This window comes from Citrus clementina, unplaced genomic scaffold (genome assembly GCF_000493195.1).
Source record: "Citrus clementina cultivar Clemenules unplaced genomic scaffold, Citrus_clementina_v1.0 scaffold_3, whole genome shotgun sequence".
NCBI classification, from domain to species: Eukaryota; Viridiplantae; Streptophyta; class Magnoliopsida; order Sapindales; family Rutaceae; genus Citrus; species Citrus x clementina.
The window spans coordinates 9,556,843-9,628,931 of record NW_006262339.1 but is presented as its reverse complement, the minus strand read 5'-3'; the positions used below and the strand labels follow the sequence as shown (position 1 = coordinate 9,628,931).

The following is a 72,089-nucleotide window of genomic DNA, read 5'->3' as shown; positions in this document are numbered from 1 at the left end:
ATATCCACCAAACCCGCAATATTTTTTTCAAATATTTTTAGTTTAATTTTAATCTAAAAATATATAAAGAAAATAATGTCATTAATTAAATTACCAAATAGCCAAAGGCTCAAAGTTGTGTATGTAGCCTATATCCTATTCTAAAGTCATAATCTAAAGAAAACTAAAGGCATTTTCCTTCGAATTAGTATTTGAAAATATTAATCTTAATTGTTATTATAGGCATTGTGTTGGATGGGTGCTTATGGTGGTGAATGAAATGAATATCTTCTCTTGGAGCTTGTTTTAAATGATAATATGAAATGTAATTATTATTTTTAAATACTAGTTTGTGTTTTTTAAATGGATTTGTGTAATTTATACTTAAATTTGAGAATTTGTGTTGAATTGATGTGGAAATTTTAATTTTTTATTTACATTATTTAAATATAAAATTGAGTATGTTATATGGAATTTGAGGTTATTATTATAAATTTATATATTAAACATTGGTGATTTTAAATACGGAAACCCGCAAAAAATCCGCCGGATACCATTGCGGGTTTGGTAATTGTTAAAACCCGCTGCGGGTGGGTTTTTGTAAAAAAATTAAAACCCGCTGTGGGTTGCGAGTGGGTTTGGTAATTTAAATTTTGTGCGGGTTTGGATTTGGTAATGGCAAACCCGCTGCGGGCGGTGCCCATTGCCATCCCTAGTCATGAGCTTAATTTGGTAAATTTATTTTCTCTTCCCCTCTAGTTTTTGCGGATGTTTTGACTTCTCGTTGATAAATAATAATAATCTTATCTAGATACCGCCTTGGTTACACCGGCTCTCTAGTATAAGGTTATTATTATTTGGCACGATAAGCCCTTAGCACCATATTGATTAGAGTGTGGTTCATGAGGTGTGGATTCCCCCCTCATGATTTAATTGGTATTAATAAGGAATATTTAGCCCATGATGCATGTTAATACGGATCCAGATACCCAAGTACGTCATTTTAATAGATTTCTCTTCAATTTATTCTTGTCATTTCAATTCCAATTTTAGAATTTATTCTCGCCATTTTAATTTAAGTTTTAGCATATTCCAAATCATTTCCACCACGAATCCAATCACCCATTTACAAAATTAATTCTACACACAATTAAAATCCACCTCCTCGTGGGATCGACACTCGTCACCATTGATCTATATTACAATAGATTCGTGCGCTTGCGAGTTCAATAAAATTTGCACAACAAGTATCGTTATCCGCCACTTCACCGGGGTAACAAACTAAAGCACACAAACAAAAAAACAAATTAAAACACACAAAGAAAATTAAAATTGTCCTCTTATTGAATTTACCTCAAGCTCCAACTGGATGTCGTAAACACTTCTCTCAATGTCTCTGAGTTGGCTTTCTAAACCCTCAACATAGGCTACTAACTCTGGTGGTTGTAGATCCCAAATACGATGTGTTTTACAAAAAATTGAATCTGCCTTATGAGATGAGTTTTGACACGTTGAAGTGGTTTAAGAATGTTCAGGAGGAATGGTCTAAGTATGGTACTCATGATTAAAAATGATAAGAGAAAACTTAATAGTTAAACAAACACACTTATGCAAAAATAATTTCAATTAGCAAAAGAATAATATAAAGAAAGAAAAAGAAAAGAAAAAAAATATCAAATCACCGAAAAGAAAAGAAGAAAAAAAATCAATTAAAATCTGGTGGGTCACTCAAATTTATTTCGGTGTCTTCTTCATGTGGTTGGTACTCCAGATATGGCTTTAATCTTTGACCATTAACTTTAAACATGACACCGTTCTTTGGGTCCTTAATTTCAATTGCCCCATGTGGAAAAACAGTATGTACAATAAATGGGCCAGACCAACAAGAGCGTAACTTACCTGGGAATAAGTGCAAGCGAGAATTGAATGAAAGCACTTTCTGACCTGGAGTGAAAGATTTTCTCATAATTTGCTTGTCATGGAAGACTTTTATTCGTTGCTTGTAAATCTTGACATTTTCGTATGCGTCATTGCGAATTTCTTCAAGTTCTGCCAATTGTAATCTTCTTTCTGAGCTGGCTTGCTGCATGTCAAAGTTGAATTTCTTGATGGACCAATACGCACGATGCTCGAGCTCCACAGGTAGGTGGCAAGCTTTTCCATACACTAACCTGTAGGGTGACATCCCAATTGGGGTCTTGAAAGTCGTTCTATATGTCCATAATGCATCATCAAGTCTTAATGACCAATCTTTTCTGTCTGGCCTCACCGTCTTTTCTAATATATGCTTTATTTCTCGATTAGATATGGGGTCGCCACTTTATGAGTGATTGAATACTTTGTCAAAAGAGCTTTGAATGCTTTGTTACAAAAGTGGGCACCACCATCACTGATTATTGCTCGAGGGAATCCAAAGCGTGAGACAATATTGCTTTTCAAAAATCCTATCACCACCTTGTGATCATTGGTTCTGCATGGAATTGCTTCTACCCATTTCGATACATAGTCAATAGCAACCAATATGTATTGATGGCAAAAAGAAGGGGGAAAGGGTCCCATGAAGTAGATACCCCAAACATAAAAAATATCAACCACTAAAATTGGATTTAGTGGCATCATGTTCCTTCGTGTAATGCTCCCCATTCGTTGACACCTATCACATGAAGAACAAAAAGTGTAAGCATCTCGAAATATAGTTGGCCAATAAAAACCACATTGTAAAACTTTAGTTGCTGTTTTTTTAGCATTGAAATGACCTCCACAAGCTTGTTCATGGCAGAATGAAAGAATATTCTTAATTTCATTTTCTGGAACACATCGTCTAATAATTTGATCAGTACAATACTTGAACAAATACAGGTCATCCCAAAAGAAATTCTTTATCTCTGCAAAGAATTTAGCCTTATCTTGCTTGGTCCAATGCTCTGGAAATTTACCTGTAACAAGATAATTAACTATATCAGCATACCAAGGTAATACTTCCACACTCATTAATTGTTCATCTGAAAATGACTCATTCAATATTAATGGCTCTGTAATTGTGTCAAAATGGAGACGAGAGAGGTGGTCTGCCACAATATTTTCTGTCCCTTTCTTATCTTTGAATGTCAAGTCAAATTCCTGCAAAAGTAACACCCAACGAATTAGTCTAGCTTTTGCATCTTTCTTTGTGAGAAGATATTTAAGAGCAGCATGATATGTGAATATAATTATTTTACAACTAATGAGATAAGATCGAAATTTCTCTAATGCAAACACTACTGCTAGCATTTCTTTTTCAGTAGTTGAATAGTTCAACTGTGCATCATTCAATGTCATACTAGCATAGTAAATAACGTGGGGAATTCGATCAACTCTTTATCCTAATACTGCTCCTACTACATAATCAGATGCATTACACATGAGCTCAAATGGTAAGCTCCAGTTTGGGGGCTGAATGATGGGTGATGATATCAACAACTGCTTTAGTTTTTCAAATGCCACAAGACATGAATCATCAAAGATAAAAGGTACATCCTTAGCAAGTAAATTGCATAAGGGTCTAGAAACTTTGCTAAAATCTTTAATGAAACGTCTATAGAAACCAGCATGCCCAAGGAAAGATCTTACTTCTCTGATTGTTTTGGGTGGAAGAAGATTATAAATGAGATCCACCTTGGCTTTGTCAACCTCAATACCTTTGCTCGAAATGATGTGACCGAGAACAATACCTTGTTTTACCATAAAATGGCATTTCTCCCAATTTAAGACCAAGTTCTTCTCGATACATCTCTGCAGAACTAGTGTTAGATGATGTAAACATTGATCAAACGAATCACCAAAGACAGAAAAGTCATCCATAAAGACTTCAAGGAATCGTTCAACCATATCAGAAAAAATGCTTATCGTTGAAATGTAGCAGGTGCATTACATAATCCAAATAGCATTCTCTTATATGCAAATGTGCCAAAAGGGCAAGTGAAAATGGTCTTCTCTTGATCTTTTGGTGTTATAAGGATCTGATTGTATCCTGAGTAGTCATCTAGAAAGCAATAAAATTCATGGCCTGCTAATCTATCAAGCATTTAATCGATAAATGGTAAAGGAAAATGGTCATTACGTGTGACAGAATTCAACTTTCTATAATCAATGCATACACGCCATCTTGTAGTCACTCTAGTGGGTATCAAATCATTATCAGCATTCGTAACTACTGTTACTCCTGAATTTTTGGGGACAACTTGTACAGGACTGACCCATAAACTATCAGAAATTGGGTAAATGATACCTGCATCTAATAGCTTAAGGACTTCAGTTCTAACAACTTCATTCATGTTAGGATTTAACCGATGTTGCATTTCCTTAGTAGATTTAGCATTTTCATCAAGGTGAATGTAATGCATGCAGTTTACTGGGTTTATACCTTTTATGTCTGCTATGGTCCATCCTAATGCCCCTTTGTGCTCTTTCAAAACATCCAACAACTTACCTTTTTGTTCGTCATTTAGGGATGATGATATGATTACCGGCAAAGTACTTTCTTCTCCCAAAAATGCATATTCCAGAGTGTTGGGTAATAGTTTGAGATCGAGTTTCGGTGGTGATTCTGATGATAGGATGAGTTTCTTCTCTGATTGTGCTAGTTGTTCAACTCTTGACTTCCATTTATTAGTGTCCATAGATGGTGCTGAGTCAAGCAGGGCGTTGACCTCATCAACCGATCTTTCAATATCAAAATAAAAACCAAAGTGAGTTAAACATGTTTGTAAAGGATCATCACTAAGGTTTGAAAAAAAGTGTTATCAACTATTGTTTCTATTAAATTCACATCAACAATTCCATCATCTGCATTGTGAGGTTGTTTGGCAATGTTGAAGATGTTCAGCTCTATAGTCATGTTGCCAAAGGATAACTGCATATTTCCAGTCCTGCATTGAATGTGAGCATCCGCAGTTGCCAAGAAAGATCGGCCTAGAATAATGGGGATGTGCTTCCTTGAATCATGTATTGGTTGAGTGTCAATTACAATGAAATCAACAGGAAAATAAAACTTATGTACCTAGATAAGCATGTCCTCCACAATGCCACGAGGTATTTTCATGGACCGATCTGCAAGCTGTAACACCACTGGAGTTGGGTGTAATTCTCCTAGTCCAAGTTTCACAAATACTGAATAAGGCAACAAATTTACACTAGCTCCTAAATCCAATAAAGCATTCTCAATTGTGTGGTTCCCTATACTACATGAAATAGTGGGGGAGCCTAGGTCCTTGCATTTTAAAGAAATTTTATGTTGGAGTATAGAACTAACGTTTTCTGTTAAAAATGCCTTCTTTTGAACATGCATATTTCTCTTTTTAGTACAAAGGTCTTTAAGAAACTTGGCATAAGATGGAACTTGTTTAATAGCATCAAGTAAAAGGATGTTAACACTTACCTGTTTGATGATTTCAAGAATCTCACCTCTGGATTTTCCCTTTTTTTCTTTAGCTAACCTCTGTGGAAATGGAGCTTTTGGAACATATTCTCGTGGGTTGGTTTCTTCTCTCTCCTCCGGTGATGAGTCCTCAACATTCACAGGTACAATTTGATTTTCTTTTGTCACCGGCATCTCCACTTTATTGTCGACTTCTTTTCCTTTTCGCAAGGTCATGACTGCTTTGACCTCTCCATGCTGCTGTGGTGAACTAGTACTTGCTTCATGTACTCCTTTACAATTAGGCACTGGTTGACTTGGAAATTTACCTTTCTCAACAGTCATTGCCAAGGTAGGAACTGAAGAAGCAAGTTGTCTCACCATCTTCTCGAGGCTTGAAACTGATTGACCTTGTGAGTTGAAGCCTGCTCTCAACTCATTTCGTAGTCCATCAATGGTGTGGTTCTGTTGCTCAATCGTGGAGTGAGTAACATTCTGGAAATTCTGGAATGTATCCTCCCATGGTTTGGGTTGAGAGTAGCTCTGGTTTTGATTGTATGGTCTAAATAGGAGCTGAGAGGCTTGAGGATTTTGAGAAATTGGTGGAGCTGAAACTACTGGTCCATTCTGTTGGAATCCTTGAGACAATGAAAAATTAGGGTGGTCTCTCCATCCAGGGTTATATGTGTTGGAGTATAGGTTGTAATTCGATGGTTTTCTCATTACACCTATGACATTGGCTTGATCTGAGTATGAGTCATGGTCACGTGGCTCTGTTGATTTAGCAGTCGATAACGATGCTATTTGTCGAGAGAGACCTTCAATTATCGCTTTGACTTCTTTAATTTCTAAACTTGACTCGCCAATGTGAACCTCATTTACTCCCTTAATTCTTCTAGTATTCCTGAATGATCGACTCCGTTGTTGGGAATTATCCGCTTGTCGCTGGAAGAATTCCCAAATCTCTGATGCACTTTTTGACATTAGCTCTCCTCCACTTGTTGCCATTAGTCATTCTTGCACATTCGGCAATAATCCCTCCAAAAAGTATTGGCATTGGTGCCATTTCTCGTACTCATGATGTGGACACTTCAAGAGTAGCCCATTGAATCGCTCCCACGTTTCAAAAAACTGCTCGTCATCTCTCTGGGTAAACTCTGAGATTTCCCTGCGAATAGCATTGGTTTTATGCACTGAAAAATATTTATTCAAAAATTTTGTTACCATTTGTTCCCATGATGAAATGCTATTAGCAGGTAAAGTATTTAACCATGAACGAGCTCTATCTTTTAAAGAAAATGGAATAATATGAGTTTAACATCATCGTCTGAAAAATTTTCATATTTAAAAGTTTGATAAATTGCATAAAAATCATTCAGATGATTATATGGGTCCTCATTTTCTAGGCCATAGAATGTTGGGAGACAATTTAGCATACTAGGTTTTAGTTCAAAACTCCTAGCAGCTACATTTGGGTATCTTATGCATGATGTGCTCAAATTAGCTAAAGGACTGAAATAATCCTTAAATGGCCTCTCCTGTGGTGCTTGTAAATCCATTCCAAATTTATTTTTAATGTGCCTGTGTGTGCGAAATGTTTTTTCTAATTTAAGGTCTATAGGTTCAAGATTAGGTAATAATGACCTACGACCATGCATGCAAAACAAATAAAATAAAAATAAAAATGGGAACAAAACAAATAAAAATAAAGAAGAGGGAGAAATTACGATATTAACCTTATTGCGCTATTACAACCTTTCTATAAAAATACGCAAAAATAAATACGTGAAATAAATTAACTAAAAATTAAATTAATAAAATAAACAAAAATTACAAAGAAAAAATAAATTGAAAATTAAATTACAGAATTTTAAAGAGGAGAAAAAGAAAAGAAATACTAATCTTTAAATGTAGATTCACTTTTTTTTCTTTTTTTTTTAAAAATACAAGAAAACAATTAAATGGAAATATTCACAAAAATTAATTCTATGAATTAAAATTACTTACCTCCCCGGCAACGGCGCCAAAAACGTGTTGTGCAAATTTTATTGAACTCGCAAGCGCATGAATCTATTGTAGAATAGACTAATGGTGACGAGTGTCAATCCCACGAGGAGGTGGATTTTAATTGTGTGTAGAATTAATTTTTTAAATGTGTGGTTGGATTTGTGGTGAAAATGATTTGGATTATCCTAAAATTGGAATTGAAATGACGAGAATAAATTGAAGAGAAATCTATTGAGATAACGTACTTGGGTATCTGGATCCGTATCAACATGCATCATGGGCTAAATAATCCTTATTAATGTCAATTAAATCATGAGGGGGGAATCCACACCCCATGAACCACGCTCTAATCAATATGGTGCTAAGGGCTTATCGTGCCAAATAATAATAACCTTGTACTAGAGGGCCGGTGAAACCAAGGCGGTACTAGACAAGATTAGTATTATTTGTCGACGAGAAGCCAAAACATCTACAAAAATTAGAGGGAAAGAGAAAGTAAATTTACCAAATAAAGCCCATGACACATGTTGAGACTTCACCTTCAACCCAAGCTTGAAAGAAAATTAGCCACTCATAATTGAACTAGGGGTAAAATGAAAATTTATTAAAATACGTAGAAAATACAAGATGGAGAAGGAATTACAGAAAATGGATCCAAAAAATGGATTTAGAGATATCAAATTAGGGGGAGAGGCCCCCTTTTTATAGATACATGGACTAAATCATGGCCATCGGATTAAAAATAGTTTGGACACTCAGGATTGCGCCACGTCATCAGTCAACAGTACGCGGTTTGACCACGTGGATGAACAGTAACACGGTTTGACCCGGGTTGAATAGTGACGCGGTTTGGTTGAAAATAATCCTGTGTGATGCATGTACCGTACGCGAGATTTTTCGTCCACTGATGTGCTGCCACGTCACCATCAACAGTACATAAGAATTTTAGCCCAACAGGATCGTGACACCTCATCAGTCAATGCCACATCATCGGTCAATGCCATGTCATCGATCCGTCTATGTGAACAGTGTCATAAACAGTAACGTAGACAGTACCGTACACGTGAATAGTACCGTACATGTGAATAGTGCCATTTTTCCTTTTATGCTCCTCCTAAGGTTTTCGACCGTCATGAGTTCAAAAGTGATGTTTGTTTTGCCGTCTGTTTATTGTGAAATGACCATGATGCCCTTAAAATACATAAAATACTTAATTAAAATCAAACACACATAATTAAATTGCAAAAAGCTTAAATACATAAAAGTAAGGGTTGTTAGTAAAACTTGAAATGTAAAATGATGATTTTCTCCTTTATAAATATACATTTTCTAACACTCAACACCAAAATCCTAATTTCATATTGAATTTGAAATATACTTTTATAAATGCTATTTTTCTTAAAAGATGAGTTTGCCTAGGTACAAGATACATAATATCTTGAAGGCACTCATTCGGCTTTCTTTAATCAATGACTAATCTTTTTTTTTTCGAACTTGTTTTAAATGCTTGTTCACATAGAATATTGGGCTGGCCCAATGGGATTTGAATAACCTAATGAGCTTAATGTCCAAGAATGATTGGATTTCCTATTTGCATAATTCCTTATCAAGAGGCATTCCTGGATGAGAATTTGTTTGATTTGCATTGGGTGGTTTGCTTATTGTTATAGGTGTTAATGTGCAAGTATACACAATAAGTAATATGCTGATGAATATTTAGATTGTCTCTACAGGAATTGATGTTATAGGATTTGCTACAATAATCTTAACAGTGCAATTTTAATCTAAATTAAAATAAGATAATTAATGAAACTAATGAACCAACTAAAAAAAATGCAAATAACAAAATGCAATAAGAAAAATCTTAAGCCAAACTCAAGGACAAACTCAATGGGATAAAAGTAATTGATTGATTAAACTCACTTAATGGTTTTGACTATTTTTCTAATTAAAATTCTATTGCTACAGTATCTACTACAACACTGAGCAGAATCTCTCATGCATACTCAATCGTTGCCTGTTAAATGCAACCTAACAAGGACCGTTTGTTACGCTAACATTAGATATAATATTATGTGTTCTAGGTTCCAATTGCTCTACAAGGTGAATTCTTATGTTTAGTTCTTCACTAATTTTAGATCAAGTATGACCCTATTTAAGTCAAGATTAACTCAACTTGAAAAATCCAATTTAAAACCATTATTGTCTTAATTTGTTCCACTAAATCAAACTTTTTAGGCTTCTTTTTAGTTAGTATCTATTAATTGGGTGGTCAGCCAAAATAAGGAACTGAAATAAGTAAAATCAAGACAAAACATTGTAGCAAATTCAAAGCAATACACAAATATCAGTCAAATAACCATTAAGCTTGTTTATCTCTCAACCACAATAAAATTTAGTTCATAATTTGAAATAAAATAGTAACAAAAATCGTTTTAGTCATCAAATACGTTCCCATGAATAAATAAAAACAAGAAAATAAGATGAGGAATTGAGTTCTGCTTAATCTTTGTAATCTCTCCTTTTTTTGCTAGGTGAATCCTCTGTTGCAGCCCTCAAATCTTTCTTATTCTCTATTTTCTTTTTGTATTTCTCTGTTATTTTTTCTTTTATGACATCTCTCCCTTTTTCTTTTCATGTGTGCTCTTTTTATATCTTGGAATTAGGGCAGCCAAATGCATATGGCCACGTGTCTTTCACTTTTATAAACCTTGGATCGCAATCTTTCCGTTAACATGCGTGAAATCTCTTTGCAGTTGCTATAGGATTGCTGCAACAACTGCTACGGTATCTTCATTGTTCTAGACTTGTTTTAATTCCTTTACAGCCAAATTCTTTTGTCATCTCTGCAAGTATGTTGTTGTAGCTTTCCATTCATAAAACTTGAGCTTTTTGGTCACCAACAATCATGCACATATTCTGAGTACAAAATGATCTAAAACAAAATCAATTTATTAAAAATAAACTTAAATAGATGCTCATGCAAAATGTAAATAAAAATGCAATAAAAACACATTAATTACTCTCTAAGTAATATTAGTTTGAGTCTAAAAATGCAATGATAACTCTCATTTCATAGAATTATCAATATGGTTTAACCCATTTTTCTTTGTATTTAAGTGAAACAAAATGTAAGTTTTAAAAGTAAATTTTAGTTATTAGATAGTCAACAATACATCTTAGAGAATTTGTGTTGTAGACAATGCATTTATGCGTTATTTTAGATATAGATTAATGGAGCACGTAAATAGTAATCATTTTGTATTTTTGTATTAGTCAGAGGTAGACAACCAAGTATTTATAATCAGTAGAGAGAGGTAATTGATCTAATAATCAATTATCTTGATCCATACTATAGAGGCTTTTATACATTTCATGAAGTAATAAAATTCACTAGACAACAAATAGAAACAAATTACCATGTTAGCTATTTAATTAACCCTTTAAGCAGTGCATCAACATCATCAAATACACAGTTAAATAATTCTTAAGACAATGCATCATCATCGTCGTCGTCTTCATCCATACAGTTTTGCAACCATTGTGAAGTCTTGGCACGTACAATTATAAAGCTTAATGAAACCAGATATCATTTAGATAGTATAATTGAAACATGTAGACAGAAAATAATTCAATTAGAAAGTGCTAATAAATATTTAATTAGACAAAATATTATATTACAAAATAAATATCATATTCTACTACTAGATCATTAAAAAACCCAAAACACTCAAAAACAGAAACAACCACTAGAAGAGTTATTTAATTTTACCCCAGCTAGACAATTAATAAAAATAAACCTAATTTTATCCTTCCATGGTGACAGTATAGACATTGTAAAAGAAAAAATAATAGGAAATCTATACAAAGAACTTTTTTCTTTGTCCAACTAATTATTCTACAGCCAGTTAGTTCCCTAATTAAATTTGGACCTAGATGGTCATAATTAAGGAATATTACCCCACTTAGACATATTTTCCTACCATTTCTTTTGATTATTCCTTAGTCAAAACACTAAACAACGAAGATATGTTATTCAAAGCCCTTAGTTTTGGAATGATACACACAATTTATATTTTTAGCCTAGACAAATTAAATTATTTCCACCAACATTAAACAAAGCCTTATCCATTGTAAAACCTGCACCTTTGATAATAAATTTTTGCTATATACTATAAAGACCTCAAATAATAAATAAAATAAAAGTTGGTTTCATACTACCAACCTATCTTGTCATTTTTGTAAACGAAAAAGCCAAGAAATTCAAAAGAAGAATTTATTGTGATAAATCCATTTTTTTCACAAAATATATAAATAGAAGAACACATAAAATGACAGCCTTCTATGAACGGGTTGATACTCGTTACAAGATCATAGCTCGAGTAGAGCATTATATTATTATAGCCCAAAAGCATCTTGTTCGTGAGGAACTACTTATTTCTTCACTGCAGATAAAAGTCGACAATCTAAGAAAACGTGAACAATATTTAGAGGTGCTAACTGAGATTAATAATATGCCACCATCAAGGGAAGGATCAAAAGCTATGAGTCATCAATCTTTGGATGAAGATATAGCTGAAGCTATTGATGAAATGACGGATAGATGAGCAACACCAAAAATAGATTAGCTAGCATTAACCAACTAACAATAGTCAAAATTTAAAGTAGTAAGTCTTAATCAGAGTCAAGTTTTTCAAATATCCTTTTTTTGCTCACTACCTGACAAGGGAAAAACTGTACAGGTATCTTTTTCGTTTTGCTTTTTTATTACTAACGATGAGTCAACTTAGACAACAGTAGACAATCACTATTTGTCGACACTAGGCCACTACAAAGTAACATTAGCCAGCTTATCTTTTTACTTTTCACATTTTTAATTAATCGTTGGCTTCTTGCCTCATGTAAAGTGTAATTTTAAAGTTTTTTCCTTGGTATACAGAGTCATAAATTGTATTAATAATTGTATCGATTCCTCAGTTATATATATAGACCTCTCAAGGTTAGAGATCAGATAAGCAAATAAGAGAAACAAACCAATACTCTATACTAAAAAAATCAAAAGCAATAGAAAAAAGTTTCTTATTCATAGACATTGAACAATCTTTTAAGCATCAACTAGAAAGCTCTATCAAATAAGTAGATTTAATACCAATGGGCCTTTGGTCCAATGGGAGAAATCTGCACTTACAATGGTGAGCGTAAGGGTTTGAGCCTCCATAACAGTTTTATAAAAGTTAATTTCAGTACTCCCTCAAGTATCAACTAATTAAGTGGATACAGTATCTCTCTTACCAAATGTGAGTGGAGTATGCATCTCTCGAATATTAGAGAGGGTTTAAAGTATCTAGGCAAGTATTTCAGTGTGTCAATGTATGACGGCGGTCCTAGTTGTATAGTATGATTGTAAATATTAATTGCAATGTCTGATATAATATCAGTAACAATCTGTGTATAACAGAATTAAAAAAAAAGTAAGTAGATTTAATTTATGTAGTTTTACTTATTTACTTTTCGGGTTTAAAAGTCTTGCATAGTTAACGAAAGTATAAATTATATTCAAAGCATTAATAAAAGGTGATCCTTGTTATTATTTAAGGGAAAAGAGTTTGGAAAAAAGTTTTAGAAAAATGGGTTTTTTTTTAACAAAAATAATAAGAACTTAGTAGAGGTTTTTGTTGATTTTCTAAAAGCTTTTTTTTCAAACATGGTCTTCGTTGGCCCGTTTAGCCATTAATGTATTGAGAATGCATTTTTGGGCATGAATCGAGAGTTTAAAAGTATTTTTAACTAGCATTTTTTTCAAAATCAACTTAATAAACTTTGAAAAGCTAATTTTTGCTAAGGTAGCCTCCGCAATTTTCATAAAACTTTTGGGAATTCATAGTACATATGGGGTGCATTTTTTAATCCAGAGGGCATTACTAAGCATTCAAAACTCAAAAGCAATAAAAAAAATTTCCTATTCATAGACACTTAACAATCTTGTAGACATCAATAAAAGTAGATTTAATTTCTTTATTTTTACTTACTTAACTTTTGAGGTCAGAAGTCTTGTCTAGTTAACGAACGTATAAATTATATTTAAAGCATTAACAAAAGGTGATCCTTGTTATTATTCAAGGGAAAAGAGTTTAGAGGAAATTTTTTTGAAAAATGGCTTTTGTTTTTTACAAAAGTAATAAGAACTTAGTCAATGTTTCTGCTAACACCAAAAAAGAGAAAAGGAGAGAAAATGGCCAGAGCAAAGGCCAGGGGAAGACTTGTACGTGGCTTGTCAGACCGGCTATGCCAACTAATATAATTCCAATTCAAGTTAACCATAAGAATATATGTCACTAGTATCCCACCTATATACAGTGAATTTCTGAAAGTTTTATGAAAACTGCGGAAGCTGCCTTGGTAAAGACTGGCTTTTCAAAGTTCATTAAACTGATTCTGAAAATATGCTAGTTAAAAACAGTTTTAAACTCCTGACTCATGCTCAAAAAGGCCATCTCAATACATTAATGGCTAAACGGGGTAACGGAGACCATGTTTGAAAAATAACTTTTAGAAAAACAACAAAAACCTTTACTAAGTTCTTATTATTTTTGTCAAAAACAAAAGCCCATTTTTCAAAAACTTTTCATCCAAATTCTTTTCCCTTGAATAATACCAAGGACTGTCTTTTGCTAATGTTTCAAATATAATTTATACTTTCGTTAACTAGGTAAGACTTACTTGATAAGAGCTTTCTAGTTGATTTCTAAAAGGTTGCTAAGTGTCTATGAATAAAAAACTCTTTTATGTTACTTTTGATTTTTGAGTACAAAGTATTAGCTTGTGACTCTTGTTCACATTTTTGATCTCTAACCTTAAGAGGTCTATATATACAACTGAGGACTCGATACAATTATTGATACAATTTATGACTATGTGTACAAAGAAAAGGACTTTAAAATTACAATTTATAAGAGGCAAAATACCAACGATTAATTAAAAAGGTGAAAGGCAAAAAGATTAAGTGGCTATTGTTATTTTATAGTGACCCAATGTCGACTAATAGTGATGTCTACTGTTGTTTATGCTGACTCATTGCCGGTAATAAAAAGACAAAACGAAAAAGATACATTCACAGTTTTTCTCTTGTCAGTAGTAACTTTTGATCCTTTCGCTCATTTATCCGTTATTTCATCAACAGCTTTAGTTATGTCTTCATTCAAAGATTGATGACTCATAACTTTTGATCCTTTCGCTGATGATGACATGTCATTAATCTCAATTAGCGCCTCCAATTATTCTTCATGTTTTTCTAAATTGTCAACTTTTATCTGCAGCAAAGGAATAAGTAGTCTGTCACGAACAAGACGTCTTTGGGTTATAATGCTTTGCTTGGGCTATGAACTTGTCATTAGTATCAACCCATTCATAGAAGTCTGCCATTTCATGTGTTCTTCTATATATATCTTTTGCGAAGAAGCTAGGTTCATCACGATAAATTCTTCTTCTTAATTTCTTGGCTCTTTCACTTATAAAAATGGCATGATAGGCTAGTAGTATGATATCAGTTTTTGTTTTATTGATTATTTAAGGTCTTGGTGGTATAGAACATAAATTTATTATCAAAGGTGTCGTTTATATAATGGATAAGGCTCTGTTTAATGTTGGTAGAAAGATCACTATCTACATGCTTATTAATCTATCTAAAGTAATGCATAAGTATGTTGACTACTTTTAATTTATTTTGTGGGTTAATACAACTCCACAAATTGTGTAAGATGCATTATTGACTGTCTAATATATGAAATTTACTTCTAAAACTTAAATTTGTTCACGAAGGAAACTGTTTAAGTTTTATTAGACCGAATTCATATATTGCTCTATTCCTATAAAATAGTTATTGAACAATTAGTTTTGAAAGAATATCTACTAAAGTATTATCTTTACCTATTATATACTCAAATTTTGCTTTATATTCTCTACTTGTTATTTCCTCGAAAAATTATATTCATCTTTTACTAATAAAAGAATTTTTCTTTTGTACTTTTTTATAAATTTTATAATATTATTACAATATGTTCTTATTGTAAATATGTCATTTTGTATATATAAATGAAATGAGTTAAGGAATTTATTATTCCTAGAAATTCTAATTCTATACTTGATTTTCTACTTTCTGTTTCTGTAAATTTTCCACTTGTATACATTGTTATTTCTTCTTTCTCTTTTGAGATATCTTTGTTGGGTTTTTGTATTAATATTTATGCCCATCCTAAACTACTTGCATCAGTTTGTATAATTTTATAATAATTGTCTATAGGTAATGCTAATGGCTTAAGATTCTGAACTATTCCTTTAAATTTTTGTATTAATTTTGTGTCTTCACAATAAAATATTTTTGTCCATTTTTACTTGACTTATTATATAAAGGTCTTATTAATGTAGTAAGGTTCGATATAATTTTTTTTACTGCAATTTAATAATCTTAAAAATGTTGTAGTTCTTTAGTATCTTCTATTTTATTTGTAAATTCAAATATTTTACTAACTATAAGTGGTTGTAATTCTATAGTTCCTCTATCAATTTTTAGTCCTAAAAAATCTATTTTTTGTTTTAATAGTCCAATTTTCTTTTTAGAAATTACTATATTATTATTCTTAAAACAATCTAAAATTTTATGTAAGTGAGTTATATGTATGAACTTATTATGACTAAAAACAAGAATATCATCTATATAAACTATACAAAATTTTGGAAAGAGTTTTAAGATTTTATCCATTTTGACTTGAAAAACTTGTGGTGCATTTTTTAATTCAAAGGGAATTACTAACCATTTAAGATGTCCCTCTGAATAACTAAAAGCTGCCAATTGAACAAATTCTTCATGGAGTCATATTTGCCAAAAGCCACTTCTACAATCAAACTTAGAAAAATATCTAGCATTTTATATAGGGTTTACTAGTTCATCTTTATTTGGTATTTTATAACTATTGTCTAAAGTATTATCGTTTAATCTTTTATAATCAATTACCATCCTAGTCTTTCCTCTATTTTGTTCACTATGATTATTTACAATAAATGCTAGACTTCTATGTCTACTTGTACTTTTTCTAATGACCTTTAATTCTAACAATTCATTTATATGCATTTTAAATTCATTTCTATCTTCTAAGCTATAAGCTAGATCTTGTATTTTTATTATTATATCTGGATTAATAATTTCTAATTTATATACTTCTTAATTGTCTTTTCTAATTGGGTTGTTGCCTATTAATTCTAATTTTTCTAATTCTTTTACTTTTTTCTAAATTTCTTCAGACCATTTTTCACATTCTAAACATTCTACTTCTTTTTCTACACTCATTACATCTTCTAAATACTTGTCTATTTCTTCATCATCTAAGATTTCTACTTCATGCATGTTATTTTGTAATTCTAACTTACTATCGTCTTCTAGCTCTTTTGTAGTTTATACTTTTTCTTCTTCTAATAAAGAATCAAATAATTCTATATCGACATCTTTTTCTAGCATTAAAGTCTTCTTTTCGTATGGCAAAATGCGTGTTTCATATTTAGGTTGAATAAATGTTTATTTTTTAAAGAAATTTACTCCATTTGGAGTTATTAATATACTACTATTATTTTCTAATATAAAGTTTAATCCTAAAATTAATTTATATCATACTTTTTTATTTGAAATAAATATTTGTGGTAAAATATGTGTTCCTACATTTATTCTTATAAGTATATTGTTTATACATTTTGTTACTTGCATTAATTCACCAATAAACTGTCTAATATTTATTGGATTTCTTAACTTATTCTTATTCTCTTTAAGTACTAAACTATCATGTATGATGCATTTATTTGCACATGTGTCTATCATTGCTTTATTATAATTTTTTTAAAATAATAATTCTACATCTATAATTATTAGTTCTCTTCCTGCTCTATTTATTTCTATTGTTTTATCTTCCTTTTTTTTTATCTTTACAATTATTATAAAAGAATTTTCCTATATTTGTATCTCTATATCCTAGTTCAAATTTTTTTTATTACAATTTCTACAGTTTTTACCAAAAAATGGTGTGTGTATTTCTAAAATATTAATTTCTAAATCTGATTCTATTTCTGAATTTGATTCTAAACTAACTATTACTAGTTTTTTATTCACTATTACTAATAATACGTATGCTATCATTATTAGATAATTCATCTATATTAAAAATTTCTTCTATGTCTAAAATATGTTCTTCTATATTATAACTATCTATTTCTAATTGATTGACTTTTTTATTTTTAGGGCAATGTGGTTTAATATGTCCTTTACTACATCAAAAACATTTACATGTTTTATTCCTTTTATAGATTCATTTTCCCTTTTTAAAGGCTTTTCTAATTTTTTGTTTATTATTATTATATTTAAAGAATTTTTTTTTATAGAATTTTCTATTATTGTACCTATATGGTTGCTTATTTTGACTATAACGTTTCCTCTTATTCTTATATTTCTTGTGTATAAAATAATTAGGATAATTGCAGTCTAAGGTTGGAACTTCTAACATGTCTATACGCATTTTCCTACATTGTAGTTTTAATTGATGTCTATCTCTAATTCTACCTTTAATGTATTCTAGTATTGGTAATAATGTTGCATAATAATTTATTCCTTGTGTTCTTTTAGTTTTAAAGCAATTAATTACTTCATTATGTAATTCTTCTCATATTTTTCCTAGTAATTTATCTACAAATTTTAATTATAAATCCTCATCAAAAGATCTTCCTATTTCACTCTAATATTTATAAAACTAATTAGCATATTCATCAAAATATCTTAAATCGCAAATTTTTAGTTGTTCTATATTTCTAATTACTTGAATTTGTTTAATTACATCGTCTTTTTCATCTACTCCTAATATTAATTTTTCATTAAATCTATAAAACTAATTATTGTAATATTTATACCAAAATTGTCTAATTCTTTTATTTTATTTTTTTCATCCATTCTCTCCATCCTAAATATTTTTTTTCTCTACTTCCTAAAGTACTTTCTAAATATATCAAATTGTAATTTGGATCTATTATTAGTGCTAGTGCTTCCATAGAATGTGCAAGTTAAATGACCTTCCCACTGGTTCAAAACACTTGTTTCCATTCATAAGGTTTATGTCCTTGTAATTCTAATACTAATAAATCTCTAACTTGCGGCATTGTTTTCCAACTTTCTAGTTTTGTTTTAGCTTTAAATACTCGTTTTGCTTCTGTATACTTTTCATTACTTTTTGGATTCCTCGTTTATTTAAATAACTAATGGTTCTAATATAGGTCTATTACTACTATCACCAAATTTTGATTTTCTATCTTCTTTTCCTACTAATATTTCATGTACTTGTTCTAAATATTATATTTCATCTATGTCTAAATTCTTAAAATCTAAGTTTTTTATAAGTTTGTTGTCTATATCATCATCTGTTATATCATTATTACATAATTGTTCAAATAATTATTCATCTAAGTAGTTTTTAAGATCATTAAATATTAAATCTATAATTTTATCTCTATTATTAAGTAACGTTTTATGTTTATCTATATTTAAATTTTCTATTATAGTCATATTAATTTCTATTGCTTTTTCATTTTCTTCTAATTTTGGATTATTTCTTTGTCTATAATTACTAAATTACTGTGTAACTTGGTTTTGTCTATTATATATGTATAACTAGTTTCTGGTACTTCTAACGTATTATCTTATTCTAATTTAGGTAATATCCACTCTAATCCATCTAATTCACTACTACTTAGTTCTTAAGTACTATCATTTCTACATATTGACTTTTAAACAACCTACTATATTTTTACTTTCAAATCTAATTTTTTTATGATATTTATTATATAATTTTCCTAGAAAATGTTTTAATTCTAAGATTTTTATATTTTGTATTCATTTTATATCCTTTAGTTTGTACACTTAATTTAATACATTTACAAAATTCCTTTATGTCTATATCTATATTAGGTATACAACCTACTACTGCTACTCTATTTTTTAAGTCTACTTTTGCACTGACTATTTGAGCTTGTTCATGGTATAAAATCTATTGTCATATAAATATAAATGAGCTTTAATGTCTAGTCCTTCTCTAGCCTAACTACTCAAGCATCCTACCAAGTAATGATTTACTGGTAAGTAAATACATCACCGATATAGATCTTGATAATAACAATAATAATCCATCACATAATCCACAATTAATAATTATAAATGGCCAATCAAATGCAAAACACCAAATAATTTATCATGATTGGTGTTACTACAAGTAGACACACAGTCAATCTAAATTGAAGTTTTACTAAGCATATATCTTTCATACATTAACAAAATTTAAAGACTAAATAAACTTTATACAACAAAATTAAAGTTTCTACCAAGATACCAAAATAAATAAAATATTTATATGCCTTTAAAAAAATGTATGAATACTATGCCCACAACACACAAGAATGATGGATTATTGAATATTTAAAATTCTGAAAATTGCCAAACCCTATGAAAATTTTGGACTAAAATGAGTAATTTTCAAAACTATAGTAATTGTTTTTAATACCAATACCTTTGGACAAAACTGTAAATTAAATAAAATAAGTTTCTAGGCTATATCATAATTTTCGACAATATCAGGGAAACGTAATGATATTTTCACATGATGACATTCTGTCAAGGACCTTTCTGAAAGGTTTGCAAACATCTTGCGCCATAACAGAATTTCTAAATGCAAACATTCCCTAAACATTGAACCATAACTCAATTTGTACATATATACATATATTTTCCTGCATTTTAAAATCTTGGATTGGAAAGTTTCTATATATATATATATATATATTATTCCTAAAATGGTTTACCCTAACTAGCCGTGTGAGCCGTTCTTGCATAAGGAATTATAGCATTAAAAATCAGCCTTTGGGATCATAAAATAATTTTTAGAAACTTCATGTATGTTTTATAACGTCAAAACCCAAATAATTTTTATTTTCTAGCTAAAGCTATTTTTTTCACGGTCCAACTTAGGCTTTAAGCCACAACACTTTAAAAACCAAACAAAACTTAAATTGTTTATCACTCAACTACAATAAAATTCAGTTAATGATTTGCGATAGAAAAATAAATAAAAGAGTTTCAGCCATTAAATACATCCCCATGAATAAATAGAAAAAAATTGATAAGAAGAACTGATTTCCAATTGATCTCTACGATTTCTCCTCTAGTACAACCTTCAATCCATCTCTTGATTTCTATTTGTCTTGTTGTTTCTTTGCAGTATATCCTTTGGGTGACGGATCTCTCTCTTTCCTTTGCAAGCGTGCTCCTTTTATAACTCAAAATTAGGACAATTGAAAGTATATGGCATGTATCATCTATTTTTGGAAACTTTAGATTGCAATCTTTTCGTTGATGTGCACGAAATCCAATCTGTCATTACTTTAGGATTACTATAGCAGCGGTGCTACAACAACTTCACTGTTTCTTACTTGTTTCAACTCTTCTGTAACCAAGTTCTTTCATTGTCTCTGCAAGTCTGTTGCGACAACATTCCTTTCTTAAAACTTGAGCTTTCGCTCACCTACAATTATGCATATAATTTATGCACACATTACTCTAAACAACTCAATTTATTAAAGATAGACAAAAATGGATGCTCACGCAAAAATATAACTACAATGTAATAGAAGCACATCATTTACTCTCTAAGTATTACTAATTTAGATCTAAAAGTGTTATGATAACTCTCATTTCATAGAGTTATCACTGCCATTTCCAGAAAGAGATGAAATTGGTCTAGAAAAATGAAATAAGTTTGACTTAAAATTGTCAGAACTTCCTTATGATCCTGGACAATAACCCCCAATTTCTTTTTACATCATAATGTTCGAGATGGTGTTCGTAGAGCATATTTACAAAGGGGTCCTTGCCAACCTAAATTCCACAATTTTTGTAAGTCTAAATTTGAGCAACAGCAGCAACGATTCAATCTTGCTTGGTTCATTAAATATCAAAATTGCTTAGAATATAGTATATTAAAGAATGTTGCGTATTGTCTATGTTGTTATCTTTTTCAGACCATAATTTGGTGAGCAAGTAAATGTGAGACATTTACAAAAAATCGGTTCTCAAATTGGAAGAAACCAAAAATATTAGAAAGCATGTTAGAGGTCCTAATAGAGCTCACAACATGGTTATAGGTTATTGTGTGGATTTGATAAAACAAGAGCAGCATATTCGAACATTTTTCAACAAACATTCTGATCAAGATTGAAAAGATTATCGAACTCGCCTATTTGCATCTATTGATGTTGTTCGATTTATTTTTAGAATAAAGGCTTGCATTTTGTGGTCTTAATGAATCTGATAATTCAAGTAACCAAGGAAATTATCTTCGAATTTTAAGATTTCTTGCTAATCATAATAAAGATATAAAAAAAGTGACTTTGAAGAACGCTCCTAGATATAACATTTTGATTGCACCTTCAATTCAAAAAGATATTGTAAGGGCTTGTTCTATTGAAACTACCAATACTATTATTAAAGACATAAGTGATGCGTTATTTGCTATTTTGATTGATAAATCCTGTGATGCATCTATGAAGGAGCAGGTGGTTGTTGTACTGCAATATGTAGATAGGAATCGATTTGTCATTGAGCGTTTCCTAGGTAGTAAGCACGTTACTAGTACCATTACTATCTCGCTCAAGGAAGCTCTTGATCAGTTATTTTCTAAGCATGGATTGAGTATATCTAGGTTGCGCGGGCAAGGTCATGATAGGGCTAGCAACATGTAAGGCGAGTTCAATGGTCTTAGAACACCTATTATGAATCAGAATGAGTGTGCTTATTATATACATTGTTTTATTCATCAACTATAGTTAACTATTATGGATGTGGCTAAGAAACATAATTAATTTAATTCTTTTTTCAATGTAGTTGTTAATGTTGTCAATGTTGTTAGGGTTTCATGTAAAAGCCGAGATATTTTTCAAGAGAAGTACTTGAAAATAATGACTTATCAAGTGGGTAAGGCCAAAATCAAGAGACTACATTAAAATAATTAAAATTTATATTATTATCTCAAATTTATATTATTAACACAACAACTATTCTTACCTGATTTGAGATAATATTCTCAACAAATATGATCTAGTATAGGTTTCTTTAAAGGAGAACCAACTCATTTAGTAGATACCCACACTACTATAAATTATAAACCGTGTAGTGTAAGTGGCTTTTCCCCAATCTATTAATATATTTTTTATTAGCTTAGATGAGAATAAGATCCAACCTCTTGAGCATGAATTTTAATTGTTCCTGAAACAGTTGACTCGAACTAGCCATGTGAGCCGTTCTTGTCTAGCGACTTAAATAGTTAAATTATTGCATCAAAAGTTGACCTTTGGAAACATAAAATAATTCATCAAACCTAAATAATTTTTTAGTAACGATAAATATTTCAAATTTTTTATGTTTAAATTTTATTTTTAATGATGTATAATTTATTGAGTGATTGATAATTTTTTACAAAATTTAAGTGAATTGATGAATGACATAGCATTTGAAATAATTTTTTAGATAAAAGATTTGGATGTATTATACTACCCATAATTTTATTTTATACTTAAAGTTATTTTCTTCATGGTGCTTTTAAACCACAACATATAAAACCAAACAGAACTCATTAAGTCACCGCCACTGAGAGCCATCGTTCCATTTCCCAGGATTAATTGAGCCTTGGCGTGGAACTGAAGTGCTTGTATTGGATTTTTTAATCCAATATTGTTGGATCCTTAATCCAACGTTGGGCTTATATGTGCATAATTATGTGTTGCAGACTGTCATATAAGGTTAAGCACAATTAAAAGTGATTTATTTAGATTTTCAGTATAGGGTGTGGGCCTTTAATATGTAGAGACCCAACAATATTCTAATTCTATGATGGGCATAATTAGGAATACCCAGTGACAACAGGAAAATGTTGTCTATATAAGTGGTTATGGTCCTCAAGTTACACGTATCTTTCTATTTTTTTTTTAAATCACATCGTCAAAGAGAGAGCCCTGAGAAAACTTAAAGGATTCTCTAGGAGAATGTGTAGATCTGAAAGATTAACCACACAACCCTAAAGAACAATTCAACGTTATGGATTTAGGTACGCTTCTGCATAATTTTGTCATTAATTCTTGGTAATACAACATGAATATTCTTGAATTATCGGTGATGGTTTTCACTAAAGGAATTTCTTGTTCTAAAGCTTGGTCCAGTCGGTAGCGCAGACATTGTTGGCAGGAGTTTCGGTGTGTTCATTCCAGTAGGCTGACAATTTTGAGTCTCCATGCGCTGCGGACCATGGTGAAAGGACCAATTTGCTCCTCGCCCATGAAATCTCTTTGGCAAGTGCTCTCTCGGTAGATGCATGAATTCACTTAGACCATCTGGGGGTATTTGATTGTTTCGCTAAATTTCTGAAAGGAATAGAACTGACTGGAGGCTATGATGATCAAAGCTTTTTTGGAAGAAATTACTCCTCTATATATAGGGAGAGGCACTCATCATCTATATTCATTGCCTCTATGTGCCATGATCCTCGTTTGGAGGACCATTCTCTCGGTCTTTGTTATTCCCAACTTGTTTCTTCTTTTGTCTATATGAGAAAATGCTCATCAACACAAAGAAGCACGGGCATATATTATTACACATATAAAATGTACGATAAGGGTGCGTTTGGTACCCGTATTGTATTATGCTGTATTGCATTATTTTAATATTGGTGTATTGTATTATGTTGTATTGCATTAGCATTGTATTATAATAATATTGTATAATATTTGGTGATACACTATACTGTATTAATTTTTAGTTATACTATGTTTGGTATTGCACTGTATTGTATTAATTTCTTTTGGTGATTAATTTTAATTATATATTTAGAAAATAATATCTAATAAGTACTTAGAAAAATACTAAATATAGAAGCGTTAAGTTTAAGAATTTTTACATCAATTTTTTGTTTAAATAAAAGAATCATAATTCTTTATGTAAAACTAACAAATTCTAAGATTTACAGTGATAAAAGATTTATTTTTTCAATAATTCATAAATATATAACCTATGAAATAAATATTGAAACAAATAATCCAATCAAATAGCATTTAAAAACTATCACAGCATAAATAAAACAAACTATCACAAGATTCATTCAAAGTTAATACATATTTCAAAAACATCACAAATTAGTAAAGTAACACAATAGCTATTTGCGTCCGATAATTTAAGTACACGCATCTACAAGCCAAACTACTAATGCAAAATATCATTGTTTAGTTAGAAATCCACACTCTCTAATCAAATTCCACCTCTCCTCTCGTGCTCACGCAAAAGCATCCTAACATAAGCCAACTTACGATCACGATCATTTCGTAATACTTTGAAAGCCCTTATATGTGAAGGCTTCTCAACCATTAAATTTAAGACAATAAGCTCGTCATCCACAGAAAGTCCCATCGAAGCAAGCTCTCTGCCAATGTAATCATGATCTTCACTACTTCTAAACATATTCTGAGACATGTCAGCATTGGCTTGGTGAAATGCTTAAACCAATTTGTCAATACCACCAGCAATTTGTTCATCTAATTTAGACCTCCTCTTGTTTGATGATTGTGAACGTGATCGAGTAGTGTATTGAGAATTTGAAGGTAGTGTAGTCGACATTGGAGAACCTTCATCATCAATCTCATTATCATCATCATTTATTTCTTCTTGAAGTGCTGCATTAGCCATGTCATTTGGAGTTTCTGCTGAACTTCCAGTTGCACGGACTTTTCCAAATATGTTTGCTAGCCTCTCATAATATGGAAATGGCTTATCTCTCCAATTGCTTGCATCTTTATGGGACTACAATAATAAAATAAGATAATTAAATAAACTCTATTATATTCATAACAAACAAATTAAGGACAATGTTTATAAATGATGACATGAAAAGAAATAATTTTCTTTACTAACCTCCATATATGATCTCCATACTTCGTCACTGTCAACCACTACACATTTTCTCGCTTCATTCCAGCCAAAACCGCTAGTGTTCAACATATCAAATATCACTCCATAACTTTTCCTCCATATCCTTATCTTAGAGTCAATATGTGGATACACCTTCAAACCGCTCCCTGGTAATAGTTTTTCTAATTCATTTTCAATATATTTGTAACTTCTAGATTTAAAGGTGTCGTTATCAGCTCGACCACCATTTGCAACTACAGCATCTAAAATGTTCAACATTGCCTCTTCTTTGTCTTTTGTCCATGCTCGTCTTAATCCTGTCTTATTTCCAGTAGTATGACTTGGTCCTCCACTCTCCATTCCTACAAAATAAATATTATAACAATTTTTTGAAAAATAACTAAAATATAACACCAAGTCAATTCACATCAATAAACCTCGATAAATTTCTAATGACATCAAATATAAATACAAGGTTACAACCTTAGACATTTTCCTAATGACATCTATATACTAACAAAAGTACAGCCTCCGATACTTTCCTAATCACATCTATATACTAACAAAAGATGCTTTCCTAACGATCTCTGTATACTAACAAAAGTACAGCCTCAGATATTTTCCTAATCACATGTATATACTAACAAAAGTACATGCTCGGATACTTTCCTAATGACATCTATATACTAACAAAAGTACATGCTCAAATGCTTTCTTAATGACATCTATAAATTAGATAAGTCCTAATTTCCAAGCCAATTATTATACATAGTAGTAGCTAGATCATTCCTCCAGCTCGTCCACTAGTCTGAAGCTTCAATGCTACTTATACTATCATTATCTTCTACTTCATTATTAGGTAAGTCAACTAATTCATGCTCCATTGGATCCATAGACATTTCTCTCCTAATCAGATTATGCAATAAACAACATGCAGTAATAATGCGACATTGGGTTTTAATTGGATAAAATGAATGACTTCAAAGAATAGCCCATCGCATTTTGAGCAATCCAAAACACCGTTCAATTACATTTCTTGCTGAAGAATGTTTCATATTAAAGAATTCTTCTTTATTGCGAGGAGCACACCCATCTCTCTATTCTGATAAATGATATCTCATTCCCCTATATTGTGCAAGGAATCCTTCAGCATTTGTGTATCCGGCATCTACAAGATAGTAATAATCTATTTATTTCACATAAGCATTAATATAATTTTGATTTTGAATATGTAATTTGATTAAATTAATTTTTTGGATTGAGTAATACCTGCAGGAACTTTTAAACTAGTTGGTTTATTTAATGCATCGCGAAGTACTCTTGAGTCAGAGGCAGAACCTTCCCATCCGGACATTACGAAGATGAATTTCATATCTCGTGAACATACCCCTAAAACATTTGTGGCAATCTCACCCTTTCTTGTTCGATATCTTGGTTTATAATTTTCTGACACACGGACTCTAATATAAGTTCCATCCAATGCCCCTAAGCAATTCTACATGCACAAAACAAATGAAAATTTAATTAGCATTAAATTATCAATCGCTATAATAAAGTATAAGTAATTGAAAATATACCTTAAACCACTTCCACCTCTCATCAGTGCAATTCTCTGGTACGGGATCTGGCACCCTTAGTAAAACATTGTGTAGCCATAATACTTCGTTTAACACTGAATTGAAGTATCTACTAACAGTCTCACCAGATCTAAAAAACCTACTGTCAATTGTGCGATTCTTAACATGATGAGACAAAGTGTGCAGGAACATGCAAACTTGCTCTTCAATAGCTAATAACCTACTAGCCTTTAGTCCCCTCGATCGAAGTAGCTCACATAGTAGGCCAAATGTCCTTCTATCCATTCTTAGTTGATTTACACATTGAATGTCACTATTGCCTATAATGCTATCTAAGTATTGTAGTCGAGTAGCATGGAATTGAAATGCACGACTACGAATCATTTTTCTTTCGTTATGCCTTCGGATCAACATCATTAACAAAAACTACATCACAATGAACATGAACCTCAATTTCATTTGCCACATGATGAAAGAAAATTTTCTTCCCATGTCCATATCTAACACAACCAATAAAATGAGGAAAAAAAATCAGCTAGTAGACCATTTGATAAATTTCCATAAAGTTAGATTAGATTTCCATATAAAGGCTATGTTTCAACACTTAAGCTAAATATAATCACAAAGAAGAAAATAGAGGCAGATGATGATGAAAAATAATAATAATAATAATAATAATAACAAAATCATGCCTATCACACGATATAACAGAGGGTACAGGAAATATATTGAAATCCAAGGAATTATATATTGTAAGTCATTTCTTATTGACCAAATAATAAACGGTAAGAAATTGAACTCACTGGAAGCAAGCAGCAGCCGTTGGAAGGAAATTCCAATTTACGTATTTGTTTTGCAACCTAAATAAAAATAACCCATTGAAATGAATAAAAAAGATGTCAATTTTAATGAATAATTAAATCTAAATAAAAATTCATATAAGGTATGCAACATTTGCTAGCTACAATAGCTATAAATATGTGTGTGTATTTAGCAACTAACAAGTTCTTGTAAAATTCATATGAGTACTTAAACTCAAACTCTTTTACTCATACACTAATTTTTTTCCTTTTAATTTATGAATGGACAACAAAACTTGAGAAACTTTTTTATCCCCACATAACATGAATTTGTCCAGGAAAAGATTATCCATTGCACCAATAATACTCTACAGGTGGTCATATATTATATAAAAGAAGATAATGTTCAACAATAATGGTATTTTGAATTTTTTGTTTGGTCTTTAATCATTTTTTCATAAAGTTACTGTCTTTTTGAATTTTATCTTTTGACCAAAAAGTGCAACACAATCATAAATAACCAGTTGCAACTTTTCCAGAAACACCAGCAGTAACATGATATTAACACTTTCTCTAGTTACAATAAACATATTTAAGGAAGTTAAAGCAAAAGCACATGCCAGGACAAATTTACATGTTAATATTAAACAATGAACAAAAAATAAGAAAGCAACTGGAATTACACAATTCCAAGACACCAGATCAAAAATTTCCCAATAACATATCACAAAGAGAGTTGTGCATTGCCAAAATCAGAGAGTGAAAATAAATAATTAAACCCAAATAGAATTCGCCAGACATTATATCACAAATTTAGAGATGCAGCAATGTCAATGGAGAAAGAACTCACAAATTTAGAGAGGCAGCAGCGATGAAGAGAGCAGTAACAGCAGCACTAGAGAGAGCAACAACGAAACAGATAGAGCAGTAACAAGGGAGAGACAGCGGCAGCACACAGAGAGATCACCAGTAGCGAGAGACATAGCAACAACACTAGAGAGAGCAACTAGCCCCTTATTTTCCATAAAAATCAATTGCCACGAATGTTTGATTATAACGGAAAAACATGATTAAATTGAAAGCAAATAAAATAAAACCCTAATCTAGAAATTAAACATAAATTAAAAAATTAATCCCAAATGAAATATCAAACCTTAAGTAGTGAAGAACAGGGAGAACAGTTGTATTGCACAGTAGAGATGGTGTTGCAGCGGAGGTGGTGTCACGCAGTGGAGGTGGTATCACGCAGTGGGTGGGTGTCGTACGATGAGGTTACGGTGGAGTTGGTGTCGCACGACAAAGGCTGCTGATGTGGTGGTGGAGCGTCGTGGAGTTGGCTCTTGTTAAGCACAGGAGAAATCACAGATCGAACAAGGAGAGCTATTTTGGTTTATTTGAGGACAAGGTGAGAACGAGAAGAAAGTCTAATTTTTTTTGTCTCAAAAATAGTTGCAAAACCCGCATAAACCCGACCCCCCCTCGGGTTTAGTTTATACGAGTTTGACCGCATAAGATTTAGAGTTGACCACATTGTAATACTATGTGATGTAATTGCCAAACTTGGTATTATAATACTCTAATACAATGAGGAGCTCTAATACCATAACCAAACATGCCCTATATTCATAGCCTCCATGTGCCATGATCCTCGTTTGGAGGACCATTCTCTCGGTCTTTGTTATTGTCCCAACTTGTTTCTTCTTTTGTCTATATGAGAAAATGCTCATCAACACAAATAAGCGCGGGCATATATTATTACACATATAAAATGTACGATAAGAAGCAACTAGCACAAACAAAAGAAAAAAAAAATTAGTAACAAGGGATAGGATCAGTAGTTCTTTTTTTTTTTGACATAATAATATTCACAAAATCTTAATTTTTCAATACCAACCAAATCAATGGATCAAATTATATCCTAACTTTTATTTTTATTAATAACCAAACAAAAAATAAAAAAGTGCTACAGCATATGATTAAATACTTTTCTTTTTTTCTCCACAGTTTATATGATTCTATTCTCTCTACTTTTCATTGTGCTTAACCATTTTGTTAGCTTCGCACCATTTCTCATAAGGCTCCTTCTAATTTCTATAATCGTATAACGTTGGTTTTGGAGGGCATGGCTGGATCAACACATATTTGTAGCCTTTAGCAGTGAGAATATTAAATAGATTGTATTTCCAATCTAAATAATTTTCGCCAGTGAATTCATTTTTAACAAGGATAATTAATAATGGGTTGATGAAAGACATTTTCTAAAAAAACAAAATAGATATGCATAAATACTTTGAAACAATATTCACAATAAATGACATAAATGTAAAAAAAATAAATACATTTTAATTTATTGTAACGATAATCTAGTACCGCTTTGACAAGCTATCTATTAGGGAAGTCATGTCGACACTTACTAAATCCAATTATCCATTGGATTCTTTACTTTCATGAAGAGACATAATAAATAATTATCATTATCCTTTTGGGCCTAAATTTGTTAACAGAGCTTCGTTGGGAAGGCTAATAACAAATTTTAGTTGAGTGTATAACCATTGTTTCAATCTATATATTTTTCATATCAACAGTCACCGTTGGGGTGAACAATCGATTAAAAAATATTTCAATTTTATCTTTGAAGAAGTTCATCAAATAAGATATCTAATATATATACCCTCTATAGGAAGCATCACCGTATCATGAAGTCGATGTATATATATATTTTTTTATTGAATTAACAATGAAGACCATGGGAAAAATTATCTTGAATTTTTCCTCTCCGACTCAATATTTTAAAATTGGTTTTTCCTCTTTTAAAACATACATAAATTATATTGTTAATTGCATGCTTCCTATAATATTATCTAGATGATATCCAATATTATAAAGCATTTGCAAATTACAAACAATATAATGTGATTCATAATATATGAATGACATGTATCATTATGCATAGAGTGACACTACCTATTCTATATGACATGTTATCATGAAATGTTATCATCCAAAACAAAACATATAGAAAAATAATTAAATAATCTTAATTCATGGCTTTTCCTAAAATGAAAAAATACATTAATCCTAAGCCTAATCTTCATAGGGCTTCTTGTCAATGTCCATCTTCCATAAACTTGTCTTTGTTAATGGACTAGGGGAAATTGAGTTTTTAAATTTATTATTGATCAAATTTTAATTTTGAAATAAAATAAATAAAATCCCTTTTTTAAAATAAAACTTTTGGACCAAAATATATTTAATGTATTCAATTTTATCTATGCATTTTAATCCATTAAACTCAATTTTAATTGGACCTAAAACTATGATTCATTAAGCCCAAAACTGTTTTTGAACTTAAATGTAAAAAATTAAAACTTTCAGCCCAAAGAGAAAAATATGAAACTATAGGGATCTCAATAATAAAAACCATTGAAACCCTAAATCCATTTTTTCTCTCCCCAGCCGCCATCACCATAAAGGGCGGCCACTGTTCACGCATCTCTGACGCCGATTTGACCATCACCGCCGCACGAGAAAGCAATTAAACAACGTCCTCCGCTAGATGCAACCGCCTGCAAGTTTCTAGCCCCCCCCCCCCCCCCCCCCGCGCACACTTAAGTTGCTGGTAGGGCTGTTGGTTGTGCGCTACAGCTGCTGCGTGTGCAGCATGCGCTACTGGCCGCTGTGCATGCAGCGTGCACTGCAGGTTACCGCTGAAATTTCTGGCCTTCATTCTCTAATCTGTCGTCGTGTGATAATTCTCCAACGATTTACAAATTTCCTAGGCCAATTTCGGCTTACAAAAATTCTATAACAGTAAAATAAATCAAGAGAGAAACATGGTGATAAAAAACCACCCCTCTTGTTATAGATCCAAAGAAAAAATACAGCAGAAAATCTAACCATGAATTAAGACAAACCAAAAACATGCTTTATTCATATATTAAACAAATAATATATATCTGAATAAATTGTGCCACTCTAATACATAAATATCAAGATTGATTTCATACAAAATTCTTATATATTAATATGAGATGGCTCTGATACTAAATTGTTGGAGAAAAATCAGTTTTTTAAATTTTTTATAAAACCTTTTAAGATCGCTCTCATACAATATATAAGAATTTGTAATCTAGAAATCGTACCTTTAAAATTCGATTTGGCTTTTTCTGCTGAAGTGATTTAGGCTCCCAGATCATGATCCGTCACCACCACTCCTATTAGATCAAAATCCACCACCAAATAATCTTCCAAGCTATGACTCAAGTTTGATCTGCACTTGATGTGTGAGTGCCTTTATCACCACTAAAGCAACTAGCACGAGAAAATTTTTCTCTCAACAATAGAGAGAAAAATCTTTTTCTCTAATCTGTATAAAGTGGCTGCTCTATCTTCTTTAGGGAGAAAATAAGTCCTTTTATATCTCTATCTAATGAAAACCCTAGGCTCCAATTTTTTTATATTATTTAATTTTATTAAATCAAGTTTGATTTAAATTAAAAATAATAAAACCAAAAGTAACATTACTTCTTTCTTGTCATAGGGCCCACTTTGTAAAATAACACAAGGCCCCTTAGACACAAGTACATTATATGGAGTCTCCCATTAAATAATATATTTAGGTTTTTAACTCAAATAACTAGTTATCTTTATTATTAATCCAGTAGTGGCGCAGTCAATTAAATGAGCTAACCCGGGAATCATTTGGAAACATACAATAATGGCTATAATAATTATATATGTAATTAAACTAATAATGGCTATAATAATTAGATCTGTAATTAAACTAACTCAATTATTTAATTCTAAATCTACTCCACTAAAAGATTGGAACTGAACTCCATAATTGTATGCTCGAATAATAATTCGTCCCAAGCCACATCGATTTCTTTACTGCATAATCCTTTGTACCACATCATTAATTAAATCGATATCTCAACTGTCCAATCGATTTAATTACATCTCATTCCTTAATACTTACTGATTTTCTCTAAGTATCATTTCAACATACTAAATATTTTGATACACTCTGAGCAGAGAATTCTATGATCAAGTGCTGAAAACCTATCAAGAGATGTGTTGTACAAATTCTATATTGTTAATTTATAACTCTAATACTTATAATTGCTCCCACCAAGATACCGGGTAATCTTGACCACAAGTGTGTATCGTGCCCATTGGTAACTTAAATGGAATAACAATTACAATAATGAAATCATAACTAACTCAAGATTAAGATTACAGTAAAATCAATGCCTATAAGATTTAATAAGTCTGACAGTCATTTAAAGGTTAATTAAATCTCATATGTGATCCAGCTCAATATAGTCAAACTATATCAGTAAATTCATATATGATTAAGACAAATCATTCAATGAATTTACTACAGTCTAAACATAAATAGAGCGTCCAACTCTATTTATCAACTGCGAACTAAATTTATTTAATCATAAGATCACTTGTATTTATGTCTTCTGTGAATCCATATGATGATCACATAAATACATATAATATGATTAAACGGACATTATTCAATAAATATTTTTGCAATTGAAAATATCTCAAATATTTTATTAATTAGAAAATAAATTAAAATGCTTTAAAAGAGCATATAATCCCAACATAACTCTCCTTTGTGATTGGTTGCATCCTTAATGATTGAAACTCTCCATTTATTTTAACTGTTTGTCATGCTTGTATAATTCGTATACGAGCTTTGAACCCACACTTATTTATATTCTCTTTATCTGGCACATCTCTTTCTTCATTTTCTTCTGCAGCCACATACTTTTTCTTTTTTCCCTTTCGGAAAATACTTTCCTTGACGGGCACAAAAATTGCCTACTAATTACTTTATTCGAAACCCATCTATTCTTAGTTTAAGTTCAAGTTCGAATCCAAAATTAATTCTTGTCGATTATAACTTCAAGCTTCTTCCATTGATTCAAAAGTTATTCCCACGAATGATGTTTTAAAGTTATCAGTACGATTTTTTGGGCTACTTATTTCATCATTCATCTCTTGAATTATTTCAACCACTTTGACAAAATCTCATATTTTATATCATGGTTAAATATCAAGAAGTTATTATTCAAATGATCATAAACATCATATAGAAATTTATTTGTCAACCAATGTTTAACTAAAAGATTAATTAAAGCATGGTGATAGAGGAAACAATAATTTATTTGTCAATCAATGTTTAATTTTTTAAAAAAAAGATCATCTACACAAACTATTATAATGGGAAAAAAAATATCATCAAGGCGTTCAAGGTCTATTTATATGTATATAAATGTTTTTAGTTTCAAAAATGTTTATATCACCATTTTTTTAAATAATTATGTCTGTAAGAAATGCAGTTGGGTCATAATGGCATAATTAATTGGGAAAAAAGAAAGACTATATGACTATTTTTACAACAACTAAGATCTATTTGCATATTCGAGCAAAGCTTAGGATGAGGGTGTCTTTTCCCAAATAGTATATAATAAGACTATTTTATTGTGATGCAGCTAATTTAATACACTTTGATTCTTCGCTAAATGGTTGACCCGGACTGGCCGTGTGTGCATTTCTTGCCCATGGACAAATTAATGAAATTATAGTAAGTTGGACTTTGCGAATATAAAATAATTTTAAAAAAAATCATATTTTACTTGATCTTCATGCCAAGCAAATCTAATTAATTTTTAATATATAGTAGTCAAAATTCATGGCTGCTGGAAATTGGCAAGGAAATTTCATTAAAATGATTGTTTTACTCATAACACCTAGAAACGTTCATTTTGAATAGAAAAGATTTCATGGCTGAATTTTCCAGATAGAAAATAGTGACGAGACAAAATGCTAGCAAAATGCTGTTGAAAACAATGTTAAACCGGATCCAGTATGCCGTATTTATGATTAAGTGTGTTATCCAAACACAATTTGTCGTTGCTTTTCTCAAGGTTTTGTATAATTTTTTTCTACAACACCTAAAAACTTTTTGGTGGTGTTTGGTTGGGAGGAGAGAATAGAGGAGAGGAAAGTAATTTAAATTCTCTTTTTATTTCCATTATTTGGTTTGACAAAATATATAAAAATTTAATTTCCACTACAATTTAATATTCATCATAATGTAGAATTTGAATTCCACACCAAGAAATGAAGAATTTAAATTCCTCTTATGTTAGAAACTAAAGTTTCTAAAATTACCCTTCAACTTTTCAACTTGTTTAATGTCATTAATAATTATTATTTATAATTTTATTTTATTGATTTAATATTATAAATGGATCACCGTCAGAAAATCACCGGACTATCGCTGGAAAGTCACCGGAAAGTTGTCGGGCCACCCTGGACGTTGTCGGAAAGTCGTCGGACCACACCGAATGTGGCTGGAATGTCGTCGAACCACCGCCGGACGTCACCAGAATCCTGCCAGACTTCACCGGAAAGGAGCCGGACGTTCGCCGGACCTCCACCGCCAGCCACCGGACCGTCATTTTATTTTTTATATACATATTTATTACTAATATAAATAGTTAAATATTTAAGGTAAAGGGTAAATTAGTTTAAAGAAAAAAATTATAATTCTTTTCCTTGTTAAATTTTATATCAAATCAAACAACAAAATCTAATTTTACTATTTTTTTACATTCCTTTCTTCTCTCTTCCTCTCCATTCCACTCTTTTCCTCTCCTCCCTTTTCTACAAACCAAACATGACCTTTAAGTAGCTGCCAAGAGTCAGCCTTCCGATTCCTAGAATTTGAGCCTTGGCTTGGTACTAAAGTACTTGATAAAAATATTACACTGCAGAGCCACAAAAAAATTTTCCGAAAACCACTACTACATGAATTTATATATCATGATTCACAAGTGGCTGTATATGGTTCAATGTATTGCTTCATCTTTAATAATTAATTTTGGGATTGTTTATAATTAATGTTTTCTTTTTTCTTTTTTTGTGAGAGTCATACAGATAGAATGGTCAATTTGATTTATTAGTGAAGATTGAAAAAATATAATCTTTTCAACGGAAACAAATGCTCTTCACATTTTCCTCCGAAATCAGAGTAATGAAGACTTCTAAATTTCCACCCATCTTTGATCTTCAGAATTAATAATGCCGACGAAGTTGGTGTGAAAGTTCTATCCAATTTCCACCAAGAGAGAGAGAGAGACAGAGAGAATTTTGACAATGAAATTGAATGAGTGCTTAATTAATTGACTAAAACAAAAATTTTGCTTCTTTGGTAAACCCGTTTCATATGGTTCAAACCATCAGCCATGTGATCTGAGCATGACTATAACTTAACTGTCGGCATAATTACGGGCTACGGCATGGGCATTTGCAAATTAGTTTAAGAAATTTTTAGTTCATCATATTTTACAACGTTTTGAATAATATAACTCCGTTTTTCTTTACAATTCCAAATAAGATTGGAAAATAAAAACTTGTTTAAATTTATATATTTAACATGTCTCTTCTCACTAAACACGAACTTTTGGTCCATCCAAATCTTTCAAAAAATATAAATATATCGGGCTAAAATTATTTTTAAAATAACACAAAAAAGGCCGATAGTGGGCACTAGTGATATTTTTATTTTAAAAAATAAATTAATAATTTATAACAATAGAAATTATTAAAGTATGGCTAATACTAAGTTACATGCATGTAACTTAGGGGGATCCTTAAAGTATATTTATTACATTCTATATTAATTGCTCCAAACACAGTACAATATTAAAATTTGGTAGATTCAATGCAACACATCGTAGTTCATGCTATTACATTCCATATCATACAGTCTAATGCGATGCACTGAATGAATCCTAACATTTTCCTCTGACATTGTTGTAGTTTTATTTGCGATACCATAAAAATTATTTGTGATAAACACCATCTAGAAATTTGACGAAAGTCATTTCCATTTGTTAGATACCAAATTTTCACATGGTCATAAACAATTGAGTTTAAATATACACACCAAGAAGAGTGTTGAGATCATCAGTATTAGGGTATGTTGAGATCATCAGTCATTTCCATTTGTTAGATATCAAAATTTCACATGGTCATAAACAATTGAGATTAGATATATACACCGATTATGGAGTAAGAAGAGTGTTGAGATCATCAGTCTTAAGGTACGTTTAGGATTGAAGTTGGGCAGCTATAGCTTAAAAATTACAGCATTAAAGTGTTTGGTAAACACTATCTGTTGTAATTTAGAATATATGTTGATATAATTTTTCACTTGTTTAATGAAAAATCTATTATATCTTTAATAATTTTGTTTAAAAGCTACAGCATGTTAATCCTGAACATGACCTTAAATGAGTAACGATAGACATCCCAATATTTTATCCTACATTATATCTCAAATGATGTGGCATGTGATGTGCCATTTATTGAGTGGTAAATAATTTTTGACAATTTTTAAGTGATTTAGTTGTATTATTCTACAATCTAATTGACGAATTCTATATCATTTGTGATAAAATTTTGGAATGTATGGCACTTTTCATCTTAGATTTAGGGCCCATTTAGAATTATTTTTGGGAGGCTCAAAAGTGATTTAAAACTGTTAAAAGTTAATTTTGGTAATTAGTAAATTTTTCTTTTAGAAATTACTTATAGCAGATTTTAAAAATCAGGAAGGAGTAGTTTTTCAAAATCTGATTTTAAAAAAAAATTATACTTCATAAAATTCTATATATACCCTCGTATATATTATGAAAATAAAAAATTATCCTCATTAATTAGAAAATAAAATTATTATATTTAAAGAGATTATTATCATTACCAATTAGATTGAGATAACAAAATAAAAAATATAAGTTTTTTAGTTATCAATTATTATATATACAAAATAAAAATATTTTATATACATGTTTATGAATGTTAATAAATTTTATTTAATATTTTGTTAAATTAAGTCACTTATATTCTTATAGTAATTTAATAATAAGATTTACTAAACACATACAATTGCTTGTGATTTTCTTGCAAGTATTTTCGGACATGAAATCATGAATACTCCAACTAAGGTTGGAAAATAGGCTGGGCCCAACTTGGCCAAGCCTATGCCCAGGTATCTGGCAGTTGAGATAGGCCCAACCTGTCCACACTCTTTGTGGACCAGACCTTTTTGAGCCCAGTCTTTAAAAAAATCATAAATTCTTTTATTTTTAATTAAAATTTAGCTATTGGAAATTGTCTTTATATATCCTTTTCCAAGGAATAATATTGTTCGTACAAATAATGGAAACAAATTTGTGGGGTTATATACATACATACATAAATACCAATATATTCAATATAAATCCTGATGAAACAAATTGTATTTTGAGAGCGCAAGGGGTATAGTTATCCAACTCAATTAATTTTTAATGAAGTCTAATTCTTTCTTTGTGAGAAGATGAATGCAAAACAGTGCTAAATTATCTTCCAAGTTCCATCTTTCATTATTTACTCAAAAGTCATGGCTGACGAAAGTCTAATATAAAACCAGTAGAATGATATGTAATTGATCATCATCACATTCTTTTGATCTGTCAGAGCTTGTATCTTAAGAAATTAAAATTCTTGTCCAAAAAAAAAAAAGATTAAAAAATTATAGTTGACACGTAGACCACATCTGCTGCAAATGAAAATCATGTACGTAACTGGAACGAAAAAATAATAAAAGAAAATCAGCTGATATATTAGCAAATATATAGCAGCCGCTCACAGCGAAAAATGCAGTGAATACAAACTGAGATCAAGAATACAAATTGGGCAATGTTGGACAATTGCTGCAGTACTATATTACAATCATCGACAATTAAGAAGAAGAAGAAAAAAAGAAGAAAAGAAAGTTAAAAACCCACAAACTTAAATAACAATTAAATACTTTTCTTTCAACCCATCATTCTTTGATTCATTGGAGCCATCATAGTGGCTTGCTGGAGATGCATGTTCTGATTCCGTGCTAGGTTTCCTTGATATCCTGCATGCCACAATCAAATAAAATCCCAGATTTACTTTGCGGTTCTTAAGCAAATTTATCGATCATAAAAAAAACTGGGCATATATAAACGGATAGTGAAAGTAAAAGGCTTCAGATTTTTCTTTCTTTTTCTTAAAGGAATTTTACCAATGGAAGGATCCCAGCCTCTGGATTGAAGCTCTCTGTATTCTTGACAAAGAGCACACCATTCGCAGAGACAGTGAGTGATCCAATCCGGCGCCGGAGCTTCAGGGAGGTTGAACTTGCTCCTAAGCTTGGTCCTGTACGTGCATGACATTATGCATGGTATCGCTATGCAGAAGGCAATCCCGGCGTACAGTAACCCACTTGTCCCACAAGCTAATTCAAACAACAACCAAATTATAATTAATTATGTTAAATTCATTGGGGAAAAAAAAGTGTATGATTAAGAAAAAGAAAGTAGAATCCTGTAGAAATACGATTAACTTACAGGTGTGGCCATCATCGACTATCTCCGCAAGCTGGCCGAACGTCAAGCATGGGAAGCAAGCCGTAACAAGAGCTGAACGGTTTTCGAAAAATTCATCAATTAATATTTGGGTTCTCATTTTGTTTGACAAATTACTCAGAAGAGACGCACACTCTTGATCTGCTTCTACGAGATTGCTTAAATGTTTATGTGAGAAAATGGTCAAAATCCCATAGATTCAAACATTTTTTTTTAGTGTCCTATACTATTTTATACCATGTTTCAAAACCCACTAAACAGTAAAAGTTTTTAATGAGTAAAATATTGAAAGACACAAAAAAATCGAAAGTTAACAGCAAGAGATTTGTGATGAGCTTTGAAACATGGTAGAGAAATAATTAATTTGGAGGATTTTAAGAGTAATGATACGTTTACAAATTATTGCACAAACCTTTTTGTATATTGTGATATGGCAGCTTACATGGCATGAAGGGGTTGGTTGATTGAAAGAATTACAAGCCCCACATAATTGTTTTCGATTCTCTCATAATTTGAATTTTTCTCAATCAATTCTCTTAAATTAAGAGAGAATTTTAATTCTCTTCATCAACTACTTTCGCTTCTTAATCATTCCTTTCATGTCCGTACGCTGCCACCTCATGTTATATAAAAAGATTTGTATTCATTAAAAAATTTGAGAGAAGAAATTTGGAATGTATATTATTATTCAATTAAAAAACTTATCAGGTATTAAACTCGGAACAAGGGAGGAGAGGATCACCATTCATTGGGTCATTCATGCAGTCAAACAGGCCGCTACTCCAAGCGTTTTCCTGAATTGACTTTGGGCCTGGGCTTGGCACTGGAATTCCATATTGGGCCTGTGGTCCATTATTATTCTGATACTGCATCACCGGAGGAGCTTGGTATCCGACTGTAGGAGGCATTTGTGCTGTGGCCTGAGGATACATCATAGGGGTTGTTTGTACGGTAACCTGAGGGTGCACAGGACTCCTTTGCTGGCTTGGTGGTGGAAACGGCACGGCCGTCTGAGTACCCGGTGGTGGGAACTTCACAGGGTGGGCTGGAATTTTTTGTGGGCCTTGTGGTGGGTATGCAGCTACAGGCTGATTAGGGCCATTTGGAAACGTTTGGTTGTTTTGCTGCATTGTGTGTGGTACAATTGCTGGCCCAGGTGTTTGAGCCCTATAGCCCTGGTTAGCAGGTAGTGGTGATTGTGCTTCTTGTTGTTCATAAGTTGGTGCAGCAGTGTTTTCGTATTGATATTCTTGAGGTTGTAGCTCATATTCTTGAGCTTGCTGATGAGCTGAAGAGCCTGCCGCTTCGGGATTTCCCATGATTTGCTGCTTGAGAGAGCTCAATAATTGGTATCTGGGTGCTAATATGCTACTAGGTGTACTTTGATTTTATATATAAGCTAGGTGCAAAGTATGAAAGAATAAGCAACTTGCACCAAGAATTCACTAAAATTTAGGTAAAAAATTACAAAAACAAAGACTTTGATGAAGTGACAACTAATGCTGACAATTGTATTTGAATGGGTTTACTTTGACTTAAAAAAAATTTTCGATTCTTTGCTGAAGGGCTGATGTATTGCTTAGCTTCGCCATGTGAGCACGATTGAGCCTGTAGTTATAACAGCATGGGCATGGCAAGTTGACCTCAACTCTGTTGGCTAAAGAATTCAGCTTATTAAGTTTAGAAAACTTCACATATTTTCATGCAAACATAGACTTAAATTGGTTGCCAATAATAATTTAGTTTGGCAGCAACTTTTTTTTTTTTTTCATTTAGCTCAATCTTGATGTAGGGTGGTTTCGTACAATGAATAGGGTAGCTTTCAAAGGTTATAACTTAGTTATCGGTGTTTATTTTGATCGTATAAGATATTATTTTGAAACTTGTGATAAGATACACCAAACCCAAATAGCATAGGCTTTTTTGTTCCATGATCGAGCCATAAATTCTATTTTTTTCTGATCGTTTTATGGTTTTAAATTATTTTTCATGTTACTTCCAAGATTTTTTTTTCAGATATCGAATTCTTGTGTTATTTGTTTTGTTTTTTATTTGGATTAGGAGAGAATTTCATTATAAAATAATATTTTGGATTTGCCTACTTTTGTAAATTTGTGATATTTAAAGTTAGTATAAAAGGGGTTCAAAATTCTAATTTTGTTCATTCATACTTTTCAACGATACTGTCATCATTTATAGACTTAGTTTCTCTTAACTATCAATCTTGTTTATATTTCCACATTGTCAAATCTTCTCTTCTCCTACGTGAGTGGAGTTTGAAACGTAGACCTCTTATTTTTCAAGATAAGAAATTTTACAGTCTTAATTAAATGACACTCACAACTAGTAGAAACACGACATTTTATATTTCTTAACACTATTGAGAAACTTTCAAACTCCTATGTATGTAAATTTGAAAGGGAACGTAAAAGAACAGCGAAAATACATATAAATTCCTATTCTATCTCAAATTGTATTTTTTTTTCACTGATCAATCTCATCTTCAACCTGCCCCTTCCACTTGCATATAAAATAAAAACTCAAATAGATAAACATAAAGAGTGTTACAATTTCATGTAGATAACAAATTTTAATTTAACTTATAGTGATGTATAGTGTTGAATAAGCTGATAATAAATTGGTACTTCTACCTTCAATTCTTAATCAATTTAAGTGTTGATCATCATATGCAGTTAATTTCCTTAAATTATTATTTTTCATTATCAAGAATATTTCTTACTGGTTGGAGTTGTTTTACCCAGTTTTTAATAGGAATTTAGAAAGGCCTTAGTCCAAATTATACTTTTCTCTTGCTAATGACCGAGGAGATGGACATCATGTAGCGATTTATTGATAGAGATGGAAAATATACATAAATATGGCACATTTAACTATCTTTTTTTCTCTTTTTTTTTTTCTTTTTAATTTGTGAAGATTGCGCCATGCAATAGCATATTTTAGATTTAATTATAAGCTTGAAAAAACAACCGCAAATTTGCTCTCCTTTGTCTCACTTCAATATGCATGTATCTAATTATTGTGGATTATACAATTCTCTCTTTTTTTTTTTGGTTAATTTTCTTTCTACTTGAGAGACCATGATTAACGGGCGGGAATGACTTGACTTAATCGTCGAGCGTTGACTAATAGAGCCTAATCATCTCTTACCAAACACGTAAAGACCCCGGCCAACTGGCTGACATTGCACGAGTCAATGCTGTGAATTATTAGGTTGGAGTCTTTAAACAGTTCCTCAGCCAATTGCTATTATTTAACTATAGCCAAATATAAATAAATAATTCTATGATTTTGCCGGATACGGAGTTGCGTGGAATATTAGGACATATTACCAATATAAATGGATTTCGATTGATCATTTGCTATGGGTTTTTCAAATACAATCTTATTGTTAGTGAAAAAAAAAAAGTACACTGCAATGCTGGTGCTATTTACTTACCAAAAACTTCTATTTCATAACAGATCCTTCATTTTTATAGTATATAATATTGAAAAAAAGAATCCTTTTTATTTCAAAGTAGTTGTGCCTTAAAAACTATATATAATTATCATAGCAAATAGAACCTACATCCTTTGCTCTTTTTTACGAATGAAAATTTGCGACATGACCTGCTAATCTAACATGAAAGTTCGAATTAACCTAAAATTACATGATTGTCTAAGGACTAAGGGACCAAACTCATGTGAGATATTTTCTAATCATGTCAGTTCAAGTTAAGAGTTTCGGACATGTAAACTAATTTCTTACACGGTTTTTAATTATATATGACAATGTTTCGACTTAAATTTTTTAATTACAATGTTGACACGAAGTTTGAACAATTAATTTCATCTAATCTAATGTTTGATATTGAAAGAGTACCCCCTCGTACCCGAAATCATAGATCTAATGTTTTATCCTTCTCAAGCAGTTCTACGAATTCAAATTGAAATGTAAAAAGTGAGAATGTTTTCATACATGATTGATACCGCTAACCATCAGAACCACTAGTATTTATTTGTTTTCATAAAAAGCAAAAGTACTACCATTTCTTTTACCATCTATATATATATATTAGAAATGGTTAACAGGCATCTTAATTTTTTTCTTCATGTGAAAAAACTATTAAGTCATATGTTTTAATAGAGAGAGAGTCAACCTCAGATTCAAAATTAAAATCCGGACAAAATTACATAGTCATAAATGAGTTTACAACATTATAAAAGTTCATTTCCTATTTCGTAAGTCTGTCCTGAACTTTAAATTCATTGTTTTACAACAACATTGTAAACTCATCTCAGATTTTAATCCAAGATTAAAAAAATTTCGTATGCACATACACAAATCAGATGCAGGCATTCTTTTTTTTTTTTTTTTTTTTTATGCGAACATGCTGTTAAATTGTGCAATTTAACAGAGTAATTTTTTACTGTGCTATAAAACCGTGCAGTTTAACAGCGTCTGAACTGACTCTATCAACCGTAAGGTTAATAGTGAGGGCGATCGCACTAAAGAAGGACTATATATATATATATATATAGCAAAATGGTATTAATATTTAGAACTTAGAACTCAAGCAGCTAAATAAAGAGAACTTAAAATTTACGTACGTTTTTGAAGAGACAATGTCACTCTGTATAAACATCTATTGAGCAACTTGTTGCCTTGTTGGTGGGGGCAAAACAGCTTGCAAGTTCTTGATCATCCTGTCAAGATCCTCCAACTTTTCATTTGCATTAGCCTGCACTAAATATCTCTGCAGCATCCTATACGATGCTTCACTCACTTGCCTTCTCCTCACCAACATTTGTTTAGAGCATTCAAAAGCTTCTTCCCACCGTCCCCTTGAACACAATCCCGTTACCAAAAGATCAAGTGCATGACCATGAGGACAAAACCCTCTATCAATCAAGTATCCCCAAAGATTCAAACCCAAATCAACCCGGAAATTTACGCAAAAGAATTTCATCAGCATCACAACTGTTCTTGTTTTGGGCACAAATTTACCCTCAATCATCCGGTCATAAAGCTTGCAAACACCCTCCAAGCCACTCGACTTCATCAGTCCGAAGAACATTGTATGATACGTCACATTGTCGTGCCCAATACGCTTCTCCTCCATCTCATCCATCAATTCCATCGCAGCATTCAGATCTCTACATCTTATGAGCGAGCTAATCATAGCATTATAAGCCCCGATATCAGGCTTTAAATTCCTCTTAGGCATTTCATCAAACAGCTGCCTCGCCTGGTGTATGTTCCGAACAAGCCCGGCACCATGAATCAAAGTAGTGATTGTTTGCAACGAAGGCAAGCAAGCAACCCGTTCCATTTCTTCAAAAAGTCTCATAGCATCACCAAAGCATCCCTTTTTACAATAACCATCAATTCTAATATTATAAGTAACAACGCTCGGCCTAAACCCTCTTAGTACCATTTCATGATAAAACATCTCCATTGCTGTAACGTCCCCAGATTCCTTAAACCCCAGAAGCAAAATGTTCATAGTTTTGTTGTTGGGAGCAAATCGCGAAAGCAATTTTACAAACACTGACCTCGCCTCTTTCATTTCCTTTTGAGTGCAAAATGCTTGAAGAAGTACATTAAACTCTTCGCTACCGAACTTCCTTATCCCAACAAAAATTTCCCTCTCCATTCTGTCAAATGCTTCGAGGGTTTCTTCATAAGATTGAAATTTGGAAATTCTTGACAGCATGATGCTCATGGACTTAAGTGTGAGCAGCGAAGGGTGAGTGCGTTGCACGTGTGACATCAGCTCCCAAGCTTGATCGAAATAGCGCATACGTGCGAGGATGTGGAGGGTCTTTTCGAAAGCGTCGGGGGTTGGAGTGAAGTGGGGATGTTGAAGGGTGAATTTGAAGAATTCGAGGGCTTTAAGGCCATTCGAGTGAGCGGCGAAGAGGCGGCCGAGAACGTTCTCGACGAGAGTTGAGGAGAGGGGAGTTGTTTGCGGGAGGTGTTGGAGGAGTGTTGGGTGCAGTGGTTGATCGGGAAATGGATGGTCGTTGATGATTCTGGTGATCCGCTCGATTTCGGAAGATTGAGTTGTAGTAGAAAATAATAAGGCAAGCCTGTCGGAGATTCCAGGAAATTTATCGGATCTCTTCAATCTCTTCGCCAGGAGCATCCTTTGGTATTGAATTTTTAATAGCGATGGTGGTCGAGTGCAAGCGCGGGGCACGCAACATATTTGAACTTCTCGGGCCCATGAAATTTGGGTCCATCTACATTTGCAAGGAGCAGTTCAAATATTCGAGCTCTAACATAACAGAGGTATGGACTGATAAGGTCATGGTTCCAATAAATTTATGATAGCAAGTATCGGTAAATTATAAAATTATATTAAAAAATTTATTTTCATAAAAAAGAATTAAATTGTTTTGTGACACGATGGACCATGGTACATATTAATTGCTTATGTTCCCGCTAATTTTGGTCTTAAAAATTATGTTTAACAAATTCTACCAAGCACAGTTTTTTTTAATTTTTAATTTTTATCTTTCAACTCTGCAATTGTAACAAAGTCGACACATTTTTCATGCTATTGAGAGAATAACAATAGATTTTTCTGTCTCAAAATATCTATTTTTATTATTAGACCGAACGCACTCATGTCAATGTAGTCATCAGCGGAGGCCCAACACAGAAATTTAATGTCTGCGTCACCATCATAAGCCCAAAAAGAACCAAGCCCCTTGAAACACACGCTTAATACAAAACTATTTAGAAGGAAATAACCACCGTATTACCAACCGACTGTCGCCTGAGATCTGTGAAAGCAAATGAATCTTACCTCTTGATCCTCTCATTGGCGCGCTGATTTACACAGAAACCAAATATAAACGCACAGCAATTGGTCCCAAGATCCGAAATTCTAAAAAATGGAGGCTCCGCTAGGTGGATCCGACAGAGACAAACCTAACACTTCCTCCTCTTCTCCTGTCTCCGTCATCTCCAACTTCTGGAAAGGTAACGCTTCATTTTTTTATTTTTTTTAAATTCCATAGCCAATGTTATTGATGAGACCATGATTCTATCATTTAGTCGGAGAAAAGCGTTTGGCATCACTGTGACCATAATTTGTCTCAAACATTTAGCACAGTTAGTGCGGCCAAAGGAGGCATTAGTTCAACATTTTTAGTCAATTTTTAGCTACAGGCGTTGTGGATTCGTATTACGAAAGCTGTGAAATTATAATTAAGTTGATGAGGAGCTATTATGATACAGTGTGTTATCTGAGATTACTGTTTTTCGTCATATTTAATCTTCGTGTATTTTAATGTCTTTGGTTGAATTTATTTGGATTCAGCTGGAACTAGTGTATCAAGGTGGACTGAACTGTGAAATATACGTTAGTTCATGTTAGTGATTTATAGGAACATATCATGTCTCATGCTCTGTTATATTAGCTTTCTTTTCGATTAATTTTATAGCCTTGGATCAATTACATTTGGAAACAATATGAGATAGTATAATTGCTAGGTGAGTTTAGTTTTTACTATGACAGTGTTTGCTATGGCTTCTCAGTTGTGCTTTTGTTAATAGAATTTTTCTTCCCTAGTATGCTTGATCAACCCATTGAAAAGGCTCTATATGACATTAATTTGTACCTTTAGTTTGTCATTTTCATCATATGATGATAATGTACTTATATCTTTGTTGGAATGGCTTGCTGATTTCTTCTTCTTTGCTCTCTCTCTCTTTTTTCCCTTCTTTTTTCCCCTTCCTAGAATTTGATTTGGAGAAAGAAAAAAGTTTGCTTGATGAACTAGGACTTAAGATAGCTGAAAATCAAGAGAACAGTCAAAAAAACCGACGGAAGCTTGCAGAGAGCACCAGAGGTACGTAATTGAAATTGTATGCGAATAACCTAGAGAATATCAAATACTCGTTTTGGGTTGAATTTATTTGTGTAGTTATGGAGAGAGGTTTCAGCTAGATCTCCCTTTTATATCCTCCTTTTTCTGTATTTTTTTGGATAAGTTTGTCAGTATTGATGTTTCTAGTTTTGTCCAACAGATTTTAAGAAAGCTTCACCAGAGGAAAAATTAAGCCTTTTCAATTCTTTACTTAAGGGTTATCAAGAAGAAGTTGATAATCTTACGAAAAGAGCAAAATTCGGAGAAAATGCATTTCTTAATATCTATCAAAAACTTTATGAGGCTCCAGATCCTTATCCTGCTCTTGCTTCAATTGCTGTGAGTATTAGATTGTTCATGTTCTTGTTTTAGGTTTATCAGTTTCACGCATAATTAAATTCGCTTTTGTTATATGAATGAATTCTATTGGTCTTGTTGAGAGATGTTCTCTATATTAAGATAGAAGTTAGAGGATTCTTAAGTGTCAATTCATGATTTACTTATGGATGTTAAGATCTATATCTTGTGCCCAAACAGATGTTTTTATGGGTGAGACTATTTGCACTCTTAAAATTAGTTTGAACACTCTTATTTTATAACAAAATACCCGTCATATGAATTACTACTAAGGGCTCTCTCTTATAAACTAATATAATATAACTACTTTGAATACTCATATAGTACACTCACTATTTATTATTTAATTCTCTTGACATAAACCCTAAAAATTTTATTTCCAATCTTTGAAATAATATTTAGTTAAACAAGGAGCAAATCAATACTTTTAATATATTTTGAACACATTTTTCTTTTTTGATTCCAAAAAAAATTATTTTTTGTAGTCTTCTCCTTTTTCTCCTTTGTCTTATTCTTCTTCTTCCTTTTTTTATTCTTCTTCTTTTTCTTCGTCTACTACTACTTCTTCTTCTTCTTCTTTTTTTTCTCTTTGTGGCCAAATGACCAACTTTCTTCTCAATTGTTAGGTTAAAAAATTGGGATCTAAAAGCCAATATTGACCATATTCTTCAATAGATAAAAACCAATAACTAAAACTTGTGTTAAAGAATTTGTTTAGAACATAATTTGATTCCATTGTTGTATGTACTAAGTTGTTATTAATTCATTTTGGATGTGCTAAATAGTTTGATTGGTGTTTTGAGTAAATTAATTTAACTAGCTAAAGTAAAGTCTATTTTTGAATTCTAGAGAGTGTAGAAGTAAAACTTAATTTTTTAAATTTAGCACATGAGTATAAAGAGTAATAGAGTGTTCAGAGTAACTTTTAAAGTGCAAATAGTCCCACTCTTTTTTTTTTTTAATCTATATCCTTAATTTAGAGAAGGACCCGTATGACATGAAAGGACTTTTTGTTCTTATAAACATCTGATACGAAATTAGCAATTATATGTAAAGAATCCAAACTGTTATATCTGCCAAGATTTTCTTTCCATGACCTAATTTAATGGTACCAGGATTCTCTCCTTGGCAAATAAATACTGGTAGATGATTGGTTGTTTTTACAATAAAAAAATTATGAAGGGGTAAATTTTAACCATGCATGGCCAATAATGCACACGTGGTACTAGATCTTTAAAAGCTCAAGAGAGGATCCTTATCCAATTGAATTTGTTGGTATAGTTTTGAACAGATTGTGGCAGAAAGTTTTATTGTGACATGTTCAATTATATTCTAAAGGTCATGTACTATCTTCTTGTAGCTAAGACGTCAATTGTTTTGCTTAAATTGAACCTTCTTTTCTGTTCAGTATAGTCCTCGCCTTCATCACTGTTTCAGTTATCATCTATGAGCCATAACTATCTCGAAGCTTGGTAGTTCATGCTTATTTTAGAAATCACTGCATTTTTTATGTACTCATTTTTTAAAATATTCCTATAAAGACTACAGTTTTCCATTGTGTTGTATTTGTACAAAGAATATGTTTCTGCACAGTTGGCATGTAAGTCACACTTGTCTCTATACAGGAGCAAGATCTAAAATTGTCTGAACTAGAATCTGAAAATCGAAAAATGAAAATTGAGTTGGAGGAATACAGAACAGAAGCAACTCACTTAAAGAATCAGCAGTCAACAATAAGAAGACTCGAAGAGCGCAACCGCCAGTTGGAGCAACAGGTTAGCATCTTATTGCACCCTAGTCATTATGATACCACCAATGTGACAATTTTGTTATTTCCCTGACATGCCTGTGCCCATGACTAGTGTGTGAACAACATGCCAATTGTATTTTATGTGTTAAGATATGTCATTAAAAGCTCTTCTCATGGCCAGATATAACAGTCAGTGATTAAGATCACAGTTTGGAAATTGTTAATGGCATTTTGGTATTGCAGTTTGAACATTTTCAATGGGTTAAAAAAAAATTCCTATATAACTACATGCCTTCTATTAACTCGAGACGTAGTTATGTGTAAAGATGTGAATGGTGATTACTTGGTTTCCTATTTTCTTTTAGATGGAGGAAAAAGTGAAAGAAATTGTGGAGATCAAGCAACGTGGTCTGGCTGAAGAGAATCAGAAGACACTGGAGATTTTACAAGAACGGTATTTTGGTTTTTGTTGAAGTTCATGTTTTACTGGTCAGAATGTTTTGGAGTGTTAGGTTTCATCATGCACTTACCCCTGCTGATAAATGTGAATCTTACTGTGTTAGAAATTCTTTTAATGGTTCTTGTTGAAATTTTACTCTATATCCGGATTCGTGGTTTATTTATTTTGTGCAGGGAGCAGGCTTTGCAGGATCAATTGCGACAAGCTAAAGATAGTGTTGCCACTATGCAGAAATTACATGAACTTGCTCAAAGCCAATTGTTTGAAGTCCGTGCCCAATCAGGTGAGACAATGGATCAGAACTTTTGTATGTTGTTATCTATTTTGACTTTTTTTTTTAATCAAATAGAAAAAAAATTGTTATATTGTCACTTGAATTTGTGAAATCATTAATTCTAATTCTCAATAGAAACTCTGATTTTGGCTGTTATGCTTTTCTTGTCCTCTATGTGAATTTGTGAAATCATTTCCGGTCTACATTTGTATCTTATTTGTTGGTGAATAATATCAGATGAAGAAAGGGTGGCAAAACAATCAGAGGTCAACCTTCTGATGGATGAAGTTGAACGGGCTCAAACACGACTTCTTAGTCTTCAGAGAGAGAAGGTGAAGTCAAATATTCTGTGTTTAGAAATGATTCAACTTGTCTCTTAATTCATTTTAGTGCTGTATTTATGTAGCTGCTTTCTCTTCATTTTTTTTTTGGGGGGGGAATTCATTGTTCAATATCAGTTCTATGTTGTTGTCAATTCATGTATTCATTGTGACATAATTGTTTGAACTTTGAGTTATTTCAACTAATGAAACCAACAAAAAAGGATCACAATTTAGGCAGTATCTGTTGATCTTGCAATTGAAGGTTGAAATTACTTGTGTCCTGTTTTGTAGGATCTCCTACGTTCTCAATTACAATCTGCAAATGATGAGGCTGGAGGTAGGAACAGGTAACACCCTCTAGTTCTATTATTTGTAACATTAATACCATAAAAAGAACTGGAATTTCTGTCATCTTCTGGTGACAAGTTTTCCTCAATTATCAGTAGCAAGGTCCTGTGTTTTTGAAGGTGCTTAAACTATTTAAAAAATTATGAAGTTTTATAAATTTTTTATTTTGATGTAGTAGGTTGTAAAGTAATGTTTTAAATAAATTGCCTGTGTCATAGTAATGTGGAATAATGTGTTTGTTGGAAATTAAGTCTCATGGGTATACTTCAATTAATATCAACATGTTTTACTGCTTGAAATCAGAAATGTCCCCAGAAAAGTAGCATGCCTGTCCGGTAGCAATAGACGAGGCCTGTAGTTTCTTAGGAGTTTAAAACTTGGCTGACATGCCCTAGAGTGTTAGATCCTTACACAACATGAGTGACCTTTCTTTTTGGGGAAAAAAAAAAAGGTGTGTTGGAACGAGCAGCTCTTCTGAAGTAATATGCAAAAATATGTAACGGTCATTTGAGTTTTTTATTATTATTGATTATATTACAGAACAGAAATTTACAAAAGGAAACAAGTTTCTTGCAGAAATATCTGTTACAATTGAAATTTGGGTTTCTTTCTTTTCCCTCCCAACCAAACACTCGCATATTTCTATTGTTTATAATATTTAGAGTTCCATTTCTTTTAGAGCTCACCATTGTCTCCTGTGGTCACAGTGATACTTTGGATTCAAATAGCTACCTTGAAAATTCTTTGAGTGCTAAAGAGAAGATTATCTCTGAGCTGAATTCGGAGCTTCACAATATTGAAACCGCCCTATCAAATGAGCGGGAGCAACACATGAACGAGATCAAGAAATTGAATGCATTGCTTATTGAAAAGGTAATCAGCTACGTGTTTATCAAGTTCTGTTGATTTATTTTAAAGTTTTCTTTCTTCTGTATTTAGTGATTTTTCTACTATCTTAACAGTATATGTAGTCTCACACACACACAAACAAACATGTACGGAGAGAGAGAGAGAGAGAGAGAGAAATTGATGTTGACTTGCTTTTGGAGGTCGTACTGCATTATATTTCTATCAACTACATCCTGCATAATCACAATATTGAAACCAACCTGCCTTTCACATATGACAATTATTATTGCTATTATTATTGTTATTATTTTCCTCACTTATCTATGTTTGCTTGTCTGTTAATCCAGGAAGCTGCTCTTGAGGACATGAAGAAAGAGCTCCAAGCTAGGCCTACATCTAAAATGGTTGATGATTTGCGTAAAAAAGTGAAAATTTTACAGGTAATATCATTTTCTCTCTATATTGTGGTTAATCATTGGGGATTCTTCCTCAATAGATTTTGTTTTAGGTTGTATGAATATGTTGAAATTTCACATAATTTCTCTAGTTTCATTTGGCCTATTTTTAGGTGCCGATGCTTGGACTGCTTTAAACTACATTATATTAGTTGTCTTGCTAGTTATGTGATCTTATTATCCCAATCAATTTAAATGTGCTGAAGTACTTAATTCCCTACAAGCTTAAAATCATTGAGAATTTAAGAAGGAAACCAAATAATTGTTGAAGGATAAAATGGAGTCTTAAATTTTCTAAAGACATATAATAAAGTCCTCATGTTGGGATATATGATTTTGTCCCACTTCAGCTGTTATTGTTGCTTGATGTTTGGGTGCCATTGTGATTTTCTTTTTCTCTCTCTTGAAGTAGTTGGCCATGAATTGTAACTGAGATATATGATTTTCTGCCAAATATGTTTAAATGGACTGGTTAGAACTTGAATTCTATCATTATTTAACATGCACGGCTTTTTTTATTTTGCACTCTATTCATTATGCATCTTGCCATGGTGCTTATATTTTGTGATCCCTACTTTCACATTTCTGTGCATCCTAATAGCATTTGGTACCTCTATCTGTGTAGTTTGATTGTTGTAGGCAGTGTGTAATAATTCAATTCAGTTGGAAGATTAACAATGCTTTGTTATTCTACTGTTTTATATATTTAACCACCATAGGCAGTGGGTTATAATTCAATTGAGGCTGAAGATTGGGAAGTAGCTACAAATGATGAAGAGATGAGCAAAATGGAATCTCTTCTTCTTGATAAAAATCGAAAAATGGAACACGAGCTGACACAATTGAAGGTATGTTGCCTATTTGTTTCCTTGTTAGTTTTGCTTTCCTGGTTTTCGTCAAGAACAAGAGCATTATATTATATCCAGATAATGAAAAAGCTTTAGAGGAAATTAATGTCTCATGAATTCATTAGGGTGCCTTATTTCCAGAGCATTCCAGTATAAAACGGTACTCCTAGCTGCTTTTACTCGTTATTTACCAGTTACCTTTGGTCATTGCTAATCTTACTAATTTCAGGTCAAGCTTTCTGAGAAAACGTCTTTGCTGGAGACAGCAGAAGGCAAGATAGCAGAACTTACAGCAAAGATCAATGAGCAACAAAAATTGATACAGAAGTTGGAAGATGATATTTTGAAGGTTGGGATTATTGACTTCCCAAAGTCTCAAAAATGCCATTGTACTTTCAAGTTGTATATTTTGAGTGTTACCTTATTGCTGATTAATGAGCTTTACGTTTATGTACACCTTATTTGGTGTCCAATATATTCATTTAAAGTCGCATAATATGGTCTTTTTGAACATGTTCTTTGGAGTCTACCCTTGTGAAATATTAAGTATTAATTCTTGAACATGTATCAGATAATGTGTGTGTGTGTGTGTGTATATATATATATATATATATATGATTTCTACTTCAGATGCACACACATACCAAGTGCGCATCATACACGCATTCGTTCATAACTACTTGTTAGCCTATAAGTTCATAAGTCAGTAATCATTTACATTTTTGTTAAAGGTCAAGTGTTTTCTTCCATTCAACCCAGCACCCCTCTTCTCAGCCCTTCTATATCTCCTGATCCCTTTACTCTTTCGATTTTAATATATTTTTGTTGCAGGGTTATAGTTCCAAAGACCGAAAAGGAAATGTATTTGATGATTGGGATCTATCGGAGGCTGGGGGAACCGAGTTATCTGAGGTCTCTCTCTTCTTTTTTTTTTTTTTAAAGTGAGTGTGTGTGTCTGTTATTTGTTTTGTAGTTGTAAATGCACGTTGATTGCATTATTATTATATTTATGTTTTGAAGTATTTCCTATAAAATTAATAATGGGACCAGGGCTTTCTATGATGTTCTGGCGATAATTTCTGTGACCAGAAGTAATCCATTTTCTCCATGTGGATTATTTTTTTGTTCATATGTTGTGTTTTCTGGATCAGAAAGCAGATAAAAAACATACGTACCCAGATCAAGATCAGAGCTCAATGCTTAAGGTGATCTGCAATCAGCGAGATCGATTTAGGGCACGGTTGCGAGAGACAGAAGAGGTATACTGTTCAAGATTTTGCAATTACTCATCATTCACTTCTTTTTCTACTATAATTGCTATTGAATGTATCCAATATTGAGATTATGGATTTGTTGGCGGGACTAATGAATTTTCCAAATTTTTAGGAAGTAAGGCAATTGAAAGAAAAGATAGGCGTCCTAACAGCAGAATTGGAAAAAACAAAGGCTGATAATGTCCAGCTCTATGGAAAAATTCGTTTTGTCCAAGATTACAATAATGAGAAAGTCATTTCTAGAGGTTCAAAGAAGGTAGCTTGTGTTAGTATTTCCCTAATATGCTTTTAAGTTTCTTGAGCTTATAGTTTCTGTTGTTTGAAACTCAGTATGCAGAGGATCTTGAAAGTGGTTTTACATCAGATATCGAATCCAAGTACAAGAAGATGTATGAAGATGATATCAATCCTTTTGCAGCTTTCTCAAAGAAGGTTGTTGAACTTGCACAGTGTCTTGGTGAACTTGTAATTCATGTTGTATTTACAAGTGCCTTCTGTAACCAAAATGTGAAGTTGTCATGTTCATGCTTTACTTCCAGTCGAATGCTGATTGTTGAGCTAGATGCTATTTTGCATACATTTTCATTATGATATTGTTGCATTGGACTCTTCTTGCTTCTTTCTTCTTAACATTAAAAATAAACAAATAAATAAAATTGTCCTCATCATAGGGAATGAGTGTGGCAGATATTCGTTTTTGTTTGATTGAAGACTCAGATGACACTAACTCTAGAAACAGATGACACACTCTGTTCTTCCTGGAAGTGATGCAAGATTGGCCCAAGACAGAACTAAAATTTATCTTGCCCTTGCATGTTGAAGAGATTTTTTTTTTTGTGTTGGGGGGGGTTGTTGGATTAACAACCAAATTTTGTTTTGTGGGATTAAGTGCAGTCTTTCCATGATTTTTCTTGTCATTCAAATATGAAGGCACTATAAGGATTGTGCTTAATTAGCTTCGTGAAGTATTTTAAGAACCTGATCCATGGAGCTGAGAACCTTACTCGTTCTGATTTAATAGCAGTTACTAATGATTTTAGGATACTTGTAGTAACCTTGTTTCTACACTGCCTAAATATCTATTTCAAATGCATGTGCATGTGTACTTGTTATTTGTTATATGTTATATGTTATAGACTCACCTTCATTTTTCACTTCTGTTAGGAAAGGGACCAACGATACAAGGAGTTGGGTATCCGAGATAGAATCACTCTTAGCAGTGGACGATTCCTTCTTGGCAACAAGTATAACCTGCTTTACTTATTTCTGTTTTCTTAGAATTTTCCCACTATTTTGGTGTCTGTGTGTTGTATATACATCCCTAGATCATATTCGGCCCAACATTTATAATTATGCATCATTAGCAGTACCTCACCTCTGCTCATCAAGGGTTAAAAGCTCAATTTACTCCATTGCCAGTCATGCTTTTTGGAAATATTATTCTTGCTAATCTGTATTTCGCACAGAAATTTCTACTGCTCGGTCCATCTACTGTCTTTCCTTCCCCAGCTTCATTAACTTACAATCATTTTCCTTCTATTCATATCAATGCTTTTCATGGTGTATTCTGAATGTACCCAAGGCATTTGATCAATTCATAGACTAATATATGCCAATGCATATGTTAGGCACCATATGTCAGGTTGACAGGTTCAATGCTTGTTTTCTTCTTACACGTCGAATGAAGTCATTTGTACCCAGCAGAAAGGCCTTCTTGATAAAACTGGATCCTCAACATTCAAAGTCTTTGGGGGAAGACAAACTTGTTTTTACCACTTGGCTTCGCGTATATCTTAAATGTTTTCCACTGTGTTTCTCACCTAAAATTGTATTGACAATTTTCCATCACACTCTTTGGTTTCATTTCCAGAGGATCTATGTTAAAGTATTTGATTAATTTTGCAGATATGCTCGGACTTTTGCATTTTTCTATACAATTTTGTTGCATGTCCTGGTATTTACCTGTCTCTACCGAATGTCGGCTCTGAGCTACCTGAGGTAACTATTTCTCAATCTTCTGATTGAAAGACCTATCTATTTTGTTTCCTGACAACATCTTCGGTTTTGCAGCAATGGTCCCGAGGAATTTGTTGAGAAAACAGTCGACCTCCCTCATGCACTGTGATTTAAGGCCTTGCCTGTTTTTACTGGTTTTTAGTTCACAGAGATGGACCACAGGATCAAAATTATGAATCAAACTGTCATACATTGTACATATAACAAAAATGATGTTATTTTTACTCGTCACCAACTTTAGTTGGTGAATGTAAGCAGCACTATTTTCCCATTAATTTTATTACTTGTAAATAGGCTCTAAACATCCGAACACAATGGACACTGGATTTTCTAAGCATTTTGAACGGTGTTACACATTTTAAATTTTTTATTTTGAAAAATTTATTTCAAATGCTGTGGTATTTATCAATTGGTTAGCAAGATAATATAATTAATTTATTAAAATTTTATAAAGAATTATTAACTATTTAATAAATGTCATTTGGAGTAAAAAATTTGGTGTGTGTATTATTACTCTCTGAACTTTTTGTGTCAAGTATTTTGGAAATTCATGAAGGCACTTGCTTGTACCGTTCACATTGCTGAGTTCGAAAAAGATTCATGATTTTAGTCATTGAAGCACTGTGTATCAAAATTATTGGATGGTTAATACATAATTGAACACATGAAAGGAATATGAACTCTTAAAATTTTATTATTGTTTCTTATTCATAGCTTACTATTTTGTCTTTAACAACAAAAAAAAATAGAATGTTTATTTATTTATTTATTGTCATTTGATTGAGCTATTTTTATTCGACTGGCCACTTAAATTTAAATCTTAGAAAAGATAGAATAAAAAAAAAAATTATACGAGTTTTGTCCACTTCTTATACCTTTTAAAATAAAATAATTAAAAAAATTATCTTATCAAGCATTAAGTTTTATGTAGGATATTACTCATAAGAATGGCATTTCATTCAATATTTTCAACATGAAATGTATGACAGAAACAAATAAGAACTTTATGTGCATTCATGAGTTTTATCTATTCTTATATCTTCCCTTTTCTCTCAAAACTAGACGATGGAGTTATTAATTTTTTATTATTAAAAAATTACAATGAATGATAGAAGTGTAATATTGAAATATTGAAGAAAATTAAATAAAAAAAATTAGCCATAAAATTTCATCATTTTTTTTTATCTCTCTGCCTTGTGTGACCTAGTAATAATCTAGAGTTCTAGACTAGCAGTCTGCTAACAAGTTAGATTGAGCAATGACACTTTGCTGAGTGAAGACATAATGCTATACGAGGGAAATAAATGTAAAATGGGAAATTGTGGTTGCTGTATTAGAGGTGAACCACAGAGATAATACATGAGAAGATAAATGGGAGTTTTTTTTTTTTGAAAGAGAAATGGGAATTGTCTTAAGAGGATATGGAAGATAAAACATATAAGCGAATATTGGAGACAACTTGCTAAAATCAAAAACTAAAATTAATGTGAAAGCATATTCGGTCTCTAATCAAATCATATATGTATAGGTTTATTGTTCTTAAAAATTTCGTTATATTACTATGAGAAATTTCCTGTTATTCAATGTCAATCTAGTGTTAAAAAAAAACCTAAATTAAAAAAAATTATTGATGGAATTAAAAAATAAAATATTTAAACTAGGATTATTATTATTCATATAATTACAATTTTTTTTAGGAGCAAATAATTACATTTTAATAAAAAATTTATATTTCATTTAATTTTTTAATAGAAAATAATTTCAAATATATTTTACTTTATGTTGAGCTCTATTACTATTACATTATAATTTTGATAAATTAATACTTGATAAATTGATAATTTCAATTAAATAATAGTTGTGATCTCAACGTAGAGCAAATGTATTAAATTAATTATTCGATAAATTTATAAGATAATAATTTTTTTAAGTCCTATTTTTCTATCGCACCAACTTACTACATAAATTAATAATTACTAAATTTAAAACTAAATCTACACGATATGTTATGTGGCTTTGATACTGCTTCTTGAAATAGATTTGAAAATTGAATCTCATTGCCTTTTTTTCTTTTTTTTTTAATATGAAATTTTAATTTGCATTCTCATTTTATAAAACGTGCCAGACGGGCTCTATACATCGTCTTTAATATAGAAAAAATAAAAACTCTATAGTAATTTAATTACTACCATTATAAGATAAACTATTATTTAAGTAAAATATAATAAATACTAAATTAAGATAAATAAATACTATGAATGTGATCGTAATTTTGAAAAATAAAAATTTTAATTTATCAATTATTACTATATATTATATTAATAAATTTTCCATGTGTCCAGTACTAATAATTTTAATTTTACTGTAATTTGATTCTTTAACCCTAATTTCATTCCACCATCATCTTGCATCATCAATAGGAATCTGTCTCCTTATTTCCTCTATTTCCTCCAGACCCTAACTCGAAACATACATAACCTACTTCTTAATATTTTTATTTTAATTCACTAATACAATAAAAATACAAAAAAGAAAATGAAATTCGCCAATACATTAACGGCTTCAATATCCGCCGTTCGGTTCCCAAACATTCACCATTCAATTCGCTTCCCACTGAAGCATTCTCCTTTGTGCTGTTGGGGAAGACGAACAAGGATGTCTCGGTCGCCATCAAATTCCACAATTAGGAATTTTTCATCATCAATAAGCAACGAAGAATCTTTGGTTTCACCTAAGCCAAAGCAGCAGCAACAGCACCCGTGGCTCATTGTTGGGCTCGGTAACCCCGGCAAGCAGTACAATGGCACTCGACACAATGTATGTATGTGTGTCTGCGCGCGCGTGTGTATACATATTGTTTTTTCAAACTTTGGATTTATAATTTAATTTAATTTAATTTAGAGGGTCTATTTTATTTTATTTTGTTATTGTTATTTTCAGGTGGGATTTGAAATGGTGGATGCAATTGCTGAAGCTGAAGGAATATCTGTGAGCTCTGTTAATTTTAAAGCCCATTTTGGAAAAGGTTTATTTCACTTTCTTAACGATTCTATAAACTATTTTAAATTGGCTTTAATGTTTCACTCACAAAGTTAATAGTTATTGTTGAGAATTTTAAAACAATATCTACGAAAGGTTTGTTATTTGGTTGATTTTGTGCATCATAGTGGGGTTCTATTATGTGGGTTGATAATGAAATATAAGTTACTTAGCATCCTGTTAGAAGGTTATACACATTGGCATTCATAGATATCAAATCAACATACTTTATCTCTGGAGTTATCATGGCAGGGAGGAATTGTGTATGTAGTTTGTTTTATTTCTTAGTTCCGACTTCTTATCGTTTTCAATATAATATCTCAACATTTTATTGTTCTATTTTTAAGGTTTTATCGGAAATGTTCCAGTAATGCTTGCGAAACCACAAACTTTTATGAACGCAAGTGGTCAGTCTGTAAGTATGTTCATCTCGAAATACCTCATTTGTATTGGCTTTCAGGACTTATCTTTTGGTTTACGTATTAGTGATTTTTCATGTGACTGGTTGATTTGGACTCGTTTTGAAGGTTGGGTCCATTGTATCCTATTACAAGATTCCATTGAAGCAAGTACTCGTGGTAAGATTTCTTTATCCATTGTTCAGATATTTGCTTTTCTCTAAAGTTAGATACTTCACATTGACCTAATTACAGCTTTTCTGAACAGCGCCAGAACATTTTTATTTTGTTTTATAGATATTCGATGACTTAGATTTGCCTTTTTCCAAAATGCGTCTGCTGCCAAAAGGTGGACATGGAGGACACAATGGGTATAAATTTTGACACTGTTTTCCTGCTAATGTATCAGTTTTATCTTTTGCAATTCATTATTGTATGGAAGATATAAACCAACATTAATATTGCAAAACATGGTTAACATCTCCCTGTTATTTCCCTTGGGGAGTGCTAGGAGCAGCTATAGAAACTAGAATTGTCTTACATTCCTTTATTATTTTGATTTGAACTTTTTTATCCAATTATGAGGAAGAGTCATGGTTAAGTCAGTGATGGGCATAGGCAAATAGGAGAGAGCAGTATAAATCTGTGGCTCTGAAATCAACTGTAGGTACCCAAGAGGCAGCCTTGTTCATAATTTTTCATGGCATCATAATGCAGATTCTGTGCTTTGATAGGTTTTTGTGGGAGTCATTTGACTCACCCATCATACTTGTCAGATCCCGCCTCAATTGCATAGTGACACTGAGATACAAATCTTTTAATTTCCCAACTCTTTTTTGCACTAAATTCTGTGTTCTTTCAAAAAATGAACACTAGATCTTTATGAGAACAAGTTAATACACAGCCACCTTTGCTATTTTTGTCCTTTTCCCTCTCTTTGGACCAGTAGGTTATAAAATTTATCACACTATAGGGAAAAGATATTGAAAGCTAAATCTCAATTTTATCCTTTGGAAAGCACATGGTGTCATGGTGACATGGTATACGATATTTAAATTTCCTTTCCCTGCATCAGATGTTTGGGTATAGTTGATAGATATTTATGCTGCTCCACTTATCTAAAGTTTTGAAGTTTTCTATATTAAATTCTATTAGACCGATTCATTTCGGATATTTGGAACCATCCGGGCATGTGGTATCATTTCGTTTAGTGATCTTTATAATCAGTTAAGATTTGAATAAGAATAGATATCTATTTGAGTTGGCACCTTTCTGCTTCAAAAGGTATCACATTTATTGCCGTTTATATAAAAGCTGGAGATTATGTGCAGATTTCTAGCAGTTTTTGCTTTTCACTGAAAAAAAATTCCTGATACTAAGTCTGCTAACTTGTTTGATTGGTTATTTTTTGCTTTTCCTTGCAGCATGAGGAGTATCATTGACCACTTTAAAGGGAGCCGTGAATTTCCTCGTTTAAGAATTGGTATGTTTCAAAAGCACTGTAGTTATATTTAAAACTAGAAAATAGAACCGCGCTTCACGCGGCTTTAAAAAAAGAATTTAGTATTATCCTTTTTTCTTACTTTACACTTGATGAAATTGATAAAAAATATGAATTGATTTTTTTTTAAGATGAGGCAGCCTTATAAAAAACAAAAAAAGCTATTAGCCAGCAATACAAATAAAGAAGTAACGCAAGATAAAGAATAAAATGACATAATATATTATAGAGTAATTTTATTCATTCCAATTGTGTGTGTACAAAACAAAAAGATGAGCTCTCCTTTTATAGTTACATAATCACTCCATGAAATTAATGAAAAATTATGGATCATAATTTCTTGTGAGATAGTGGGAGTTACAGGGAAGCTAAATGTTGCTAATAGGAGATAGTGGGGAGACTAAGAGATATATGTTATGAACATCTACATTTATTTTAATAAATTCATAACACTGCCCCTTGAATGTTCATTACAAAGAATATGCCTTATTAAAATCTTTACATAATTGTTATTGTGTAATAACAATTAAATTAATTATGAGAAGATGAAAAGCCAAATCTAAAAAAAAATTCTATATTTATTAGATAATAAAGAATATACAAAGATGAGAAATGGTGATGCCACATCACCTTCTCTAGTCCCAGCTTTATATATATATATAGATATATATATAGATATAGATATAGATTATTTTAATAAATTCATAACACTCCCCCTTGGATGTTCATTATAAAGAATATGCCTCATTAAAATCTTTACATAATTGTTATTGTGTAATAACAATCAAATTAATTATGAGAAGATGAAAAGCCAAATTTTAAAAAAAAATTCTCTATTTATTAGATAATAGAGAATATACAAAGATGAGAAATGGTGATTGCACATCACCTCCTCAAGTCCCAGTTTTATATATATATATAGATAGATAGATGCTTTTTGCTATATTTAGTGTATTCACCAGATTTGCAATAATGTTCCTAGGGATTGGACGGCCACCTGGGAAAATGGATAGTGTAAATTTTGTGCTTCGCCCTTTCAGTAAACAAGAGCGTCAAGAGGTTTGCAAAGCTTTTTTCTTGCGAACATAAATGATAATTTTCTATATGGGTACTGGATTCTAACATCTTTGTATAAACATCTTTCAGTTGGATTTTACATTTCAACAAGGTGTTGAAGCAGTGCGGATTCTTTTGCTTGAAGGTTTTAATAAAGCCGCTACATTTGTTAACACAGCAAAGCCAATGGAACAACTTAGTTAACTTACTGGTAAGTTATCATTATTTTTGTAATTACAAAGTGGATGTGCTCGGGGAAAAGTGATTATGCATTGTATCAATCCTTGTTCCCCTTGTGAGACAAACTGGGTAATCGATGTTTCATGCCTCCATTTTTTTTTATTGAAGTAGCAGCAACAAGTCATTAGTTATTCATTTTAGGACTTTATTTAGTTCAATTCCATCTTTTTTATTGGAGCACTTCTTGCTTAAAAGAGGGAGTGCTGTCCCTGTTATGGCTGTAAGATTCTGGTGCATATATAAATTTTATTGTTCAAAATCAATTACGGTAGTAGTTATGACCCCAAAAAAAAAATTGTTAAATGAGATTAGTAGTTGAAGCATGGTTTACTAAGATTTTAAGGTTTTTTTTTTACCCCTCCAACTAATTGCATTTAAAGTTTTGGAACTTTAGAATCTGAAGATTGGATAGCAATATTTATTATTATCATTAAACTTTGGATTTTAAGAATATGAAGATGAGATATCAGTCTTCATAATCATTACTTCTTGAAACAAAAAATCTACGTTATCATTAAAGACGTTGCATTATTATGCAATAATCCTATACAAGAACATCATATTTTGGTGAGATCAAAGCCAAATAGAGTAATGCATTTGGGTAAATGTTTGTTTTAATTCCTATATATATATATATATATTTTAAAAAAAGTCTTAAGATACCCATGTTGTTAAATATGTTACACTTTTGCTCTTGTTTTTTTTTTACAATAATACCCTTGTAATAATATTTTTGTTTTCTTGAGGATACAAATGAAAATAGAAAAATTTTAATTTATTAAGTTAGCCTTGAAAATAATATAATAATTTTCACAAATTTTTATGTTATTATTTTACCTTTAGGATTAATTCGGTAAATTAATTTCTTATAAGAATAACTATTAGTTAAATTTTTGTAAGGATATTGAACATTGCTTTTAAGTTATGTGGTATTAATTAATTTATAAATAAATTATTAGTAAGATTGTTGCACGGGTATAAAAAATATTAATTCTTTTATAGTGATATTCGTTGGTTAATTTGTTAATTAATTTTTTACAAGTAAATAATTAATGTCTAGAATATTATTAGAAGGGTATTATTGTAAAAATAATAAAAAGTAAGAATGTAACATAAAAATGTTTTAAAAAAAGTAAGAGTAAGATTGTAACATTTTAAATTCCAATAACGTTTTGAGACAATTTTTAAAATGTTTAAATAGCACAGTGCATCACAAAGGTCAGAATATCTCTCCTCAAGTTCTATAATATACTTTTAGAAGTTTACTTTAAGGAAAATAGTGATTTAATAAAATTTGACAAATCTTTTGAGTTTTTATCAGTTAAAGTATGCTCTCTTTATGCACGTTAACAAAATGACCCGGACCGTAACAGATGCATGGGTACAACTAGTTTTTTTATTAACGGAAACCCTTATGAACTTACTTACATTAGAATTAGAGAAAACTAATTTTTTTTTTTATGTAATAGTCTAATAAAAAAACCAATTGTGCCCGAGAATAACAAATTACTAAATAGATCAACAAGTTGAACAATATTTGATTGGTTTGATTTGAATGACATTTTTCACTTACAATATCACAATAGCTGAGGTTGATAGAATAGGTTGGTGTGTGTGTATAAAATAGATCACCTCATGAAATCCTTTTTCAGTTATATTTATTTTACTTTCGAAACTATCTTTTTTTTAATACACTCTTTGAATTTTTTAATTAATTTTTTTGTTATTAAAACTCAAAGTAGTGTTTGTTATTTTTTTTTTCTTTTGCAATCTTATAATAAATTTGTGTAATTTATTTTTGTTTGATAGGAAGTGACAAGTAGAAAAAAAAAAGATTGACTATGAATATAAGTAATTTGTTAAAAAAAGATTTATATGTATTTGACTTTTATTGATTCTTAGCTGTAAGGTTTTTAAGGATAATGAAGGGTACTAGTAGCTTTATTTATTTATTTATTTATTTTTACATTTTTTCTCAAATAAAAAAGACTGTGAACAAAATTTAAATCATTTTTTTAGCTTCTAAAATGTACTTTCTTAAATTTTGAACTCAGATGATATTTCATCGTACCTTGTGAGAAACTATCACCGCCAAATCTTTCCCAAAAACTAAAATTTAAACGAAGAAAATCCGAGAAGATTAGCTAGTTATAGTGACGTGTTCATGACACTGGGCTTATAAATGCTTGTTTCGTGTCACCTATACCTTCAGACCAAAATTTGTTCACTTTTGAGTCGTTAACTTCATCTTTCCTCTCAACTTTTCTCAAGTTTGAGAGAATTTTCTGTATCTTTTCTATAATACACAAAAGTATATTAAACACTTGCACATATGGATATATGGTATCAGAACTATTCCCATGTACAATGCAAAGAGTTAAAAAACCCATCAATCTCAAGAAATATTCCAAAATTGAGAGAAAGCAATAATATATTTTACTAATGCAATAATCGAATTAGCGATTGACCCGGATTCTGATCCCATCGGTGTCATGCATCATGCCCAAGTATGTTCTATCGTCTCTTGTAGCTCTTTCAGTTGTTATAATTTGTGGTAGTATTCCTGACTAATTTTCGTCTTAATTATAACCATATTCTCAACTTGTTTCTAATTTCCCTTTTAAAACAGCTACATAAGCAGGCGTTTGGCTGGTAAAGATTGAACAATGGATAGTTTAATCAGCGCGCTGGCAGGACAAAGAAGCCCATAAGAGCTGCTCTTAATAGAGACCCTGTGATAATCTTCCAATTCAGCTTCTGCATATTATCTCGAGTTATCTCACCATTGCAGACTTTCTCGCCTTCGGTTATGTTTGCTAAGATTGGAGGGGAAAAAAAAAAAGTTTCCAAGAAACCAAACAGGAAGTTGATGTCATCACAACAACCACCTCTTATGAGTTACATGTCATTAAGAGCAAAGCAATTGCTTGCTTGGTGTTTCAAGTGGGCACTTGATCATTGCAGATTTTCTCAGGAATATTTGGCTCATTAATCCTGTTACAGGAGGCCAAATATATTATGAGCAGAAATGATCAAGCTGTCATTGTAGCTCTATCCCCTGATCTTTTTCTAAAAGATTTATTTGACCCGATTAATGTCTTGGCGCGTGCTACGTCATCCCTTATTGGAAAATTTACAAAAATAACCTTAAAAATTTATTATTTTCACAACTAGCCCTCTAAACTCTTTTCTATCAACATTAGTCAAAAATCCTCCCAAGTGCTGAAAATACCCCTCCCATAACTCCTCCCTCTCCTCTCTCTCTCTCTCTCTCTCTCTCTCTCTCTCTCTCTCTCTCTCTCTCTGCCGAATTCTCTCCCAACGTGTTCACTCGTCGCCAACAGCCTCCCGGAGTCCATTCTCGGCAGCCAACATCACCAAAATTTCGGTTAAGAGCTGAAATTAAATATTAGGTCAAAAACCCTAGATTTCTATTTTCTATTTTTCTTCTATGTTGTGGTTTTTGTGTTGTATTGGTGATGGTGAGTGAAGATTGAAGGGTTTGTGATGTTGATTGCATGGGTGAAGTTGTTGGTGTGGTGCATAGGTAAAGAAGTTGTCGTGGGCGTGGATTAGATTGAGTGATAGCGCGCGATCTGCGATCAGGTGTGACAGGTACGATGTAGTGCATGCTCGACAGGCAGTCTATCGCACCAAATTACAGTTTTTTTTTGTTAAGTTAATTTCTCTTTTATTTTGTTGTAAATACAATCTAATAATGTTATAAATATTACAGATCCATGGCGAAATCAGAAGTATCGAGAAACGAATTGGGCAAGATGAGTTAGCTTATACCGATCACTTCTCGGGGTGAATTTCGAGCATGTGTAACTTTTCTACAGTCGTAAAAGCCATTGAGTGGAAATTAATAAAATGGCAGTTGCGTTTGTTCAAGGATGACATATTTGGGTATTTCTTGGAGTGCTGAAACTTTCCGTTCAGTAGTGTAATTTTGTACAATGTTTTGCTTAGGCAAGTGGCCCATGGAGAATACAAGGGGGAGGATCAGTTATGGTTTCAAATTGGTGAGCATTTGATACACTTGTCAATTGGAGAATGGTGCTTGTTACTGGACTTTCCTATGGTGTAGATATCACACTAACAAATAAGAAAACGATGCATAGGCTACTGAATGCATATTTTGATGGTTTGTTTCGCAACATCAATCTTAAGCAATTCGATGCATTATTTGAGGAGTTGGACTTCGAGGCTATGAATGCATTAAAGCATTAAAAATCGCGCTCTTTGATTTTGCGGACAGAGTTCTAAGTGGAAGAAAAGGCCACTGTTAAATCAATTTCTCATGGCTTAACGAAGTCAATGATATATATCACTTTTGAAATCGTCCATGGGGTCGTTTGTCGTGGAAAATGATATACGAGAGTCTTGACAATGCACTGAACAAGAAAGACGAGAAATTTAAGACGACTCGATTGGAAAAGCCAAATCATAAAATTGAAAAGTACAATATTTACGGCTTTACGTTCGGGTTCAGGTGAGTTGTTTTTTTTTATTAATAAGTTTTGTAACATTAAATATTTAATGGTAGTTTTAATTGCTTTCTCACTTTGGTTGTTGCATGCTTGGATTTATGAAGCGATCGGAGGTCTGCCGTCAGCATGGGTTGTGAAAACGAAGAAGAAGATTCTCCGCATCGTGCAATAGAAGCCCATGGCTACTTTTAAAATAAAATTTGCTGAGATTTATTTGTTCTTGAATGACGAATCTCGCCTTGTAATTAATATGTATTGGTAGATATATATTATTATTTTTTATATTACTAAATTCGAGTTTTTGTACACTTAATTAAAATTTTCGGTTGAATTCATGGCAGGGAGATGTTTTACAAACCCTTGAGTCGGATGCAAAGGAGAGTCGCAAAAAATATTAGCTTACTGTGAATGATTACATGCCACGTTGTTGGTTATTTTAACTTAATTGCTATTGATGTTAATGTGCAAGTGTACACAACAAGTAATAAAATGATGAATATTCAAGATCGTCTCCACAGGGACTGATGTTGCTAGAAGTGCTACAACAATTACGACAGTGCAAACTTCTTTCTATCTAAAAAAATATAAACAAAGTTGATTGACTAATAAGATTAACAACTTAACAAAGTAAATGCAATGATGAATGTAAATTGGACGGTTTGCACAAAAAGAATTCAATAAGAATAAGGTAGTTGAATGATCAAACTCTCTGGATGGGATGATCGTTTTGTTCAAACTAAAACCAGTTGCTGCAGCAACTCTTATAGCACTGGGAAAAATTACCTTGCATCCTCAACTGTTGCTTGTTGGACTTCTCATACCCTTATGCAGCCTAACAATGATTAGTTGTTATATCACATTAAATATGATGTTATAAACATATACTCTCTCTACTCTACAAGATGAATCTCTATATCTAGTTCATCACAAATTTTAACTCAAGTGTGGCCCTTTTGAGACTCAAGTTAAATTCAATACAGGAAACTTGACTTAAGATCAAATATTATTTTAATAAGGGAAATTATCATTGCACCATCTTTCTTTTTGCATTTGTATCAACTAGCCACTTTTGCATTAACACTATTAAATAATTTTAATAAAATGACAATTTTACCCCCAAATAAATTAAAAAATTATTTTATGTTATAAAAACTTTTAAAATTAAAAATTATAATTATAAAAATATCCCTAAATTTAATATAAAAAAATAAATTCCAAATAGAGGTGTTCAACTGATTTTTACTAAATTTAGATTTTACAAAATTTTAATAATTCTTTTTGTTAAAAATTATAATTTTACAAAATTTTTATAAAAATAAATGAATTTATTCATGAAAAATTTATAATTTTGTAAACTTTTATTAAAATAACTGAATTTATTTCTTAAAAGAATAAATCCTAAAATTTTAATAATTTAGGGGATTTTTATTAAATCCCAAAATTTTGTAAGTATTTTTATAATTATAATTTTATATTAAAATAATTTTCATTAAAAATAAAAATTTAATTTTGGGATTTATTTTTATTAAATTTAGGGATATTTTTATCATTATATATTTTTATTTTATAAAATTTTTATAAAATAAAATGGTCTTTTAATTTATTTGGGGGTAAAATTATCATTTTATTAAAATTATTTAATAGTGTTAATGCAAAAGTGGCTAGTTGATACAAATGTGAAAAGAAAGACGGTGCAAAGTACATACTAGAATTTTGTAGTGGTTGGATGAACAAAAGATAAAATAAATGTGGTGCAAAGATAATTTATCTTTTAATAATTTCCACTAAGACATGCCCTTTTGTGGCTCTCTCTTAACTTGAATCATTAAATGAGAGGTCAACTGAAATAATGATTGTAATAAAAGTTATTAAAACAAAATGCTACAACAATCTTGCAGCAACTCATAACAACAGTTAAAAACCCATCTAGATTGTTTGTCACTCAACTACAATCAAATTTAGTTCATAACTTGTAAAAAAAAACTAATAGCAAAATATTAGCCATGAAATACATCATTTCAATCGAAGAATAAGTAAGGAGACAAGTAAAGAATGATGAAAATTGAATCCAAATAGCTCTGCAGAGTTTTTTCTTTAATGGTGCAGACTTGTTCTCTCTTGAATTATGCTTCTTCCTTCTTTTTCTCTTGATTTTTTCGATGTTCATTCCCGGCTGCTTTTCCATATGATGCGTGCTCCTTTTATAATTGAAAATTAGGGTAAACGAAAGCCTAGGGTATGCATGAGTCATATTAGGAAACTACTAATTGCAATTCTGCAAGTATCCCGTGTGAAATTTTCTCTGTCGTTGTTCCAGGATTGCTACAGCAATGGTTGCTACAGCAACAACTACAGTAACTACACTATTCCAGATTTATTTCAATTCTTTTGTAGTCATGTTCTTTCCTTACTTTTGCGAGCCTATTGTATCAACATTCCTTCCTTAAAATTTGAGCTTCTGGACACCTACAATTATGCACTCAATCTAAGCACGAATTATTCTAAATCAAACAAAATTTATTAAAAATAAACTAAAATGAATATTTATGCAAAATATAACAAAAATGCAATAAAAACACATCATTTACTCTCTAAGTAATATTAATTTAAGTTTAAAAGTGTCATGATAACTCTCATTTCATAGAGTTATCACACGTATTTCAGGCTAGATTCATAAGGTCAGTATCCTATAAGTACTATTATTTATTTAATCGAAATTATTGATTTTTCATTTACTTATTTTAAATGTTACTTTCTATAGCACCAACCTTCAATAAACACGTTGCCGCCCGTTACAAGGCAATCAGACAAGTATGATGACATACTGAGCCCAACACCAGAGCAGTGTCACGACACATCCGAGGGTGAGGTGCTTGTATATGACCATCAGGAGCAAACAAACAAGTCTGATGACGCACATGATTCCGAGGTTATAAATAATTTATTTTCCTCATAAATAAATCATTATAACAATCTGTTATTATAAAGAATTTATTTTTGTAATAGTCGAGGACAAAACAGTTTAATGATTATATGAGACGACGAATGGCCAAGATTGATCGTAACATTTATGCACTTAAGTCAGAATTTAAAGAATTTAAAGAAACCGTGGTGGGATTTATTGATTTACTATCAAAACATCCAACAAGGATTCTTCGATTGGATGCTCGTATGCGGTGAGTAAATTTAAATTTAACAACTATGTTCGTTTAGCTTTTAATTTGATAGTTGTTTAATATATTCATCTTGCCGAATGGATAGACCCCAGATGATTATGACGTGCATACTGATGTGAGCAATCAAAATTTTTCTACTCCCACGTCATTGTATAGTTTCTACGGGGATGTTAGTGGGGAGAGCGTGCAAGTCTTCACTGATGTGTCTTCAGGCATAGTAAGTTCGGCCGAGCGTACAGACTGTCGTATGTTTTTAATAGTCCTTACATTGTTTCTCCATTCAGGCGAGGAAAAAAACGTATGACCTCTACCTCCACCCCAAATCATGGACCATGCAATTGATATAAATACGAGTGTGGATATAAATACAGTTAGAGAATTGGAGGATTCAAGTCTGTATGATGAGTTTGACCGATGGTTCGCTGGCGATATGACAATGGATCAGAGGGTTCAACACTCGCGGTCGTTCTTTTAAGTAATTTTGGGCCATACTTTGATGGGATGGCTAGGTGATGAGTTTTTTTTTCCTAATTTATTTGAGTATTGTGGATTTGTGTATTATTTTTTCTTTTTAAATCGACATGTTTATGTTCCTCTACAGTATATTCACAAGTATTTTTGCTTAATTAGTGAAAAACAACTACAGTATCTGAATACCTTAGTTCAGCGTGTTACACATACAAACACATTTTTTTGGGTAACGTGCAGACATAACTTATAATTACTTTTTTATTTATTTATTATCTCTTAACGCCTTGAAGTTTTGTTAATTTATGCATTTTTGGGATATCTATGTACTAGGTGTTCTTGAATTAGATTTTAACGGTAGTCATGGGAAGTACTTTAGAAAGAAGATTGCAATTGACATATTTAATGACGATATTATATTATAAACCGTTGTAGTAATTCAAATGTTGAAACGTGAATTTTTTTTTCTAATTTGTGTACTTAAGTTTATATGATTTTAATGCTTACATTTTAATATAAAATAAAAAAATAAAATAAAATTTCATGATATATAAGTGTACAATACCCAAAAAAATAACAATTGTTTTAACATAATTACTTGAAACAATACAACTAACTTCGACTCGATGCAATAAGATTCTTACATCGCTTATGGTTATGTCCCGGTTCATTACACCACCTGCATCTAACAGTCCTCCAGTTAACGTCCTCGCTAGCCGAGGGTATTCTGAGCTGTTTACGACAACCAGGTGGTGGTGCCTCAACAAGTAGATAAACGTGCATCTCTTGAATTTCATCTGGAACTTCCCAATCAGTCACGTCGCCAACCAGCTCCACCGGTTGTGCATAAGCTATCGCCAACGATTCCTTAGTGTAAAAGTCCAAACAAAGGTTTATGTAATCCACTCGGACAGTCAGACAAGCCGCAATTGCATGAGCACAGACAAACTGATTAAGCTGAAATACTCTACAGGAGTAAGTTTTCTTTTGTATGTCAACTAAGCATTTTTTAATCCCACCACCTATAACTTGAAATCGATGCAGAGACACTGAGCGAACGATCATTCTTTCAGTCATAGTTCTCCTCTCAGTGACTATTTCATCTGTCCATGTTGTTAGCCGAGTACTCATTGATTTAGCTACAATTTTTCTATCATAAAACCATTGCTGCAATATTTTTCTAGAGTGATTAACAAGATGAGTAATAAGAAATTTTCGCAGTTCCCTCATGAAAGAATTAACGCTCTCCACGATGTCGGTGGTAAGTATACTGTACCTCCTACCTTTAAACTGAGACCTTGCCCAATTACACTTACCCACATTATCCTCTAAGTAATCAGCCGCACTCGAGTGGAGCATTTACAACCCTTCAAGTTGTTTTTTAAATTCTTCGTGTCCATATGCTTTTGCTGTATTAATAAAAGCAGGCTCAAATTCATCTTAAAGAGCTTTGGACATCCTGAACTTTGACTTAATGTTACATTTCACATGATAAAAACAAACGCCATGAGTTGTACTGTGAAATACTTTCAAAACGACTCTCCTTATGATAGTGTATCGATCAGGGATAATTACCAACTCCAGTCTATTGCTAATCATTCCATGTAACTTCATCATAAACCTTTCCCAAACATT

At 31.8% G+C, this 72,089-nt stretch overlaps 4 protein-coding genes and 1 non-coding gene across 5 annotated transcripts; 3 read left to right on the top strand and 2 right to left on the bottom strand.

Annotated features, from left to right (window-relative positions):
* Window positions 1-6,447: 6,447 nt before the first annotated feature.
* LOC112100502 lies at window positions 6,448-6,550 on the top strand. Its single transcript, XR_002906870.1, has one exon. It is a non-coding gene; the product is annotated as a small nucleolar RNA R71 (small nucleolar RNA).
* Window positions 6,551-38,672: 32,122 nt separating this feature from the next.
* Window positions 38,673-40,570, bottom strand: LOC18048749 (protein PLANT CADMIUM RESISTANCE 4). Its single transcript, XM_024186966.1, has 4 exons — window positions 39,994-40,570; window positions 39,234-39,305; window positions 38,909-39,121; window positions 38,673-38,761 (listed from the first exon to the last, which is right to left on the bottom strand). The coding sequence occupies exons 1-4, from the start codon at window positions 40,568-40,570 to the stop codon at window positions 38,673-38,675; spliced, it is 951 nt and encodes a 316-aa protein (XP_024042734.1).
* A 3,113-nt stretch (window positions 40,571-43,683) lies between these two features.
* LOC18048748 (pentatricopeptide repeat-containing protein At3g61360) lies at window positions 43,684-45,521 on the bottom strand. The gene has a single exon (XM_006440877.2). It carries the CDS (start codon window positions 45,395-45,397, stop codon window positions 43,895-43,897), a length of 1,503 nt encoding a protein of 500 aa, XP_006440940.1. The 5' UTR covers window positions 45,398-45,521; the 3' UTR covers window positions 43,684-43,894.
* A 398-nt stretch (window positions 45,522-45,919) lies between these two features.
* On the top strand, window positions 45,920-56,420 carry LOC18048747 (protein CASP). Its single transcript, XM_006440876.2, has 19 exons — window positions 45,920-46,239; window positions 47,001-47,111; window positions 47,290-47,468; window positions 49,112-49,261; window positions 49,602-49,690; window positions 49,870-49,979; window positions 50,208-50,302; window positions 50,585-50,640; window positions 51,349-51,514; window positions 51,838-51,930; window positions 52,665-52,793; window positions 53,023-53,142; window positions 53,625-53,705; window positions 53,945-54,052; window positions 54,180-54,323; window positions 54,398-54,499; window positions 55,232-55,311; window positions 55,973-56,065; window positions 56,138-56,420. Exons 1-19 carry the CDS (start codon window positions 46,152-46,154, stop codon window positions 56,190-56,192), a joined length of 2,049 nt encoding a protein of 682 aa, XP_006440939.1. The 5' UTR covers window positions 45,920-46,151; the 3' UTR covers window positions 56,193-56,420.
* A 2,086-nt stretch (window positions 56,421-58,506) lies between these two features.
* On the top strand, window positions 58,507-62,596 carry LOC18048746 (peptidyl-tRNA hydrolase, chloroplastic). Its single transcript, XM_006440875.2, has 8 exons — window positions 58,507-58,900; window positions 59,024-59,108; window positions 59,470-59,537; window positions 59,650-59,700; window positions 59,818-59,891; window positions 60,945-61,003; window positions 62,004-62,080; window positions 62,168-62,596. Exons 1-8 carry the CDS (start codon window positions 58,619-58,621, stop codon window positions 62,279-62,281), a joined length of 810 nt encoding a protein of 269 aa, XP_006440938.1. The 5' UTR covers window positions 58,507-58,618; the 3' UTR covers window positions 62,282-62,596.
* Window positions 62,597-72,089: the final 9,493 nt, after the last annotated feature.

Bases quoted from the DNA above. Each gene is read 5' to 3' on its own strand.
- LOC18048749 (XM_024186966.1), bottom strand. From the start codon at position 40,570: ATGGGAAATCCCGAAGCGGCAGGCTCTTCAGCTCATCAGCAAGCTCAA. The intron at 39,306-39,993 runs GTGATCCTCTCC...AAAACCGTTCAG, and splicing joins CATGAATGACCCAATGAATG to CTCTTGTTACGGCTTGCTTC. The intron at 38,762-38,908 runs GTAAAATTCCTT...TGTGGCATGCAG, and splicing joins AGGCTGGGATCCTTCCATTG to GATATCAAGGAAACCTAGCA.
- LOC18048748 (XM_006440877.2), bottom strand. From the start codon at position 45,397: ATGCTCCTGGCGAAGAGATTGAAGAGATCCGATAAATTTCCTGGAATC.
- LOC18048747 (XM_006440876.2), top strand. From the start codon at position 46,152: ATGGAGGCTCCGCTAGGTGGATCCGACAGAGACAAACCTAACACTTCC. The intron at 51,515-51,837 runs GTAATCAGCTAC...CTGTTAATCCAG, and splicing joins ATGCATTGCTTATTGAAAAG to GAAGCTGCTCTTGAGGACAT. The intron at 54,500-55,231 runs GTTGTTGAACTT...CACTTCTGTTAG, and splicing joins TTGCAGCTTTCTCAAAGAAG to GAAAGGGACCAACGATACAA.
- LOC18048746 (XM_006440875.2), top strand. From the start codon at position 58,619: ATGAAATTCGCCAATACATTAACGGCTTCAATATCCGCCGTTCGGTTC. The intron at 59,892-60,944 runs GTATAAATTTTG...TTTTCCTTGCAG, and splicing joins GGACATGGAGGACACAATGG to CATGAGGAGTATCATTGACC. The intron at 61,004-62,003 runs GTATGTTTCAAA...TAATGTTCCTAG, and splicing joins ATTTCCTCGTTTAAGAATTG to GGATTGGACGGCCACCTGGG.